This window comes from Oncorhynchus tshawytscha, linkage group LG04 (genome assembly GCF_018296145.1).
Source record: "Oncorhynchus tshawytscha isolate Ot180627B linkage group LG04, Otsh_v2.0, whole genome shotgun sequence".
NCBI classification, from domain to species: Eukaryota; Metazoa; Chordata; class Actinopteri; order Salmoniformes; family Salmonidae; genus Oncorhynchus; species Oncorhynchus tshawytscha.
This window is the reverse complement of record NC_056432.1, coordinates 39,281,750-39,353,838: the sequence shown is the minus strand read 5'-3', so window position 1 is coordinate 39,353,838 and position 72,089 is coordinate 39,281,750. Positions and strand designations below refer to the sequence as shown.

The following is a 72,089-nucleotide window of genomic DNA, read 5'->3' as shown; positions in this document are numbered from 1 at the left end:
AGCCTCACGCACCAGGCCTCCTGTGCACATCCCTAGCCTTGCACGTCCTGTGCCAACACTGCTCTCAAGATCTCCAGTACGCCTTCACGGTCTAGCCCATCCTGTGCCACCTTCACACTCCAGTCCTCCGGTAGCAGCTCCCCGCACCAGGCTTCCTGTGCGTGTCCTCGATCCCGTACCACCAGTTCCAGCACCACGCACCAGGCCTTCAGTGTGCCTCGCCTGTTCAGCGCAGCCAGCGCTTTTCTCCTCTCCTGCGCTGCTGGAGTCTCCCGCCTGTTTAGCGCAGCCAGAGCCTTCCTCCGACACAGCGCTGCAGGAGTCTCCCGCCTGTTCAGTGCAGCCAGAGCTGCCAGTCTGCATGAAGCAGCCAGAGCTGTCAGTCTGCATGAAGCAGCCAGTCTACATGAAGCAGCCCGAGCTGCCAGTCTGCATGAAGCAGCCAGTCTACATGGAGCAGCCAGAGCTGTCAGTCTGCATGAAGCAGCCAGAGCTGTCAGTCTGCATAGAGCTGCCAGTCTGCAAGGAGCTGCCAGTCTGCACGGAGCTGCCAGTCTGCACGGAGCTGTCAGTCTGCAAGGAGCTGTCAGTCTGCAAGGAGCTGTCAGTCTGCAAGGAGCTGCCAGTCAGCACGGAGCCGCCAGAGCGGTCAGTCTGTAAGAAGCCGCCAGAGCTGTCAGCCTATATGGAGCAGCTAGTGCCGCCAGTCTGCCCAGCGCCGCCAGTGCCCCCAGTCTGCCCAGCGTCGCCAGTCTGCCCAGCGCCGTCAGTCTGCCCAGCATCGCCAGTCTGCCCAGCACCGCCAGTCTGCCCAGCGTCGCCAGTCGGCCCAGCACCGCCAGTCTGCCCAGCACCGCCAGTCTGCCCAGCGTCGTCAGTCTGCCCAGCGTCGTCAGTCTGCCCAGCGTCGTCAGTCTGCCCAGCGTCGCCAGTCTGTCCAGCGCCGCCAGTCTGCCCAGCACCGCCAGTCTGCCCAGCGTCGCCAGTCTGCCCAGCACCGCCAGTCTGCCCAGCGTCGTCAGTCTGCCCAGCACCGCCAGTCTGCCCAGCGCCGCCAGTCTGCCCAGCGTCGCCAGTCGGCCCAGCACCGCCAGTCTGCCCAGCACCGCCAGTCTACCCAGCGTCGTCAGTCTGTCCAGCGTCGTCAGTCTGCCCAGCGTCGTCATTCTGCCCAGCGTCGCCAGTCTGTCCAGCGCCGCCAGTCTGCCCAGCACCGCCAGTCTGCCCAGCGTCGCCAGTCTGCCCAGCGTCGTCAGTCTGCCCAGCGTCGTCAGTCTGCCCAGCACCGCCAGTCTGCCCAGCGCCGCCAGTCTGCCCAGCGCCGCCAGTCTGCCCAGCATCGCCAGTCTGCCCAGCGCCACCAGTCTGCCCAGCGCCGCCAGATCTGCCAGTCAACCAGACTCTTCCAGATCTGCCAGTCAATCAGACTCTTCCAGATCCGCCAGTCGGCCAGGATCCGCCAGAACTGCCAGTCGGCCAGGATCCGCCAGTCGGCCAGGATCTGCCAGTCTGCCAGGATCCGCCAGAACTGCCAGTCGGCCAGGATCTGCCAGTCGGCCAGGATCTGCCAGTCGGCCAGGATCTGCCAGTCAGCCAGGATCCGCCAGTCTGCCAGGATCAGTTGGATCCGCCATTCAGCCAGGATCCGCCAGTCTGCCAGGTTCCGCCAGTCTGCCAGGATCCGCCAGAACTGCCAGTCGGCCAGGATCTGCCAGTCGGCCAGGATCTGCCAGTCGGCCAGGATCTGCCAGTCAGCCAGGATCCGCCAGTCTGCCAGGATCAGTTAGATCCGCCATTCAGCCAGGATCCGCCAGTCTGCCAGGATCCGCCAGTCTGCCAGGATCCGCCAGTCTGCCAGGATCCGCCAGTCTGCCAGGATCCGCCAGTCTGCCAGGATCCGCCAGTCAGCCAGGATCTGGTGGATCCATCAACCTTCCTGAGCTTCCTCTCACTCCTGAGCTTCCTCTCACTCCTGAGCTTCCTCTCACTCCTGAGCTTCCTCTCACTCCTGAGCTTCCTCTCACTCCCGAGCTTCCCCTCGGTCCCGAGCTTCCCTCGGTCCCGAGCTTCCCCTCGGTCCCGAGCTACCTCAGTCCAGTGGGGCCCGTTGGTAGGTTTCCTAGGCCAAGGTTAGCGGCGAGGGTCGCCACTCAAGGGACACTAAGGAGGTGGACTAAGACAATTATGGAGTGGGGTCCACGTCCAGCACCAGAGCCGCCACCGCGGAGAGATGCCCACCCAGACCCTCCCCTACAGGTTTAGGTTGTGCGTTCGGGAGTCCGCACCTTAGGGGGGGGGTTCTGTCACGCCCTGGTCAAAGTATTTTGTGTTTTCTTTATGTATTTGGTCAGGCCAGGGTGTGGCATGGGGTTTTTGTAATTGTGGTGTGTTTGTCTTGGGGTTTTGGTGGTGGTATTGGGATTGTAGCTTAGTGGGTTATCTAGCAAAGTCTATGGCTGTCTGGAGTGGTTCTCAATCAGAGGCAGATGCTTATCGTTGTCTCTGATTGGGAACCATATTTAGGCAGCCATATTCTTTGAGTTTGTCGTGGGTGATTGTCCTTAGTGTCCTATGTGTACTCTCGGTTAGTTTGCACTAGATAGGCTGTTTCGGTTTTGATTACGTTTATTGTTTTGTGTAGTGTTCGTGTTTCTTTATTTGATTAAACATGAATCTCAATCGACACGCTGCAGTTTGGTCCGACTCTCCTTCATCACCACTAGAAAACCGTAACACCCCGGCCAGGTCGATTAGAAAGGCCTGCTCGCTGAAGTGTTTCAGGGAGCGTTTGACAGTGATGAGTGGAGGTCGTTAGACCGCTGACCCATTACGGATGCAGGCAATGAGGCAGTGATCGCTGAAATCTTGGTTGAAGCCAGCAGAGGTGTATTTAGAGGGCAAGTTGGTTAGAATGATATCTATGATGGTGCCCGTGTTTAAGGCTTTGGGAGGTACCTGGTAGGTTCATTGATAATTTGTGTGAGATTGAGGGCATCAAGCTCAGATTGTAGGATGGCTGGGGTGTTAAGCATGTTCCAGTTTAGGTCGCCTAGCAGCACGAGCTCTGAAGATAGATGGGGGGCAATCAGTTCACATATGGTGTCCAGAGCACAGTTGGGGGCAGACGGTGGTCTATAGCAGGTGGCAACGGTGAGAGACTTGTTTTTAGAGAGGTGGATTTTTAGTTCATATTGTTTGGGTACAGACCTGGATAGTAGGACAGAACTCTGCAGGCTATCTTTGCAGTATATTGCAACATCGCCCCCTTTGGCAGTTCTATCTTGTCTGAAAATGTTGTAGTTTGGGATGAAAATTTCAGAATTTTTGGTGGTCTTCCTAGGCCAGGATTCAAACACAGCTAGAACATCTGGGTTGGCAGAGTGTGCTAAAGCAGTGAATAGAACAAACTTATGGAGGAGGCTTCTAATGTTAACATGCATGAAACCAAGGCTATTACGGTTACAGAAGTCATCAAAAGAGAGCGCCTGGGGAATAGGAGTGGAGCTAGGCACTGCAGGGCCTGGATTCACCTCTACATCGCCAGAGGAACAGAGGAGGAGTAGGATAAGGGTACGGCTAAAAACAATAAGAATTGGTCGTCTAGAACGTCTGGAACAGAGAGTAAAAGGACGTTTCTGGGGACGATAAAATAGCTTAAAAGTATAATGTACAGACAAAGGTATGGTAGGATGTGAATACAGTGGAGGTAAACCTAGGTATTGAGTGATGATGAGAGAGATATTGTCTCTAGAAACATCATTGAAACCAGGAGATGTCATCGCATGTGTGGGTGGTGGAACTAATAGGTTGGATAAGGTATAGTGAGCAGGACTAGAGGCTCTACAGTGAAATAAGCCAATAAACACTAACCAGAACAGCAATGGACAAGGCATATTGACATTAAGGAGAGGCATGCTTAGTCGAGTGATCAAAATGGTCCAGTGAGTAGTGAGGTTGGTTGGGGTCACGGCGATTTAAACAGCTAGCCGGGCCATCGGTAGCAAGCTAGCATAGGATGGAGGTCTGTTATTAGCCCTGCATTTCCGTCAGTAGTATTAGTGGGGTTCCTTGTGGTAGAGGGGATGAATCCAATTCGGGAAAAAAACGGAAAAAAAACAAACAATAGATATAGTTATGGAGGCCCAAGAAAAAAAGAAAAGAAAAAAAATATATATATACTAACATAATGACCCAATAAATACTCAATCTAAAAAATATTGATTCTTCATCTACTATAGTCCCACAACATTTCTATGTATTATATTTAAATCATTTTAAAATAATGTTTAAATTTATATATTGAAAGGTTTCTGGTTTGCTCAGTTAATTTATTCAATTTCTTTATTGCTCTAAATCGAAATGTTCTTTTGCCTATTTCTCTTTTCTGTCTGAATAACGCATAGATGGTGGACAATCTATTCCTAGTATTTACTGAATGTCTGTCTCTTACCAACTGAATACCATTGTGAATAGAACTTGGCCGTTTTAAATGATGTATATTATGAAATAAAATAAGCATGTTTTTTCCAATTATTTTCAGTTATTCAAAGTGTTATTCTATGGGGACAGCCAAAGAACCCTTTTAGGTTCTAGATAACTACTTTATCTTCTAAGATTGTAGTTTCAGGGGCTCCCGAGGCTCTCGAGTCAGATCCTGAGTGGCGCAGCGGTCTAATGCACTGCATCTCAGTGCAAGAGGTGTCACTAGAGACACTGGTTTGATCCCGGGCTGTATCACAACTGGCCGTGATCGGGAGTCCCATAGGGCGCCGCACAACTGGCCCAGTGTCGTCCGGGTTAGGCCGGGGTAGGCCGTCATTGTAAAATAAGAATATGTTCTTAACTGACTTGCCTAGTTAAATAAAGGTAAAATAAAATAACCTAAGAGTGTTTTCCATAGTGCACTACTTTCGACCAATAAAACGTTTATTTTTCTTTCTTTGATGGAGTATAAAGGACCTTTGAAAACTTGATTTTAAGTGTGGAACGTCTACATAGAATCATATGTTTCAAGAGTCTATGAGGAGTTCAAAGACAACACCAATCTGAAGTATCTATTATTGAACTTGACATGGGGAATACGAAGCAAGCGCAGTTGATTATCCATTTTGATCCAGCATTTTCTATACCGTATATATAAATAAATACATTCATAGAGATTCAGCCTTGAACTAGGTGTCCACACACATACATTCCCAGAATAGGAAAGGCAGATTGTCTAGTTATGGAGCTAAAGCTTTTTAAGACTCTACAGTGCAGATGGAATGCTTTGGCAGGTGATGATGCTATGGCCAAAAATAGTTACAAAAATAGTTGTGGCCAAACATAGTTACATCAAAGGGTTCTCCTAAAGGAACAGCCGAACAACCCTTTTAGCTTCTAGATAGCATTTTTTTTTCTTAAAGACTGTAGGGTGCTATCGGGGCCTGAGCCTTGGCCTCTTGTTGACAGTAAGGGAGCTGGTCCAGTATTAGGGAGTGATGATGGACGGATCTGCAGGTAAGAATAGCACCTACTGAGGCTGCATCCCGAATGGCACTGTAAGGAGTGTGTATTGGAGGCGAAGTCAGGTGCAGGAGAGCAGAGTGTAGTGAACAGGTACACTTTTTATTCCGGTCCAAAATGACAGCACAAAGTAACATAAAATGTACCCAAACACGGAACATAGACAAAAAGTCATGCGCGTAACAATATCCACAATTCCAAAATGCACGTAACACAAACAATCTTACACAAAGACATGATGGGGAACAGAGGAATACATACATATATAGATTGATTGGGGAATGAAAGCCAGGTGTGAAGGGAACAAGACAAAACAAATGGATACATGAAAAATGGAGCGGCGATGGCTAGAAAGCCGGTGACGTCGACCGCCGAACGAACAAGGAGAGGAGCTGAAGTCGTGACAGGCACCCTATTCTCTATATAGTGCACTACTTTTGGCCTGGGCCTGTAGGGCTCTGGTCAAAAGTAGTGCACTATGTAGGGAATAGGGTGCCATTTTCTGCAAACCTAAGTTCCGTTGTGCAGCTATTTCTGTCTGCTGCTGTTTGCTGAGTGGGAGGGTATATGTTAATGTACCTCTGATGTGCGTCAGCAAGCAGTGAAGCTTCTAAAAACAGCTCTTGCACCCCGGGAGGGCACTGAGCTTTACACCCCTACAAGTCCAGTAAAAACCATGAGCAATGTGCATACTACCGCACAACAGTACAGATAATTAGGATGGAACCCCTATGATAATGCGCTTAATATGTGCATTCAATTCAGAGAAAGGCCCATATGGGATTGGTATGTTATTAATCTCAGCAACTCAGAACCAATTTTATAGAATAGGTTCTGAAATATATCCTAGTTTGAGTGATGAAATGGTTTGGAAAGGTTGGTTTGATAGATTATGTTATGGTAGAGGGATCATTCTGCCCTGTGATGGTGTTCCAGTGTGCGTATGTGTGTGTAGGTGTGTGTGTGTATGTAACTCTCTTCGGGTTAGATGGATTCTGCCCTGTGATGGCACATGGCCAAGTTGTGCTCTCAATGTGCTTAATGATGGGGAGAGGATGTGATATACCCACTGGACCATGTGATCAACACATGAGTGAACACTCACCCTCATACTGATTAGTAGGCTATGGCACGTAATGTAGACATCTACGCTATATGCCAGGAGGGATTCTCTTCCTCCTCATTGCACCCTGGAGTCGTTTCTTCACATTTCTATTTGGATCCATCCAAAATGATGCCCTATTCCCTTCATAGTGCATTACTTTAGACCAAGGCCCATAGTGCTCTTGTCAAAAGTAGTAAACTATCTATCGAATAGGGTGACATTTAGGAGACACAATCCACGACATTTAGAAATCTCAACATATGGCTAGTTTTCTCTACATTCATTGTTGTGGGTCTTGATGGAAGTTCAAAAGGTCATACTTTGTCATCATCACACTCCTCTTCCCCCTCTCCTCCATCCTTTCTCACCGTCTCTCACACTGATTTGCAGTGTCCTTCTCCCACACCGCTGACATTCTCTCTCCTACATACTCTCCACGGCTCCACACTTCCCTGTCACTCTCCAGGTTGCGTGCTGTGGGAAATGTCCTTCATGCCTTCTCATATGCTTTAATTGGAAATGGAGAATGAGTGTAATAACCATACTGCAATCAGAACTGCGTCTCAGTAATTCAAGCATTCATATTTATGTATGGAAAGAAGACATTTTGGCAGGTTATTCTACAGTTTATAAACAATACAGTTACGCTCTCTGGTTCCTCTCCCCTTTTTGTTAACAGAATCCCTATTTCTCTCTCTCATTTCATGGCTCACTTGAATTGCAGGGAAAAGGAGAGGTGAGGATGATGATTATTTTGTGGTAATTTACATAAACCTGAATGACTTTTGTTTGCCTTTCTCCTCTGTTGTTGCAGAATACATTGGAGGTGAGGTGACTGAGACATTATGACTATAAAGGTGCATTTAAATACATGCGGAACTGAACTCACTTCAATGTCGGATAGAATGAATTCTAACTCTGTTAATGACTTTTGTTTACCTTTCCCCCTCAGTTGTTACAGAATAGAGTGGAGAGAGGTGACCGTGACACTCTCTTTCCGAGAAACCTGCCGTTTAAAGGAAAACGGCTCCATTTCAATGCCTCTTGGCAAGCTTTGGAATCCTCCAGGGCAGTGGGGAACCTTCTACACCTTCAGAGAAGGCTTAAGGATTTATGAAATAGTTATTGTAGTTTGAACATATACAGTATTTCCTTTTCATTTATATTTGATCTTCTCAATAATATTTAAATTATATTCTGATTTAATGTCTTCAGTTTGTGTTGGAAAGGATGGACCTACTGTACTGTTTAGTATTGTAACAAGGGTTAGTTTGGGTTACTATGGTTACTGGTAACCGTTTCCTATTAGCCAAGAGTATATAAGGATGTATTGTATAATATCCGGTTTGTTATAGCTTTGTATGATGTACACTCAAATTGACTGGTCAGGATGGTCAAGATATTCCCGTTCTGTCTGAGCTAGACTGCACCTACAACTTCAATCAATAACTACAGAGATGAAACAATGAATTCGGAAATCTAAACTGTTGTGTCATGAGTGGTCCAAGTCTCCATGTGAGTATCTTATATATCCATGAAAAGTGGTCTATGCCTAAACTAGCAAGCCTGCCTAGATGTGCCAATCTCCATCATGCGTGGATAAGAAGATAACTTCAGTAAATGAAATGTATGACAGTATTGTACTGTACTAACAGACCTGTCACATTATCAAGTCACAATAGATAACTCTCAAAGTACCTGAGTGTTTTTTGTTTTTGTTTTTAGAGGGTAGATCAGCTTTAATATTGCAGATATATTGCGGATTATATCAATTATATCAATCAATTGTCTGCATAATTTCAAATAATTTCCCCCATAAATGTTTTTAAATAATTGTTTTACATATATTTCCCTTCTTTTTCCCATACCTCTACCACCCCTCCCCTAATTGGAGTAAACTAAATGACAACAATAAGAGTGTTTGTTTGTGCATCACTAGAATGCACACTTCCTCAAAACTTGAGGATAGAGCAGTGAGTGTTCCACACATTTAGCTGTGAAATGCACTTTGAGGATCAATTGTACTGTAATACTGCTGACCAGCTGTTACTGAGTAGGGTTTGTGTGCCACCCAACAGGTTGCAGGTACCAGTAATGTGCAGGGGTGATGGATGGAGACAGACCCAATTAGAATAGAGGTAGGAAGGAACATGATCTGCTCCCTGCTTTCTCTTTACATACCAGACCTGTGTTCAAACACTATTTGAAATCTTTCAAATACTTTAAGCATTTGCTTTAGACAGCCTGGAGTGACAGATGTGCAGGGTTTGCAGTTTTGCAACTATTGTATTGGTTCCATTGTACCAGTCAAACCCAGCTAAAGTATTTGAAATGGTTCCCAATAGTGTTGGAACACAGGTCTGGTATACAGTAGTCCCAGGCAGGCAGTACTCTGTGTGCATACTAGATAAGCTCCTCCATTATGGCTGGCTCAGGCTCTGTGTTGTTTAGCATGCAGCCAGTGTGTCCGTTGGACATGTGCTACTGTTCATCCATCACGCTAACAGCACTGTCCAACATGAGCCAAGACACACACACACACACACACATCTATCACCCTAACAGTAATGTCTGACATCAGCAGAGCAGCCATAACTGCACTCTGGGGGACTGACATTTTATTTGTGTGTGTGTGTGTGTGTTGGAAGGTAGTGTACAGTAGCAGCAATGACATGACTCAGCTCTGTGACTCACTGTCCATGCCTGCCAAATGCACGCTGGAGAGCCAATAAACCAGCCCCGTACACACACAGAGAAAAATTGCACAGATACAATCACACGCACAAATACACATGCACACTCACCTTAACCATTGTCAGTTGTATATCGGGGAATAGGAGAATACAAATATTGTATAATCTTGACCTTGAATCCATTTACTGCCACTATGGTAATTACCATATCGTATTATGATAACATTGCAAAACTATGGTATAATTTGCACATTCAAGCAGGTTTGCAATATTGCTCATTAGTATTCCGACCTTTCTCAAAATATATAGCAAGATACCAATAATTCACTAGCGGCAATGTAATGAGAAGCCATTTAAATATGGCATCAGAGGGCAAACTGACAATACAAACATTCAGCTGCCTCCAATGAGATGACACTCCTGTTGAGATAGTAATTTTGCTGTTTAATGATCACGTGGGGTTATATTGGATGGTGAGCTGGTGGAGGAAAGGAAGTGGAGGAGGGATGAAAGAGGAGAGGAGGGCTGGAGGAGAAGAGGGTTGGAGGAAGAGGTGAAGGGATGGAGGAGGAGGAGGTAGATAGGAGAGGGAATATTATCAGTATCATCAGGTGATGTTTGGCAGCATTGGCTGTGTTGCGTTGGGGGGTTAGACAGTGAGTAGGCTGCAGATCATGTGTAGGCAGTTAATTTGATTACTGGAATGGCTAATTAGATAGGCCTTCTGCCAAGCAGAAGAGTGTCTGAGCCATACATTTTCTGGGGTCCTCCCGCATAATATTTTTGGTTTATATGAAGCTCATTTCCTGCATTCCAATACAATCTAATATGACCCATGGCTCTTCTAGCCATCTATATTTAGAACAACAAAAAGTTAGCAAAAATGCCCACTGTCATCAAGCTAGGTAAGAGGTCATTATTAAATATGTTAAAGTGAGACTGAACTAGATCAAAGGTAATTCAATAGTCAATATTGTGTTGCACATTTAGCCAGTAGCCTAACAAATGAACAACTCTTTCAAATAAAGTACAACGACTTAACGTTAGATTGTCTTTATTAAGACATCCTCTATGTCAAATTTCAGGCAGCCCGAGCCGCCTGGATGCCCGACCCCACCAGTCTAGTCAATAACTCAAATCTCTCCCCTTCCCACTTTTTTTTGTTGTCTCAAGAGCAAGGTTTAGAAAACAGAAGTTTATTAAAATGCATACACCTAAACATTAACACATAGAAACAGTACATCCACCACATAATTCACATCATAGGTCTAATAGTACTGTAGAGCTCTTTTTACTTGCACACAATAGAGCTGTGTCACCCTGTTGTCATGACGTTGGCCTGGGGGGGTAGGTTTATGACATTCAGAAATACCTCTTCCCCCCCTTTTCCTCTCTCTACCCTACTGAGGTTACATTTGCAAAACCCTTGGTTAACATAGAGATTCTGGGAACAGCAGAAGGTGGGGGGAAATGAACTATACTCTGGTAATCTGAACAATGAAACATATGCTGTGGTACTTAATGAATATGACGTCAGTTCGGTTGTCATCTGAGACATTCTCATCAATGATCAGATGACATAAACTCTACAGTGGAAAGTCTACACATCAGAGTTATCGGATTCACATGGTATTGTTGTTCAATTTAAATGTTTGAATATGAAATTATTTGTGATGGGGTGAAATGTGATTTTAGCTTCTAAAATGTGAGATTTGGGTTTTTATAAGATAGGGCTCTGCTCAATCAGTGGCCCGCCCCTGTGAAGGGACATGGGCTATACAACTTTTCAAACACGCCCTCCTCTTCCTTCCTATATAAGCCCTTGACGACAATATAACCTCCTGTTCCGAGGACGTGAGGACGACGGTCCTATGTCAGAATGGTTCAGATAATAACTACAGAACGAAGCCAACATCAGCGGGAGCTTTGATTGCGAATGGTAGGAACTTTGAACTCTTATTCACTACAGAAGTGATACCTCCTAGCCATTGAGTTAGCAACAGGAGATGCAAACGAGGGTTAGGAAGGAACAGACAGAGTATCCCATCTATCACCTAACAACGTTACTACAACGTAGCCAATTGACAACCAGAGACATTCTTCAAAGGACTCGGTTGGGCAACACGGCCTTCCATCTACCACCAACCTAACGAAGCGCAGCTCAGAGTAAATATTGATTACATTTTCCTTTTCTAAATGGGCGGTAATTTAGAATGCATAAGATGCTGTATTTACGATAGCACAGCTTCTTCCCTTTTTTCCTCAGTCTTCCCGCTCTTTCACTCAAACCCAGCCCCTTTTCTTTTGTGTAACAAGCTGTCATATCTGTTCCGCCCGCCAGGGACGTTTTCCTTTATGACGTAATTTGTAATCAAGTTATGATTTAATTATGTGTATGTGTAATTCTGTGTGATTAGTTAGGTATTTAGTAAATAAATAATTAAACCCAATTTTGTATTGCTGATTCAACTTGTTAGCCAGGGTTCGTGAAAATAACCAAGAATTTACAACTTTCAGATGAGACTGAATTAAGATGACGATTAATATTGACTGCTATTGATGTAAAATATTACTAGGTCTTTAAGAGGCAGAAATAATACAGTGTTAATTTCTCCATCAGCTGGAAGACAGTGTCCCCTTTTCTCAGCGGAGGGATGGTAAGGCCCGTGTATTGGCAGCACCCTGCGGTGAAACACTGTTTCACATTCATTTTCAATGGAAGGAAAGCAGTGAGGCAGCCTCTGCTCTCTCCCTCCCCTCAAACAGACCATCAGATGCAGGCCATCAGTCCAGTAAAATAAAACAAAAGAGTGATTATGCTCACTCAAAAGTAATACAACACATGATCTATTACAAGTGTGATCGTATACCTACATTTAAAAAATATATATAATTTCAAAATAGTCTGCGGAGAACAACAATGGCAGGGCAATTCAAGCATAGCCAACATGCAGTGATAATGTATTGGGCAGATAGTTTACTACAAACCTCATTGCTCATTTTAATAGGTTAATGTTGCATAGGCTTACATTTTTTAAGTCATGTTTAAAAAAAAGTCTGAGCAGTAGATCTCGGCTTGCATTTTGATTCAGAAAGTGATCTTGACTCATAAAAGGTGACCACTGATCTAATTGCTTGGCCTTTTCACCAAATCAATGCATGAACAAACAAGCACTTGCAGTAAATGTCAACAGGTTCCATCTTGTTCCCATTCTGGCCCATGTTTGACAAACACATCAGTCTCGGGTTCCATTAGCTAATATCCATCTGTAGAATTAGACTGATATCCAATGAAAGTATAATTAATTCCATGAGTTATTGAAAAGTTTTCCTCTTTTCAAATGGAGTCGCTGGAGCGTCTTCAAATGATGATGTTGAAGATAGATGTTTTTGTGAGGGAGAATACATTTTTGGGATAGAAAAACGCTTTCAGTGTAAACCAGGGCTGTCCCGACTAAATAAATATTGGTGGACCGAAAGTTGTCTGTTCTTTTGACCAATCGATTGCTTGAAATGTTTAAATGTGTAATCAACTGTGTGCATTGAGCTTATCTGATGCTTTAAACTTACAGTTTGATGCCTCGAGAGAAGCAGAAGAAAAAAAACTTGACCTGACCCAACTATTCTCCTCTAGCTTGTGCTGGCTTTCGCAGATTCTGCCATTACTCCCCTGAAGTTGCCGATAATAGACTACACGAGGAGTCGGCAAACCTTCTCATCTGGAATGCCAATTTAACTTACCATTTCTACCGATCTGCATGCCAGTTGTAGTTTTCATTTGCACATTTTCATGAAACAGTTTCCTTTAACTAATATCTTCATATCTCAAAATCATTGTCATGTGGTTAATCAACATTTTATCCAAATCTAAATGAAAATGATTCAAACTTAAAAAGTAACTTCTATTGTCAACTATGTAAAAAAATCCAACTTAAAGCCATAAAGCCATAAAGCTGTTGGGACAGCTTTATCCTGATTAAAAATACATATCATATGAATCACATTGGTTTCACATGGCCTGTCTGCAACGAACTTGAAACATTGAATCAACTATTAACTTGTGTTCGGCCCACAGTTTGCACTAGCGAGTTTCCAACATTGTATAAAATATTCTGGGCACACAGTTTCCTGGGCTAGTGTGCTCGGGACAGACACAGCTGTAGACTATTTGCACAAGGGATAAGAAGCTGTGCTTGACTTAGGCAGGAGCTCACTGGAGTTGAGTAGCAGCATCTCAAATGTTCTACTGCTTGAGCCCCTGTATCTCTTATAGAATATTAGCTCAAAAGTATTGTGGAGCTCCTGCACCATATAAACAGTACCAGCAACCAAACTAAGTATGGGAATTTATTTCAGTCCAAGTCAAGCACTGATAAGAAGCCACTTTATGACGTTTCCACTGGATCAGAGCTTTACATTTTTCCCTCCTCATGTTGAGTGGTTATCGAAAAGGAAAGCTGGAAAGATTTTTCAAATACCTTGAGGAACTATTGTAATTCTCAATGGATGTAAAAACAGACTTTGTTTGCTTGCTGTTTGAGGTGAAGAAAACATTCATTTGAGAAGCTCCACAAGTCATTAGTGGTGGTGCGTTAAGCCAATCAGAAATATTATCAGATACCGAAATGGGCACATTTATATTCCTACATTTCCACGCTGGCCAGGTAGTCTATAGGCCTAATTTCTATGCGTGTGTGTCCTTACTCAACATCGACATGAGCTCTCCAAACAAAAGACAATGACTAAATTGACAGAACTCGTCAATAAATAAGCCAAAACTTGTTTATCACAAGTGTAGCACAGGTTGTGCACTCTCAGTGGCGACCCTTAATAAAACATTTTTGGGGGGGTGGCAGCCTGTTTTGCATGTTATTTTGCCATTAATACGTGTCACATATCAGTTTGCAAACAATGTCAAATATATATACTGTTGAAGTCGGAAGTTTACATACACCTTAGCCAAATACATTTAAACTCAGTTTTTCACAATTCCTGACAATTAATCCTAGTAAAACTTTTAGATCAGTTAGGATCACCACTTTATTTTAAGAATGTGGAATGTCAGAATAATATTAGAGAGAATGATTTATTTCAGCTGTTATTTCTTTCATCACATTCCCAGTGGGTCAGAAGTTTACTCAATTGGTATTTGGTAGCATTGCCTTTAAATTGTTTAACTTGGGTCGAACGTTTCGGGTAGCCTTCCACGTACCCTTCCACAAGCTTCCCACAATAAGTTGGGTGAATTTTGACCCATTCCTCCTGACAGAGCTAGTGTAACTGAGTCAGGTTTGTAAGCCTCCTTGCTCACACACACTTTTTCAGTTCTGCCCACAAATGTTCTATTTTCTTGAGGTCGGGGCTTTGTGATGGCCACTCCAATACCTTGACTTTGTTGTCCTTAAGCCATTTTGCCACAACTTTGGAAGTCATTGTCCATTTGGAAGACCCACTTGCGACCAAGCTTTAACTTCCTGACTGATTTCTTGAGATATTGCTTCAATACATCCACATGATTTTCCATCCTCATGATGCCATCTATTTTGTGAAGTGCACCAGTCACTCCTGCAGCAAAGCACCCCCACAACATGATGCTGCCACCCCCGTGCTTCACGGTTGGGATGGTATTATTCGGCTTGCAAGCCTCCCCCTTTTTCCTCCAAACAAAACAATGGTCATTATGGCCAAACAGTTCTGTTTTTGTTTCATCAGACCAGAGGACATTTCTCCAAAAAGTCCAATCTTTTTCCCGTGTGCAGTTGCAAGCCGTAGTCTGACTTTTTTATGGCGGTTGTGGATCAGTGGCTTCTTCCTTGCTGTGCGGCCTTTCAGCTTGTGTCGATATAGGACTTGTTTTACTGTGGATATAGATACTTTTGTACCTGTTTCCTCCAGCATCTTCACAAGGTCCTTTGCTGTTGCTCTGGGATTTATTTGCACTTTTCACACCAAAATACGTTCATCTCTAGGAGACAGAACGCGTCTCCTTCCTGAGCGGTATGACAGCTGCGTGGTCCCATGGTGTTTATACTTCCGTACTATTGTTTGTACAGATGAACGTGGTACCTTCAGGCATTTGGAAATTGCTCCCAAGGATGAACCAGACTTGTGGAGGTCTACAATTCTTATTTTTTTGGTCTTGGCTGATATCTTTTGATTTTCCCATGATGTCAAGGAAAGAGGCACTGAGTTTGAAGGACGGCCTTGAAATACAATCACAGGTAGACCTCCAATTGAATCAAATGATGTCAATTATCCTATCAGAAGCTTTTAAAGCCATGACATCATTTTCTGGAATTTTCCAAGCTGTTTAAAGGCACAGTCAACTTAGTGTATGTAAAATTCTGACCCACTGGAATTGTGATACAGTGAATTATAAGTGAAATAATCTGTCTGTAAACAATTGTTGGAAAAATGACTTGTGTCATGCACAAGTAGATGTCCGAACCGACTTTCCAAAACTATAGTTTGTTAACAAGAAATTTGTGGAGTGGTTGAAAAATAGGTTTTTATGACTCCAACCTAAGCATATGTAAACTGTATATATATAATTGAGTCAATAAGGCCTCCATACAAACATGGTCTTTTTTGCTTTCTTGAGTAAGGCAGCTCCAAAATGCTGGTGTTTCAACCTAGCTAATTTCTTTCTGTAGTGGTGGGGCAACCAGCAGAAAGTACGGAGCGTAGGGGTTGGTAATGTTCTCTAGTTGTGCCGTGATTGGCTCAGTGTTCTGTCACTCATGGGGACACTACGTCACTGCCAAACCTAAGGGTAGAGCAAAAAAATTAAAGCCCCTTAAAGCTACATTAGAAGTGCCCATCCAAGAAGGTTCAAGGTCATTGGCCACAGATAAAACAATGTCAAATCACATTATATCTACAGTAGCTTGATTGGACTGATCATCATATTTTCAAAATCTTAGCTAGCAGTCATCGTGAATCAAGTCGACAATCTACTGCCAAATCCTTTTTAATCCTTGTTATATGAAGAGAAATAATGAAGAGAAATTATAGATAAAATGTATCGGTGCTCATCAGCCAATGGACATGAATATTACACAACAAGTTGGAAATTGCAAATTCAACAATGAGTGGTTTTGAAGGAATCAGTGACTAACTGCAAGCATTGCAAAGCAATAACTAGCCTGCTATTCAGTGGAGTGGGTGTGTGGTCCCAATTCTCAGTTTAAGGTTCTCTTTTCTTAGTTTAAAATGATAAACATTCAACATTGGCCATGCTGTCAATCCAGCATGATTCCTGCCATGCTCAAAACAACAACTCCAAACTGGGAAATTTGACTTCAGTGAGTTCAAGACAACTGGGAAAAAAACAGCTCGGACTGGGAAAATACACTTTGAATGGTCATCTAACTAGGAATTGTAAGTAGGGAACTCGGGCCTCTTTCTAGAGCTACAATCTGAAGATCACTGACGTCATCATGATTCAACCTTCTTCTTTCCGAGTTGCCAGTTGTCTTGGAAGCAGCATAAATCCAGAAAATGCCAGACTTTGATGACAAAGTTTGATGCCATGAAGGAGCGCGGCAGCACCACCTTCCTGTTCAAGTGGGCACAGCACAACAAGGTGAGTCCAAAAATGTTTTGTATGTTGCTGAAAAAATGATGTAATATGCCAGGGAGATATGTTTACTGCAGCTAAGAAAGTAATACTAAGTATATGTTGTGTAGTAAGCTGTTAGTAGCCCATGTGTCTCACCCTAATAATTTGGTATATTTTCCCCTCTTCATTTCGCCTACTGTTCTGACTTGGTGGTGCACATGTAGTCTATAACCTGTTTTAGAGAAATGTAATCATCGAATATTGTAAGAGCTTTCATTGTCTGCTTTTATATGCCCTCTTTCTTTATCCTACGGTTCTGACTTGGTGTACAGGGAGAACACTGTAAGAAAGGAATGTTCTGAATTCTTTCGCTGTACATTTCAAAAGTGCTGAACAAATAGTTATATTGACTCCGTCTGTCTTATCTCGCTTATTAATGTCTTAATCGAAATCATGGATTGCCTCGTTTCCGCTCGACGTCCCCTTATTGTCAGTAGAAACCCCATTTGTTTAAGCAAGTCAGCCATATCAGCTGTGTTTTTTTAAAGGCAGTAAATGAGGCTGAATGAACTGTTTCACTGCCAGACAAGACTCTGCTGACAGCCAGGTGTAGCAGTGGTAAGATGTTGGGACTGCTGTTGCGACTCTGCTATTGGGATAACTTTATGTAGGCCCTAACAGTTTGTGGGCACCGTTTTTCACTGTTATAGTGCAATTCATGTATTGTTTAGTGTTGTGTTGTGTTAGAGGTTTTATTGGCATGCATCCCCAATAAAATTGCCCCACCAAGATTTACGTGCTAAAATCGCCACTATGCACTCTGCAAACAATGTGTCAACTCCGACAATGAGAACAGGAAGATTGGAACAATATTGAATGCTGGTCCACCCACACAGACAGCGTGGTGAATAAGGCTCAACAGCGCTTTTGGCTTGTCACCAAAAACACACACAAACTTTTACAGATGCACAATCGAGAGCATCCTGTCGGGCTATAACACCACCTGGTACGGCAACTGCTCCGCCCACAACTGTAAAGCTCTCCGGAGGGTAGTGAGGTCTGCACAACGCATCACCGGGGGCAAACTACCTGCCCTCCAGGACACCTGGACACCCGATGTCACAGGAAGGCCAAAAATATCCTCAAGGACAACAACCACTCGAGCCACTGTTTGTTCACCCCACTATCATCTAGAAGGCGAGGTCAGTACAGCTGCATCAAAGCTGGGACCGAGAGACTGAAAAACAGCTCTTATCTCAAGGCCATCAGACTGTTAAACAGCCATTGCTAACATTGAGTGGCTGCTGCCGACATAGACTCAAATCTCTAGCCACTTAATCTTTAAAAATTGGATGTAATAAATGTATCACTAGTCACTTTAAACAGTGCCATTGTACAATGCCATAATACAATGGCAACAGGTCCCTAGCGGACCAACACAATATGATACTTGTTCCACAAGATGGTGATTTAAAGAAAGAGGGCGAGAGAGGAAAGCAAGAGAGAAAAGCAACACTTGGACCCATTTGTAAACTACGCTTAGTTTAGCCCTAACACCTTGCCTCGAACTGCCGCTCTTATGGGTCAGAATTGTTATTATGTGTTATTGATTATTTACGTGTTGAAGGTCTCCGTTGGGTATCTCTGATGGTCTGGTCTTTTGTTTTCAGGTGTAAATCTCTGATTGTCCACAAGATGTCACAATGTCCCCTTCTCTTAGTTGTCTGTTCCCTTGCACTCGTTCTGTGAGAGTGGGCTTCTGAGGAGGCTAATCAGCTGTGTCGATACTCCCAGCGTGGGTAGGAGGGCTGTGTAGACAACTGGTGACTTGAAAAGAATAACCAGGTGCTCCTGCTTGAATTCACCTTCCTAGACACTGTAATCAACCGTAGCATTGATTGTTAAGAGGTTCCTTTGTCTTCCTCAACCTTGTGTTGCGTTTTGGGATCGTGACTAATCGTGGACCCTGGCTGCAGTGCGTGGTCCTCTAGTCTGATATATTAATTCTTAACTCACATGTTTTCTACCCTAGAGTAGAAAGGGGCATTTCCGTCTTTATGACACTCTTTCTGGGTTCCCTGGGGCTTAGCTAGTTATGAGGTAAAGTCTCACAATATACTATGATCTTGTTAGACAACTAAAATCAGCCTCTTCCGTCACAAAAATATTCTCTTTGATCTGGATATTTTCTACAGAACGCACAGGATGTCAATATTATACACACATTATGAAACTCTTCAAGTTATAATGTTTCCATTATAACGTCCTTATTTAACTTTTAATGACATCACAAAATCGACCTTCATTTTCATATTCCAGCTATCATTGTTACCACCATTTTGGCTGATGAAATATAATGTCCCAAAGTCCATTTATTGCATGTTACAGTTCTGAGGTAGACATTCCAATCCCCAACACTAAAGGAAAAAGGATTATTCTGTTGCCTTAGAATTTACAATGGGCGTGAAGTGTCATAACACCCCCCCGCCCCATCAATCCCTCTATACCGTTCCCCCTCTGCGGGATGGAGAGATTTCTCTGTAGAACTGTGATCCACTATAACCTGATCCTCACAGGCCATTCATGACAGCTGACATCAAGGCAAAGGGTGGCTACTTTGAAGAATCTCAAATATAAGAAATATTTTGGTTTGTTTAACACTTTTTTGGTTACTACATGATTCCATATGTGCTATTCCATAGTTTTGATATCTTCACTATTATTCTACAATGTAGAACAATTAAAACCCTTAAATGAGTAGGTGTGTCCAAACTTTTGACTGGTACTGTACATCCATTGTAAAAATAAATAGATGAAAATGGTGGTCAAATCAACTAGTTGCTAAAACAGTTGTTTAATACATCAATGGTTATGAGTTTTTATCCCACATGGGACAGATATCCCTTTCAAATCCTTTATTTACAATCTTCATCTTCATCCTCTATGTTCATCCCATGCCCACACACTTCTAATTCTGAAAAGTGAATTCATACCTGTGAGATGGGTCGCCCTGGTAGTAGTTGTAGGTTTTTATACAGTACCCAAGACCAATCTGTGAGTTCATTTGACCATTGGAGAAGGAGCTACTGCGTAAATACTGCGATGTGGATTGGATTGAGCATCTAATCTTCACCTAGCTACCTAGCTAACGTTAGCCACAACAAATTAGAATTTGTTACATATCATATGTTTTTCAAATTCGTAACATAGACGATACCAACATGTTTCAAGCAGACCACCATAGTCCCTGCACCCAAGAACACTAAGGTAGCCTGCCTAAATGACTACCGACCCATAGCACTCACGTCTGTAGACATGAAATGCTTAGAAAGGCTGGTCATGGCTAACATCAACACCATTATCCCAGAAACCCTAGACCCACTCCAATTTGCATACCACTCCAACAGATCCACAGATGATGCAATATCTACTGCACTCCACACTGCCCGTTCCCACCTGGACAAAAGGAACACCTATGTGAGAATGCTATTCATTGACTACAGCTCAGCGTTCAACAGCATAGTGCCCTGAAATCTCATCACTAAGCTAAGGACCCTGGCACTAAACACCTCCCTCTGCAACTGGATCCTAGGCTTCCTGACAGGCCACCCCCAGGTGGTCCTCACTCCCAGTTCACTCATGACTGGGCCAGGCCCAATCCAATCAGTTCACTGGACACAAAAGTGCGTGCTCAGTCCTGACTGAGTGGTGCCTGTACTCCCAGTTCATTAACTCATGACTGCACGGCCAGGCACCAATCCAAGACTACCATCATTAAGTTCACAAGTGATGACACAAAGGCACTAACAGAGGGTAGAAATCACCGAGAAGCCAGGCCCTAAAAATTGTAAAAGACTCCAGCCACCCTAGTCATAGACGGTTCTCTCTGCTACAGCACAGCAAGCGGTACCGGAGTGCCAAGTCTAGGTCCTAGATGCTTCTAAACAGCTTCTACCCCCAAGCCATATGAACAGCTAATCAAATGGATAATCAGACTATTTGCAGCCCCCCATACGCTGCTGCTACACTCTGTTATTATCTATGCATAGTCACTTTAATAACCCTACCTGCATGTACATAATTAACTCAATTACTTTGACACCAGTGCCCCCACACATTGACACATTGACTCTGTACCGGTACCTCCTGTATATAGCCCTACTATTGTTATTTACTGCTATCTCTTACTTTTTCTTTTTTTCTTCATAAAACTGCATTGTTGGTTAAGGGCTTGTAAGTAAGTATACACCGATTGTAATTCAGCGCATGTGACTAAAGTTTGATTTGGAACAGAAATGGCGCCCCACCAAATTGGAAGTCTTCTGACTAGCTTGGAAAGAGAGTACCGTGCAATATCGAAAAGCTCTCATTGCTGCTCGGTCAGCTTACTTTTCCAACCTGATTGTGGAAAATAAAAACGATCTAAAATATGTTTATGATACTGTAGCAAAGCTAACTAAAAAGTAAAATTCCCCAAGTGAGGATGGCCTTCACTTCAGCAGTGACGAATTAATGTACTTCTTCGAGGAAAAGATCATGATCATTAGAAACCAAATTACGGACTATGCGTATTTCTCCAAAACTCAGTTGTCCAGAACTGCCAGGACCTCGGATCAATGGAGACACATTTTTTACACCCTGTATCTTTTAATGGCATCAGACCAAGGCTTCTTTCCTCGTGCTCCTTCACCTTAGTGCCGCTTTCAACACCATTGATCACCACATTCTTTTGGAGAGATTGGAAACTGTAAATGGTCTACGCCGACAAGTTTTTGCCTGATTTACATATTTTCTGTGGGAAAGATATCACTATTATTTTCACTGTACACTGAGCGTACAAAACATGAAGAACAGCTGATCTTTCCATGACATACACTGACCAGGTGAATCCCGTTGAAAGATATGATCCCTTAATGATGTCACAGATTAACAAAGGATTTTTAAGTCTTGAGACAACTGAGACATGGATTATGTATGTGTGCCATTCAGACGGTGAATGGGCAAGACAAAAGATTTAAGTGCCTTTGAACAGGCACTTTAATGTTTGGTATACTCAGTGTATACTTCCATATTTTAAAAAAAACTGTCTTGTGAGGCTTGTGGGGTATGTAGGTGTTTGTGAGAGTCTCACCTTTCCATATTAGTGTGTAGCCAAAAGTGTTTTGGACTCTACAGACAGAAGTTGACAGATCGACGTTACCGACTTCAGACGAGTCCCGTGACACTTGTAGGGGTCGTAGAGCAAAACAGAGACACCACAAACGCTTGCACGCTACAGACGTTTTCGCGAGAAGACAGATTTTTGGGATGTCTCATGGTCTGACAAACACCACTGTAGCTCGTCCACCTTCCACCGCTGATGCGGAAGGCCCCCATTGGTGGGTGCAGTGGATTGAGATGCAGCCCAAGCAAAAAACAGATATATCTAGCGTAAACAGACAGATTCATTTTTTCTAATGCTGATTTGATTTCCGCGGGGGCACGGCCATCGACTCTAGGGAGTTAACAACTGCTTCCAAACTGGCAGCGACTACAGGCCAAAATAGATCAAAAGAACATGTCAGAATGCTCAGACTTGCTGCCACTCCAATCTGTCCCCTATACATGTTTTATTGATGGGGCACTACTACCACATACCAGTTAATTTGGTAAAGTATTCTTACTAACTACCATATAGCAGTTAGATTGGTACAGTATTCCCACTAACGGGTGCAACAAATATAACCTCTCACAAGGCACGTCTCACAATATATTAATGAACAAGAAACAAAAATATCATGCACTCACATGTGGTCAAAAAAGGGTTTTTGGCGCTTCAAAAATATAGTACGGTATTGTATTCTGTGGGAAGGAATTACTGATACCTGCACGTTCACAATGAGGAGGCCTGCACTCTTGGCCTCGCATGCTAGCAGTGAAAATGTAGCCGAAACAAAACGTAATGTTGCATATCACACTGCTTTTCTTCCATGTGCTGTGCTCTCCTGACAACATATAATCAACACAACATGTTAATTCAGTGAATTGTGCTCAGTAAGCCCATGGAATATGGTGTTGTGTAGCTACTGTTACGATAATATTTATATACATCTATTAGCAAGTACAAACTACAAGTGCATAACTAGATGGAAAAAGCATTTTTTTTATAGTTATTTAGTTGCAATGTTTTCAGAAACCATGTATAACATTTGATTGGCAATGAAAAAGCCTCATGTTGATGTTGGTCACATTACTAATGTGAGTTTGTAATGCTGTGCGCACTGTGCAGTTCCAAAATAATTCAAAGGGTGGAACCCTAGACCACAAATGAATGTTTTACATGAAATAATGTTCTGGTTATGTGCAACATAGCAGGATTGGGATTTGAGGCTGCTATCCTTTGGAATATTGTGGAACTGCATAAACTCACATCAGCAGTAGGCTTGTATTTTAACTGTAGAGTAGTAGGACACAGACACAGCTTTTGCAGATAATATGTACAAACTCGTTTTCTTTTTAAATTTTTTCTTTCACCTTTATTTAACCAGGTAGGCTAGTTGAGATTCTCATTTGCAACTGTCATCTGGCCAAGATAAAGCAAAGCAGTGTGACACAGACAAAAACACAGAGTTACACTGGAGTAAACAATAAACAAGCCAATAACACAATAAACAAATCAATGACACAGTAGAAAAAATAAAATATATACAGTGTGTGCAAAAGGCATGAGGAGGTAGGCAATAATAGGCCATAGGAGCGAATATGTACCATCACTCATTCATATATCCTTATGTACATATTCTTTATCCCCTTACACTGTGTATAAGACAGTAGTTTTGGAATTGTTAGTTAGATTACTTGTTGGTTATTACTGCATTGTCGGAACTAGAAGCACAAGCATTTCGCTACACTCGCATTAACATCTGCTAACCATGTGTATGTGACAAATAAATTTGATTTGATTTGATTTTTGATATTTGAATAGTTACAATTTAGCATATTAACACTGGAGTGATAAATGAGCAGATGATGATGTGCAAGTAGAGATACTGGTGTGCAAAAGAGCAGAAAAGTAAATAAATAAAAACAGTATGGGGATGAGATAGATAGATTGGGTGGGCTATTTACAGATGGACTATTTACAGCTGCAGCTATCGGTTAGCTGCTCAGATAGTTGATGTTTAAAGTTGGTGAGAGAAATAAAAGTCTCCAACTTCAGCGATTTTTGCAATTCATTCCAGTCACTGGCAGCAGAGAACTGGAAGGAAAGGCGGCCAAATGAGGTGTTGGCTTTGGGGATTATCAGTGAGATATACCTGCTGGAACGTGTGCTACGGGTGGGTGTTGTTATCGTGACCAGTGAACTGAGATAAGGCAGAGCGTTACCTAGCATAGACTTATAGATGACCTGGAGCTCGTGCACCAAACACGCTTGAGAATATAAAAAAAAAAAGAGTATTTGTGGTAATAAATCACAGATTCCAAGGTCTATTGGCTACAGCCCAATATTTATACCTATTTAATGACACAAAAACAAATACGAGGAATATGATACATGTTTGCTACTTCCTGCAGGTCTTCTTCTGACAAGAAGTTTAGGACTGCAGACTCAATAACAAAACCGTCCAGGTTTGGATGCCTCTTAGCAGGTCAGCTCCAACAGTTGAAAATCTAGCAGTTGAAAATCTGATCTAGCTCAGCAAATATTCTAGTTAGGCAAGGGAATTATAGTTTGTGTTCACTAGTACTGTTGCTGACCTCAGAACGTGCCCCCACATGCAGACACAATAACAAAACCGTCCATACGTTTCTGTTTGCTTTTCCCTCCTGCATGAGCTGGATCTGGGATTTCATTGATTTCACAGGAGGACTTTGTTCTCTCGTACAACTCTGTGGCCGTCTCATCTCTATGCTTGCTTTTCAAAGCATCGCACACAGCTTCCGTGTAGTCGACTGCATAGGCTAAGTCAACTGTTTCCCTTTTGAGGAACTTGTGGAGACCCTCAGTGGTGGCCAGAAGGCTTTTGAACATCAGAAGGAGATAGACAGTTGAGAACTTTGACTGTTTTGCCAATTGGCCCACAGCTAGGGCACTATTAACAGTGGCCAGGCACTGAAGTAAAGCAGGAAGGTTCTCCAACACTGTATCGACAGACTACAAGTGGCATGCCCAGCGGGTGTTAGAAAACCGTTAGAAACCTAGTTGCTTCTGTACTTTTTTGAATTTCTGATGGTTAACAAGACTTCCACTAAAGAAAGAGTACATTCCCTCAAACATGTCAAAGAATTCATTAGCTTCTGGAAATGGCTTTGCAGGTGTGGCACAATACCAAATGTAATTAATGAGCGTAACAGTGGACATATATTGTTTCTGTGAGAAACATCCGGAAGCAACTGCCCCACTCGTCACCGAAGCACCATCATAAGGTTTTGCCACACATTTTAGGTATTGAATATCATTTGATGTTAAGAGTAGCTCAATTGAATCGGTTATTGCCTTTGCATCAAAACCACTTAGCGTGTTAATGCCAACAACAAAAAAACGCTTGAACACCCTCTGGAGTCACATACCTAACACAGACCGTCAACTGTTCAATGTGTTTGACCCTGGCTTCATCTGCCATTACTGCAAGCATTTTAGATTCCTACATTTTCTTGACAATTGTTACTGTTATTTTGTTGTGAGCCATACTCAACCATTTCATTTTGTGAAGTTGGAGAGAGCTAGGGCCTGTGGGATGATGGATTTTACGACTGAAGAAAAGAGTTGAAGAATTTGAAGAATTTCATAACCTCAAGGAAATGACCTCGATTGCTACTTGTTTCTGCTTCGTTATTACCACAGAATAGGATGGTTTGTCTACAGAGGAGAATTGCTATTGCTACTAGTCTTCTAAGATATTCTCTTCTTTATGGTTTTTTTTCCGTTGAAATTTGCGACTTGTAACTGTTCTGCTATGTTTCCATGTGTAGCACAGGCAGTGTAGTGTTGCCATGAAAGCACTTTTTTTGTGTGTGAGGATTTGCCCTCATGTTCATGGAAAGTGTCCAGAGTGCTCTTCCAATTTTGGCATCTGGTGGTTATCAAACAATCTCTTTCCTTTCCCAAATTGGCGACATGCAAAGCAAAACGCAGCATTTGTGCTAACAGAATATTCCAGCCAATTAAACATTTGGAACCAGCTTTATTGGAGAGCTCTTTTCTGCAATCCAAATTGCTGCTGCGGATAGTGGGCAAGTTGAACTTGACTTGGACCTGTTTGCTTAACACCCAAATCATCTGGCCCTTGCTGCTTTGGTCCTTGCCGTCTGAGGTCTCTCTCATCTGTGTTCTCTTCTTCTGTTCTCCTGAACGCTCCTCTGTCTGTCTTGTGTGGGCCTCCCCTCTCTCTCCCTATGGTTCTTATGTGTTCTCCTCTCTCTGTCCTGTCTGCTCCACTTTCTCACTCGCCTCTCTTCCTTGCTACATGAAGTTCTGCTTTACACTATCCCCTATATTATTACAGAGACAGAATAATATCAGTGCCGTAGCAATATGGCGTAAACACACACACACACACACACACACACACACACACACACACACACACACAGAAGCAATATGAACAACAAATAATATGTTTACCTGATTTGAGCTAAAGTAAACATCTGGGACCATTTCTGTTCCTTAAAATAATAGCAGTTCACTCAATCTTAAGCCTGATTCAACTCTCATATTTGGACAGTAATTGATTAGTTAGTGATGCTTTTCAGGCGGTGAACAGAGCTCCAGCAGATGGATTCAGTGTTCATAACATTTTCTGGGTAGTCCCTAGTTAGCTAGCTAGCTTAACGTTATATGTCAGTGCAGCTTTTGAGTCAACATGTTAATCGGCTAACAAATGGGCTAACAAAACACATTGTTTTTTAATCTAAATTAACTATAGTAGTAGCAATCTAACAAAGTTTACCTCCGGTTCTCCTTCTCAACTTTGTGCTCTCTCCCTCAGAAAAGGAAGTCGCCTGCGTGCGCTGAAATATAATTTCATTGGAGGAATAAAACATGATTTGGAAAACAACTTTTTAATTTTTAATTATTATTATTATTATTTTTTTTAACAAATATCAACAAACAAAAGAGGAATAGTCACATGCAAACAGGCATACAAACAAACTGGAAAACGACGTTGACTCCGCCTCCTAAAGGGCCACTGTACACAGGGCAGGCCGGGGCTCATGATTGGAGTCTTCATTGTAGTGTGTAACGCAGTGTAGCCTAGTTTGTTTTACACCATCCCATCAGCGCAAAAGACTCGAGGCTGAGCTAAAATCATTCGGGGCTAAAGCCCTGAAAGCCCGGGTCTGGTGATGTCACTGCCTGTAGGTCTGGGCAAACAAACCAAGGCACCTTTTACTAAAGCAATAAAGGGGTACTCTTCTCTCTGATGGTCTAGCAACCATTTTGATAATTTATAAAGCCCTAAAAAAAAAGGAAAAAAAAAAGACCTAAACCTATCCCCCAAAGCCAATTCCATCCCTGGCTAATTTTGGGGTCTGAAACTTTCCCATTATCTGCCCATTGCACTCACAGACACACCCACAGGCCATTGTCTTAATTATTCATATTTTGGCTGCAAGTCTGATGAAAACCCACTAGTGCTCTAGCATCTCCACATGGAACTGTCAAAAAACATTGGAAAAACTTCAGCAGGCATGTGAAAAAAAAATCACACAGACGTTTCAGCGTCAACTTCCTTCAGAGTGTGTACCTGAACCACACGTCCCCTGCTTCTCTACCCATCCCCACATCCATTGGTCTCTGTCTGAGATAATGAAGCAGGTGGGAAGTCGCTGATGTACTCAGTAGCAGCCAGTCAGTCCTGTAGATCCAAAGATAAAGACTGCCTCCCAAATGTCACCCTATCCCCTAGTGCACTACTGTGGGCCCTGGTCAAAAGCAGTACACCATATAGGGAACAGGGTGCCATTTGGGAATCACACACATATATGTTTTTTATGTTGCTCAGATGGTGGTGGAGAATAGACTGCTCCATGCTTACAATGCTGTATACTGTATGTGTATGTGTAAAGCAATGTACCAATGCCATTGTCTCATAGAATACACCGAAGGCACATTGAAGAACGCTCTTATCTTTTTCTCCAAAAATGTCTTCATATTTGTCCATAGCAAACCAATTATAACCCTTCATCCAGGTCCTCCTATCTCTTTCTCTCCAACTCTTTTCACCCACCACCTCTATGGCCTACCTACGATGACGTCCTTGTGCATCAGCTGTGTTAGAATAAGGGCTGTGCCCCAAATGGCACCCTATTCCCTATATAGTGCCCTAGTTCAAAAGTAGTGGTGCCATTTGGGATAGAAAGTGTCAAAAGAGGCAAGAATGTTATCTGGTGTGAAAGATTCCCTATAACAGTCATTCAGGTCCTGTCTGAGTCCGTCAGCTGTACTCCTGCTGCTAATGCTGTCGAATAATCTGAACATCCTTCCAAACAAAGGTTCTGGGGTGCGTGCCAAATGCACCCTATACCCTATATTCCCTACACTGACCAGGGCCCATTTATAGTGGACTACTTTAGACCAAGACCCCTAAGATGCCATTTCGGATGCAGACAATGACAAAAGTTCTGGATTATTATGCTTGAGAATCTCTACTTTGTATTGTTTGGGGTGAAGTATTCTAAATGGATTGCACTGCAGTTGTCACGGTCTGCATTTCTGTCATAGACACTGTCCGTGGTGCTGAAAAAGCTGTTGTTGTGGCGAGAGGAGTAGGAGTTGTCAATGGTGCTGAAATAGCTGTTGGCGCTTGGGGTGTTGTCCACAGCACTAAACCACATCTGTCAAAATCAAATAGATGTTTATTTGTCACATACACATGGTTAGCAGATGTTAATGCGAGTGTAGCGAAATGCAGAATTTGGTCAGATGGATGGTATGCTTGGCCAATGATGTCACCTCTGTATATACTGTGTTGATGACGATGACAAAGTAACCAAGATGGGTGATTCAGGCTTTGCTTTGAGACAAGGGCTGACTTACTTCATCTTTACAAATAATAATTTAGCTAGTAGCCTACCCACAGTTTAATGGTGCACTGTAAAGAGGTTATCGTGAATTTGACAGTAGCTTACAAGGCAGCTCAGAGGCAAGTAAAAATCTGTATTTCATATTACATTACACCTACTGTAATGCAAATATGGTATCAAAGCAAGTACTGTGTAATGACACACAGTACAATACCAGAAAATTGACTGTATTATACTATAAAAAAGTAAATACTACTGTAACCGGAATGAATAGATGAATGAAACTCATTGCAGGGTTTGTATTTCAGAGTAGTATACTGTAATTACAATGGATTGGTGCAAGCAGGTTGGCTTCTAGGTAAATATTTACACATTACAGCATATTAATGAAAATGTGTTGTTTTATATCACTCGCACTTCTAATGGCCTAACAAAGGGCAACCAAACTAGCAGCGACTACAGGGCAAAACAGACCAAAAGGACATGGAAAAATGCTCAACCATTTAAGGTTCAAGACTTGCTGCCACTCCAATCTGTCACCTATACATGTTAAATTGATGGGACACTATAACAGCATAGGAGTTCAATTGGTATGACATTCTCCCTCACGGGTGCAACAAATATTGCTTCTTGCAAGGCAGTCCTCAAAATACTCTATGTTAAGGAACTAACTGATTCAACTGAAGCGTGGTCGTCACTAGTTACCACAACCACAAAGTCATAAACCCCGCCCATTTCTACAATTTCTCTTCTTAAAATCTGATTTTAAACCTAACGTTAACCCTAACCACACTGCTAACAGTACCCTTAACACAAATCTTAAATTAAGAGGAAAAAGCTAAACATTTTGGGGGGAATTTTTACGATATAGCCAATTTAGACTTTGTCGTTGTATTAACTAGTGGAAACCTTTTCACCACTAGTGGGTGTATAATAAAGGAGTACAACACGAAGGGCACGCAAGCAACCGCGCGCTACGAGCCGGGCACGTTTTCTGACTCTGAATCACCAGCACTGTTCCTGCGCTCACAGTCACACACTACAAGCTTTCCATAGTTACCAATAGATTTTCTAGATTGAACGTAATTGAGTAGGCTATGAAATTACAAAACTGGTTCATTTTTTTTTTACAACTCAGGGTAAAGGGGGAGTTTTCCCATTTACCGTGGTTCCGCTTTACCTCCGTGTTTTCAACGAGCTTTTATTTCCTTCATATCTGATCGCCCATCAGTGTAATGATCTGGCTTTTTGCTCGTGTCGTTTCCACTTCAGCATGGGAACTGCAGTGTCCAAAAGGAAGACTTTAAGGAACGATGCAATATCTTCTGTGACCGCAAAAGTTAGGTGAGTGCCTGGCCGGGGGCTGCTCCGTAGCTGGCAGGTATAGTGATCAGATGCAGGGTGTAACCAGGTGCATGTCGCGGCGCTGATAACTGTTGGAATAGCGGTGTTGGTGAATAGCGACTCTGCTTTATTGTTCAAGCAGTAATTCCAAACGAACTAAAACCTTTATAAACAATGATATATTAATGATAGCCTATCAAATGTGTTTCACTGTTTGTTGTTGTGGGGTTGTGTGATCAAATATCTGCTTTGCAAAAGTATTTGCAATTATTTATATAATTTCATGGATAAATCTGCTATCATATCAGCCCATAATTTATATTCCTCGAATGTATTTTATTTTTATTGGGCTAGCTACAATGATAATGTAATTTATTTTTATTGGGCTAGCTACAATGATAATGTATTTTATTTTTATTGGGCTAGCTACAATGATAATGTATTTTTTTCAGGTAATTGAACAGCCATGGGAATTTGTAACAAATATGCTTTGAGCAATAAGAGTTAGTAAAACCACCGAGACATTTATTTTGTCGGCAATACTCCTTATTCGGGCGGTTTTGCAACTATGTTAAGAAAAAAAGTGTTTTCTTTTACACATAAAAGTTGACACTAAAATAAGCTTAATAATTAAACGTTTTGTTAATTTTTCAAATATGCTTTTTGAGTCATTTTCAAAAGTATTTTATTCCTGTGTTCCACTGTTTCGCATTGAGAAGGCAATTGTCCCACACCCTGACTTTAGATCTTCTGCTATGTATTTCAACATGAAAATGATTTGTAAATATTTAATGCACCTGGTTAGAAAAGGAGTCAAATAAATGAAAGCTATATAGATTTGTTATGTGTCATAAGTCCTAAATATATATATATTTTTCTACAAAATACAGTTGTCCCACAATTTTATGTCATTACCATTACTTTGAACAAAACGATACATTATAGTGCTTTTATCATAAGTCACACATGAACTGGGAACTGACCGTGGAGAACAAGGATATGCCATGGAGAGTGTATTATATTATGTTTCCATCTTCAAGAAAAGCAACTTCGAATATGTCAAGATCTGAGAATAGTCTTTACAGCAAAGGCTCTAACTCATCTAGATTATCCTCTATTTGAAAGAAAACACTTTATTTTGTTGTGGTTGGAATTTATAGCTGATCATATTAACCAACTAAACCTCATGGTCTGGCAGGTAAATCCATAAATGTTGCAAATTGTCATTACCAACACTGTCACTACCGCCACAAAATGTGTCGGTAATGACAATGAACAGATTATTACCATTACAAAGTAGCGACTATTTGTATACCTTCAGTATAAAATGCTCAATAGTGCTTAGTAAATTATATTTGACTGTCTTTGTAGCAATCAATGATATTTTAGATATCGATTTCCACTCACTTACTGTACACAACTAATGCAATGTATTACTGCCACACAGTCATTACCAACTTAATGTACACATATTTCCTATGAAAAAATACATGTAAACATTAACTATCACACATCTGTCTACATCAAGTAGAAATATGTTCCCAATATAACTAATATAAAAATGATATCATAATTTGAACAAGAAATGACGTTGTTGATGCTAGCCTCCGTGCAGGTATACAAGCACAGCCAGCAAAGGCCCATATTTATGGATTAAGGTATTAAAATAATTATTTATAAATGTGGTGGTACCAAAAACCTATAGTCAGATTAACCAAATAATCCAAAAAGCCATTATGTTTTTCAATCAGTTTTAAACTAAAACTGAATGTTTTTATAATGCAATGGTAACGACATGTGTAGAGGGAAACAGAGAAAAATGGAGTGAAGTCCATGTATTGTCAAATAAAATGGTCACAGGCATTACCAGTTTATGGTTCCTGACAAAATGAGAAAATTATTTCTGTTAATGCATTTAAAAAAAAAACATGTTACATATGCCCATAATTGCAAAATCCCCCATTTATCTACTGTAGGCTATTGTGTTGTAACTCAAGCAGTACCCTTTGTACTATCAAGCTTCTTAATGCCCAGTAGCCAAGGTGGGGTTATGGTATTTAACATGATGAAGTTATTTACACTCCTAGAAAAAAGGGTTACAAAAGGGTTATTTGCGCAGGGATAGGCTTCTACCAATAACCATTTTGATCTGAAGAACCCATTTTGGAAGACAATGGTTCTTTGTAAGGCAAAGGGTTCTACCTAGAACATTTTACATCCTAAGAACCGTGTTTGGAAGAAAGGGTTATTTGATGATTCTTTTGGCAGGCAAGAAGGATTGTTTGGAAGGCAAGAAGGTTTCTACATAGAAGCATTTATCATATTTCCCAGCATGCTCTACTGCAGGGTGATCTTCAGAATTGTTTTTAATATCTGTGTTTTTGCATGTACATTGATTGATTAATTTTATGCGACACAAAGACAAATAGCATATCTTTTTTTTTAACAAATCCAATTTGTTAGTATTATAGATGATTGAGGGAGTCTCAATATTCAGTCTTCTCTACCCTGGCAGCCATTCTGAATGCAGGTTGCGGGTGAATAAAAATTCCACTTGTTGGATATCCTATCTCTGTCTGGATTCCAATAGTAGTTTCACATCCCTTTGCAAGCCAGCATAATGTGATTTGCAGGCCTGATGTGGCCTCTAAACCAGGAGTTTCCTAACACCACTGTATTATGGGTATAACTTGGCCCTCGGAGAAAGGCATTGTGATATATGTAATGTATTGTCAGAAATCATTTTCAATTAAAGGCTAATAAGGCTGGTGGAACCATTCATAGAGGGTTCTAGGAAGAACCCTCCAAAGATAAAAGGGTTCTCTGTAGAACCCTTGATAGAGGGTTCTAGGAAGAACCTTTAGATGATAAAATTGTTATTGGTAGAACCCTTCATATCATATAGGGTTCTAGGCCGAACCCTTCGTAAAGGGTTCTCGGTACAACCATATACAGGGAGTTCTATGAAGAACCCTACATAAAGGGTTCTAGGGTGCTAGGTAGAAGCAAAGGCTTCTAGTTAGCACCAAAAAGGGTTCACCTATGGTAACAAACTGAAGAACCCTATATGTGTGAGTGTGTGATCTGATATGAAAAGGCATATGAAATGCTACCAATCAACTGCACACAAAATTGAATCCTAAACCCTTGATTTCCAAATGGCATGAAGCATGTAGGCAACAACACATTTCTAAAAAGTTTCCATAATTTTTAAGCTTTCCAACCAACAAGCTCTGGCATCTATGGTGTACCAGAACATTTATTTTATACGCTCTCCTTCTTTCTCTCTCTCTCACACACACACATCACAGAATGAAACATACTGACCTTTACATCCACTTACACAGCCTCAACCACATACACACACACACACTTTTGATCTCTTTCTGTTAGATACACATACACACACACACTCACTCTATCTCTCTACCTCTTTCTTTCTACCTCTCCCTCTCTCTCTCTACCTCTCTCTCTACCACTCTCTCTACCCCTTCTCTTTCTACCTCTCTCTCTCGATCTCTCTCTCACATACTCGCACACACAATCTCTTTCTGTCTCACACACTCTGTCATTCTCATCTCCTCTGTTTCTCATCTTAGTCGTTCTGTCTCTCTAACCCACACTGTCAATCAAACTGATCAACATTATCAAAGACACATATTATTGGACTGAAGCTCAAGAGCTGTGTTTTCCACTTTTTCTATGACAGATTCCGAGACGTGTTCCAGACTCTTCAGAAAGCAATCGCCCTTAACTTTAGTGTTCACTTTAAACACTACGATGGTATAATTTCCATGAGTTATGGACTTTTTTTTTTTTTACCAACCTGTAGATAGACTATAAAATCAATCAATGTAATGGTGGTGTGGTTTTACATCACTTCTGCCTCAGAATCACAATCACTGGCTGATTAGTCTCCAGCAGCAGCGACTAAACATTGAAGGTCACTTTTTCCATGTAGCTAACATGGACACACTTGTTCTGACAATTACCCCGTGTTACCCAGGACATATCTTGTTTACTGCTAGAATTAAGGTAAAGTGGGTAACAAGGTGAGGACACAGACAGGATACCGTCTACTTCTTTATTCTGGTATGTTCTATTATTCATCTTGCAATGCTGGACTGGACGGTTGCTGGACACAGGACTGAGAGTGGTTTCAGCCAAGAGGCATATTTATGCCCTCAAGGTAAATGGACTAATATGTGTACCTGAAAATGCACTGGAGCAAAATATTGATATATTTGGCCTGGTAACATTAGAATAAGTGTATACTTGGCTACACTGGGAATTTTAGTAGAGTTAGGAGGACAATTATTGCAGGCGGCTTGAAGTTAGCTTTCTCTGGCCATGCAAGTCAATAGAACTCCAGAAGTGTTGACGAAACTGTTTCATCTGTTGTACAGTGTCATTTCATGGCTCTACTCATCATACCAGGCAGAATGTATTGTGTGGCCACTTGCAGAGCAGTGCTGACCAGTGACTGTATGGCTGAACACAGCAGAGCGAGCACAGTGGAGGTTAGCTCCATTACACTCACGATTAGCCCTTTCTGCGCATCTTGGCTTCTCTCCTAATTATTCTACATCCACATTACAGGCCTGAAACGCATCTGGTGCCATGGCATTGATGTGAGGAATAGCTGGTTCAGCAGCCTCTTGGTGTATTCCATTAGGATATTGTACATTGGCGTTGGGGTGGGTGCGTCCAAACTGGCACCTTATTCCCTATATAGTCAACTCATTTTGACCAGAGCCCTTTAGTCAAAAGTAGCACACTATGTAGGGACTAGGGTGCCAGTTCGGACGCAATCTTTGTATTACACAGTCACACGCTGCCCTAGTGCTGAACCTACAGCCACTTCTGACAGAGAGGTAATTGTCTGCCTGACACCTAGTGTTTATTGTCTGAATCTCAGGCCATCTCAGTACTAATGTATCTTAATTAAGCCACCGGCCTTTTCACCCAACCTGTGTTCAATTTTCTCTCTGTGCTCTCAGGCAGTCAGAGGGACACAGAGCGATATCCAGAGAGGACAAATACTTTAGACTAGGGCTCCCAGATGAAAATAGAGTGGGTGATCTCTCTCTCTCCTCCCTATCACCCCCCCCTCCTCTCTGTATGGCAGGGATTACAGTGCAGAGGGGATGTATCTGTGGTATCTAGCTGCTGTAATTACTCTGATTACAGCCTGTAGAGGGAGCCTGGACTGGAATGACACAGGGAGACAGTGATCCTGTACAGTGGAGGCTGCCTGGCCATCATTGATCTGAGTAATTACGCCCATGTTACTGTTGCGCCAACGGCAGACGGAACAGCCGAATGGAACGCAGGACACAGCGGGTCAGAAACTAACGCTGCACACCGGGCCGGCTACGGCGCTCGCGCTCAGCATAACTCATCATGTTATGCAAAGTAGGGCTGAGACTGCGTTCCAAATGGCACCCTGTCCCCAATAGAGGACCTGGTCAAACCTAGTGCACTATGTAGGGAACACGGTGCCGTAGGCTGAGACTGTCTGCGTGTGGTCAAAATACTGATTAAGCTTACTTGGCGTTAACTACCCAGTGATTTCCTACATCTGGTGTTGTTGTTGTTGTTGTTTAATCCAATTACAAAGCAATCATTCTTACGGACTCTGATAAACATCAATTTAATCACCTAAGAACCTCAGTGTAGAGAGTGAAACGGAGAAAGCGGCCAGCAGGTACTTTGAAGGCCTGCCAAATTAGAGATTTCCATTTGACTCCCAGAGAGAAAGAGAGGGAGAGAGAGAGAGAGAGAGAGAGAGAGGGAGCGAGAGAGAGAGCAATTGAGGACAAGAAACTAAGACGCTAAGTGGCCAACTTGATTTTTGTTGTGTCATCTAGTCATTTCACTCAATTGGATGTATTTGTATTGGAGAGAGAACACAGTCGAGAAGAGAAGGCGAGAGAGAGAGAGACCTTTTATTTTACCCTTATTTACACCGTTTTTTTTCTCATTGAGATAACATCTCTTTTCCAAGAGAGACCTGGTCCAATAGCAGCAGAGGGAAAGAGGGGGACAGAGGAAGACAGAGGGAAAGGCGAGAGAGAGGGGGGATGGAGGGAGAGAGGGAAGGTGAGAAAGATGGGGAGAGGGAGATATATAGGGTGTCTCATAAAGAGGTCATCCTCTCAGTTAGGAGATCTGTGATGAGATTCAGTGGCTGAGCAGGAACACTCTGTGCCCCTCTTTCCCAAATGACTCTAACACATTATAAAAGAGCCCGGTTTGGTGTCAATGAGACACCCAGTAACTGGGCTACACTCATGATTTCACTAAGACACCCAGGGCCAGAACACCGAAGGCTGGCTTTTTGACACAGATCGGATAAGTGGCTTAAGACGGTCACTCCAGTCACTACCTCATTGAGCTGAATTTTTCTTTCTTCATGTCTAAGGGCCAGGATTCCTTCCTGATTACCTGATGAGGAACAACTCTGGGCTTATAACTAGGGCCTATAGTTTGTCCTGGTCAGGTTACCCTACTCATGTCCTCTATTACGGCCCCTAATGCATTTTGTCGTCACAGCCCTCTGCATACACATCAGTATAATGTATTTACATTGCACCGCACTGTATGTATATGTCCCCAGGCACAGCAGCGGAATGTGTGGGCTTGGCTACACTATTCCTGCCTGACCACACCACTGCATACATGAGTGTGTTTACTTCCCTATACATGACAGCACCACAGACAAAAGCAAAGGCATTTGCTTTGCTTTCACAGAACATGCCATTTGGGTTTACATCACTTTTCTTAAATAATCTTCTCCACTTTCTTACTTCAATATGCATGATTGCAATCCGAGGTGAGCTAGGAACAGGGAGATATCAGTTGGTGTTGTATTGGACCTTTGTAGTGCCACAAAGAGATTGGCTCCATGCCAGTTTGTCCTCTGGAAGTGGTTGTTGTGAATGCGTTTTGTCATCCCTGTTACCTTTTTACACACATCCCTTTAGAATGTGTATCGGAAGGAGTGGAGCCGGAGAGATAAGGGATGATAGCATTCTCTCCTCTCCCTCTCTCTACCAGTTGCTGGGACTTTTCAAGGCAGGTTGTTGTTTTTTGGGATGAAGCGATTTCCACTAGATGTGCCAGCTGCAGAGTCCATATTAGCTAGCCTATATATCAGAAACATTTATGAAAACACAAATGAGCTTTTTGGTCTTCATTTAAGGTTAGGTTTAGGCATAAGGTTAGCAGTGTGGTTAAGGTTAGGGTTAATCATAAGGTTAGCAGTGTGGTTAAGGTTAGGCATAAGGTTAACAGTGTGGTTAAGGTTAGTGTTAAGCATAAGGTCTGCAGTGTGGTTAAGGTTAGGGTTAGGCATAAAGTTAGCAGTGTGGTAAGGGTTAGGCATAAGGTTAGCAGTGTGGTTAGGGTTAGGCATAAGGTTAGCAGTGTGGTTAAGGTTAGGGTTAGGCATAAAGTTAGCAGTGTGGTAAGGGTTAGTTATAACATTAGCAGTGTGGTTAGGGTTAAGCATAAGGTTAGCAGTGCGGTTAAGGTTAGGGTTAGGCATAAGGTTAGCAGTGTGGTTAAGGTTAGGGTTAATCATAAGGTTAGCAGTGTGGTTAAGGTTAGGCATAAGGTTAACAGTGTGGTTAAGGTTTGTGTTAAGCATAAGGTTAGCAGTGTGGTTAAGGTTAGGGTTAGGCATAAAGTTAGCAGTGTGGTAAGGGTTAGGCATAAGGTTAGCAGTGTGGTTAGGTTTAGGTATAACATTAGCAGTGTGGTTAAGGTTAGGGTTTGGTTTAAAATCGGATTTTATGACTTTGTACCTGTGCCAACTAGTGACTACAGAGCTGCCTCCAGTACATGAGTCACCCCAATAAATGCCAACCTGCATTTTCAGGGGGAGAGCTGCTACACGTGCTCCCTCATATTTAATTAGTTTGAGTGTGTCTGTTGTAGCAGGGAGAGGGCCATGGCTACAGCAACAAAGCAATCCCATTTCATAGCAGCATCCCCCGGAGATGTGTACAGACTGCACAACGCCAGCCAGCACCACTGACTGGGGGAGGATTAAAGCTCTGTGTATCTATGTAGGTGTGTGTGTGTGCGCGCGCATGTATGCGTGTCATATGTGTGTAACTATGTACGCACATGCTCTACTTGTGTTAGCCTATATCCTCTGTGTCTCTAGCAAATATTATGTGCAGTCTGCATAGCTATGTGGGCGTGCTTAGAAATGTGTTTGTAGAAATGTGTTTGCGTTCGAAAGTTTATCTAATTACCAGTATTAAACCACTTAGTACTGCTGACCATGTTTTTTTTCTGTTGCCTATTAAGAGAGCAAGAACAATAGCTCTAGCCACTAAATAAAACATTTCCACATTCACTCCTCATTTTAAGGGAAAGGGAATTGGGAAATAGATTTTTTTTTTTTTAATGATGTTGAAGAATTAAAATCAAATGTATGGTAATATTTCATAACCCACCCTATTAGGTTTTAAGTATTCATAAAGATGTTCCGTATGAAATCCTTTGTCAGAGGGTTGGTCATGGAGCCGCAGTTTGTGCAGGCTTTTGTTCCTGCCCAGCACTTAAAACCTGATTCAACAATGGTCTTGATTGTTAGTTCAATCTGGTATTTTAGCACTGAGCTGGAATAAAATGTCTGCACAGTTTACAGCCTTCACATGACCATATCTGAAGCACTGTTCACATTCCAAGTTGGCCAGTTGGAAGGGAAACCTACGCCTCTGTGTGTGTCCCAAATGGCACCCTATTCCCTATATAGGTCCACTACCTCTGACCAAAGCCCCGTGGCCCATGATGAAAAGTAGTGCGCTGTTAGGAAATACTGTAGGGTGCCATATGGAAGACACATTTGTCACCACAGTCTAAAACCGAATGAAATGACCCTGCTACTGTGTGTGGTACAGTACATGGGAGATCGTATTAGGAAGTATTAAACCTGGAGAAGAGAATTGCACGCAGCTTTGGTTTTGTATTGCAAATCTATCCCCAGGCCCATGCTAAGAAACCGTAGGGGAGATTGAATTTGTGACATGTGAAAGGAGTGCTTTTAAGTTTTACGAAGGTAACGATTGAATTCATGTACATACTCAGCCTCCCACGTCCCTCTTCTAACGCTCCATGCCCAGTGCTCCCCACGCGACTACGTGTGTTTGTGTGTGCGTGCATGTGTGTGTGTCTGTGCTTGTCTGTGTGTGTGTATTTGTGTATATGTGTGTGCAAGCGTGAGGAATCATATCAAACCTGTCTGGAACACACTGCATATTGGATTTCACCTTCTGTAGGAGAGAATAATGGCCACTGTGTAGAACACGGACCATGAACATTTTTGCGATGTATAGATATAGACTAGCAGCGTGAAGTGACCTTCTCGAGTAGTTTCGGCTTAAGAAGACAGTTCCATAGGGAAATCAGAGTTAAAGCCAAGTCAATGAGACAAATGTTCAGGTCTAATCAATGATTGCGCAAGACAATCATAAAACATTGTTTGCATCGCAAATGGAACCCTATTTCCTATAAAGTGCACTACTTTTAACCAGAACCCTATGGGCTCTGATGCTATTTGGGACGTAGCTAGCTACTGAGTAGGAGACGCCTTGAAATAGTGAATCACTCTCAGTTGGAGTCAGCAGGAAGGCTCACGGTGAGAGGCAGGCAGGCAGGCAGGCAGGCAGGCAGGCAGGCAGGCAGGCAGGCAGGCAGGCAGGCAGGCAGGCAGGCAGGCAGGCTGCCAGTGGTCCAGTGCTAATCAGTGTTGTGTTGTGCTTCTTTTTGCAGAGCAGCCAGAGCTTTTGGAGATTATCTGTCTCACACACACCCTGAGAACCGTGCCGGCTCAGGTAGGCAACGTCTTCACCTGTGCCCAGCCTCATCTGGTAGCCTACATCTCAACCTCATCTAGTACATTTCCAAGGACTTTCCTCATCACATGGCTTCATATTTCGTGTAACCTTCCACATCACTCGGCCTTCCTCTCATCTCACTGTATAGCAGTTAGAAGCAGAGAATGCTCTGAAAATTTGACCACATTATTGGCATATTTTACTGTGAGAGGGTATATCTTCCCAAGGCCCAGGACCAGGCAAGTCTGCCAAACCCCTTCTATCCTTCAACTTATCCTCTTAAAGTCCCTCCCAATTCCCCTTCTCCGTCATCCATCTCTTCACATCTCATTCCCCCTCTCATCTCCCAAAAGATTTCTTGGCTCCCTGATGTTTGCTCAAATGTTGCCAAGGCCTTGAGATCAAAAGACAAACAGCTCATCTCTTCGCCCTCTCTCTCTCTCTCTCTCTCTCTCTCTCTCCCCCCCTCTCTCTCACTCTCTCTCTCTCTCTCCAGATCACCTGCTGTCTGATACCTTTATCGGCCAAGACACAGACTCCCCTGACCTCAGTCGTCTCCACAACAACCTGCACCCTCAGAATCAGCCCCAGGCCCACAGTCTCCAGTCACAGCCCAGCACCCTGCATCCCCAGTCCAGCTGTCTCCATCCCCAGCCCAGCACCCTGCAGCCAGATAGTTTGCAGTCCACAGGACCGTCCAAGCGCAGGCTCTCAGCAGGGCGCAGCTTCTCCTTTGAGCAGCAGCCTCCTCCCAGGTCCACTGAGGGAAGTCTGACGGGCCTGAAGCCAGCTGCCCAGCGGGTCTACACCATCACCAGGGAGGGAGGCATGCTAGGGGGCCAAGGCAGCGAGGAGAGCCTGGAGCTGGAGGTGCTGAAGCAGCCCCTGTCCCCTCCTCCCTCCTCCAACCAGCCCTCGTACTCCAATCCACAACCACCAGGCAGCAAATACCAACACGGCGGCAGTGGTGGTGGCAACCATCACCGTGGCAACCATAACCATGGCCCACAGAACCACAGGTCCCAGTCCCAGCCCCTGCAGAGCTCGGGGAGCGCCCATAACATCCGGGACTGGGGGGTGCGGAGGGGGGGCTCGCGGGAGGACTGCACCCCAGAGTCTGTGACCTGCATCAGGGCCCCATGTCAGAGCCAGCGCTCCCTGGATCTGGAGACGTCCCAGCAAGACGGAGGCAAACAAAGGAAGAAGCTGGAGAGGATGTATAGCGAAGACCGAGACAGAGATAGACAAGGCTCTGCTGAGGAGAGAGGTGAGGAGGAGGGGGAGGGAAGAATGGAGGGGAGTGGGGCCTTAGGTGTCTATATATCTCTTTAGCGCCATCCCTTGTCCACTATGATAAGATTAATTTGGAACAGAATGTTTTTATCAAACGCAAAGCGTTTGGAATCTGTATCGATGAAACTGCCGTGTCCGTTTGTAGTATTACAACAACAATGATGTTACTTCAAACTGTGGGGCCCGCGGAGGTACTGCAGGGGGCCCGCAGCTAAATCTTAATCTCAATCACACCTACTCATTCAAGGGTTTTTCTTTATTTTTACTAATAATAGTGAATACATCAAAACTATGAAATAACACATAGGGAATCATGTAGTAACCCAGAAAATGTTAAACAAATCCAAATATATTTTATATTTGAGATTCTTCAAAGTAGCCTCCCTTTGCCTTGATGACAGTTTTGCACACTCTTAGCATTCTCTCAACCAGCTTCATGAGGTAGTCACCTGGAATGCATTTCAATTAACAGGTGTGCTTAAAAGTTAATTTGTGGAATTTCTTTTCTTAATGTGTTTGAGCCAATCTCAAATATAAAATCTATTTTGATTTGTTTAACTTTTTTTTTGTTACTACATGATTCCATTTTTCTTGTTTCATAGTTTTGATGTCTTCACTATTATTCTACAATGTAGAAAATAGTAAAAATAAAGAAAAACCCTTGAATGAGTAGGTGTGACCAAACTTTTTACTGGTACTATATACTGTAAAAATATATATAAACTCATCATTATGTTTATTTTTTATGAATATTACTAACAACAGATTAAATGCATATTGGCCAAGAGATCTGTGGAATAAGTGTAGAGTGAGTGATACAATACAATGTAATATTACTCAACTAGAATATATGTTCTTAACCCTGGGTTAACATGAGCCTGGGAGGCTCACGGTGATTTTGGTATCCACAGTACCCCAATTGGGGCGGCAGGGTAGCCTAGTGGTTAGAGCGTTGGACTAGTAACCGGAAGGTTGCAAGTTCAAACCCCTGAGCTGTCGTTCTGCCCCCGAACAGGCTGTCATTGAAAATAAGAATTTGTTCTTAACTGACTTGCCTAGTTAAATAAAGGTAAAATTATAGATTTTACAACTCAATACTTCTTGTATTCCCCAACAGTCTTTATTTTTCATAAATTCACTGTATTTTAAGCTTTAAAACACCAACGTTTTCTATCTGCCTCATGGAAAAATGTGTAGAATTGCAGGATATTAACGTTAAAGCTGCAACAACCTAAAATCAACATGTTCTTTCCCAGTGCCCGAGACTTGGTTTGAAGGGGTACCTGACTAATTTACTATCAAAAAAGGGGTCCCCGGCCCCCAAAAAGTTTGAGAACGGATCTCAGCTCTAACATTGTATGAAGCATGGTAACTGAGAGAGAACAATAGTTGGAGTCTTATGTTGTGGGATAAACTGCTGCTTTGTTTCCTTGGTATGTAGAGGACAACCCTAATAGCTGGTTCCCCAAAGAGAATATGTTCAGCTTCCAGACGGCAACCACAACAATGCAGGCGTGAGTATAGGATACGCCCAGTCCAGATATAACACACTCCTAACGAACATGACATGGCTTCCTCAAGAGTTCCGTGTTCTCAACACGGATCTAAAGATAGATGAGAGTTCAGAGTGCCTCCCAAATATGCACCGGATTCCCAACAGTATATAGTGCTCTATAAAGGGAAAAGGGTGCCATTTGAGACGTTTTGACTCCTTCACATGGCTCTCCCTTGGACACAGTTGGAGGCCAGTAGTTTCAGAGAGGCTCTGTCATGCAGTACAGAAGGGCTAATGACTGTGCAAGGCCTTCGGACCTTGGGCACTGTGTGTTGCATGAGCAGGTTCATTAGTCTACACACATACACACACACGAGGCACACACGCACGCGCACGCACGCACGCACGCACACACACACACTGCTGACTGCTTAATTATCACCTGTCTGGTTGAACTAGTAATTACGGCCCACACACACCCTGCACTCCCAGCACGCCACTGTCATTCTCCCTGCTCCCTCTCTCACTCCACTCATCTCTCCACTCATCTCCTATCTGGCCGTCCCCCTGGATCCCACACTCTCTCTCCATCGCTCCCTCTCTGTGCACATCTGTCAACGTCTTTGTTTATTTTTCTTCTCCATCTGTCGCTGTCCCTCCTGTCCTCTGCGTCATCTTTATCCCCTATATAGTGCTGTACTTTTGACCAGGACCCATAGGGCTCTGGTGAAAAGTAGTGCACTATATAGGGAATAGGGTGCCATTTGTGATGCACACAGTGTCCTTGACTGAAATATCATATGATTGACAGCTAGCTCTCCCAAACGTATATCTCTCTGTCAAGTTCTTTATTTATTACTAAAGTGTCTTAACTTGATTCTCCTCTCTTTCCTTCCCTTCCGCCACACGGCCTGCACCAACTCCTGCGCCTACAGTATATCGTGAGTAACTCTCTCTTTCTCTCACTCCTTCTCTGTGCCCCTCAGACAACTCACTGTTAAACTCTTGGCTATGTCTCCCTGTGTGCTATTACCCACTGTATCCTTCATCCTTATTAACCCCTCTTAACCCCCCTGTACTGAGTGTTCGATGTTACGGAAAAACATCAACAGTATCCAAAGCTCCAATGAATAAACAATACATATTCTGCACAATCAGTCTAAATTGTAAATAAGTGCAGATTGAATTCTCACTATAACAGTGTAGCTGGTATTAAATTGTATTAATCTACGGATCAACAATGCAGAACATAAAAGACACAGTACTGTAGCACAATGAGTCACACTAGAGATGGTAATGTAGTGTTCTGTTCCTCTGTAGCCAGGGTCATGACACACACACACAACCCTCTCCACACTGACGTTGTTTTAAGTTTGGCTTCGTCAGTTCATTCCGTGCAACAAAAGGACGACTGACTCTTCAAAAGGAAGGAACAAAGAATTGCCTAGAGCAATATAGGCTTACTGTAGTTACGCAATATTGTATAATACACAAGTGCACAAGTGTAATGAAAAGTACACATTGTAGGTGGTCTCAAGAAAAGGCCATTATGCGACTCATTGTTTTAGTGGTGCCCGTCTAGATAGAAGTAGATCGCAACTGACACCCTATTCCCTATATAGGGCACTACCTTAGTCAAAAGTAGAGTACTATGAAGGAAATAGGTTCCCATTTGGGACGCATTGAGAGTGAATGGATTATATTTCATAATTAAGCAATAAGGCACAAGAGACCATGCTATGTGCTGAATACAGTCACGGGTAAATGCTGTTGTTCAGCCCGATGCGACGCGAAAGGTCAGCCAACCCATTTAACTTAGACTGTATTCTGCACATAGCACGGTCTCGAGTGCCTTATTAGTTCTATAAAACTGTTACCAAAATGTAAATAAATGACACATTTTCATTAACTTCATCTTGATAATTCAATTCATACTATTGAAGTATTCCTTTAGACGAAAGAGTCCGGCAATGTTGTTATGGAAAAACACTGGTTGTTCTTTCTATACTTCTAACAAACAATTGTTGCTAAACTAGCTAGCTAGCCTATAGCTTATTTAGTTATGTCTGCTAACTTTTACGATGTTTTGTTCTCATTAATCTGTACATTGCCATTTATTGTACATCCACTATAAAAGTGTCCCATGTCGCCTGGTACATTGTCTCCAGGAACAGTATCCATTAACTTCCTCTTTTCTGCCGGAGTGGTGCACCAGGCGACACAGAACACTTTTTTTAGTGGATGGACGATAATTGGCAATGTACAGAGCGTTAGCAGACATAACTAGGCTAGCTGTAGGCTAGCTAGTTATCCAGTTTAGCATAGTCCCAGTTGGTATTAGCTATAACGTTGCGCCCCCTCCCGCCTGTGGGGAAAACAACCTGTGGTTACCTAGGTTACCCCATTGGTGCGAATGCAATTTTTTTGTTGTCTCCTTGTTTTAGTTAATTACAAAGCTAAATGTAAGAAAAGGGCAACACGTTTAAAGATTACTTCTCAACGTTGCCTGCTCCTGAGCGTTCTCACTACATAGAAAAACATACAATTGTAGGCATGTGGGGCTTCCCTCATGCCCCTTTTAATGACGGTGCTGTGAGTGAGTGACTGCTAGCTAGCTACCAACAGTAGCATTAAGCTAGCCAAGACCAACACAAACAGACTATACAGCTACAAGTAGTAAGTGGAGTTTCAAACAGACCATACTAAACAAGTTAAATGTATTGTTATTTTAATGTTGGTAACCGTTTTATTAAAGCAATAAAGCACTCGAGACCGTGCTATGTGCTGAATTCTGTCACCGGTAAATGGGTTGACTTCGGGCCAAACAACGCAATTTACTTGTAACTATATTCAGCACATAGCACGAGTCTTTTGGGCCTTATTTCTTAATTGTGCACTGTCCAGTATACATAGAACAGGTTGTGAAGTCATTTGTTTTATAATCCTCATTAGTAGTTATTAGTTTATACCACAGCATACAGCAGTCTAGTTTATGCACAGTAGGCAACACACACAAACACACACACACACAGACAGTTCTCATCATCTGTGTGACAGGCAGTGATTGACCCCAGTGCGTAGAATATGGATAGCATCTGTCACACATGATGGTTACTCTTTTTGGCACCCTGTCACAACATATATCCATTTAGAAGGTACACACAAACACAATTGCTGTCTTGGTGGTATCCTTATGTGTGTGTTTGCAGTGTGTGTCGTGTACAACAAGCACCTGTGCTGCTGGCTCTAACCCACTAGCCACTAACCAGTGCTAACCCTGTGATGGCTAATTCTCTGTGGCGTGGATCCCCGCTCACTAACGCCTTCTAACCCTGCACTCACAAACCCAGCCCCTCACTTCTGACCTCTGAGCCCTGACCCCGTTAACACTGTGACGTCCCAGCAGGGCATTCCGGTGCATTGCTGAGAGAAAGAGGAGGAAACGAGAACAGGAGGCAACCTCTACTATAACAGAGACTGAGAGGTACCTTCCATGTCTGACCTGGCTGCCCTGTACACAGTGCTGTAGTGTGGTGTGGCCCCCGCCCCAACAACCCCTGCGCAGACACACACGTGCACACACACAGACGCACAGGCACCCTCTAACATTGTTGTTGTGCCCCCCCTCACACTCACACCCTGTCCGTCAGACCAACTCTAATGATCGACCATGTCTCAGTAGCCTCTCACTGTTCCAGGTAGCGTGATCATACAACACTTTGCCTAAGAGCCAGACAGTTGACTCCAGAAGTCAATAATGATTGGTGTGCGTGAGTGTCTGGGTTGCTGTCTGTGCATGGATGGGCTGGCGGTAAAGGAGGAAAGCTAGTGTCTGTCTCACCAACTCAAACCCAGCTCAGAAGTTGCGCACTACAGTATATATGGAATAGGGTTCCATTTGGGAGACAGCCTAGCTGTACTACTGTAGACGGGACCAGGAGCTGGGTTTGCGTTGGTGAGACTGACACTGCTACAACAGCTTGTCAACATTTTAGTTCCTTAGGCCTGGCGGCTGTGCGACAATGGGCAGTGGTGTGTAACCGTGGCAATGAATCAATGTATGAACATTTACAGCATGACATTGGCATGACAGTTTTAATCAGTGTTAAACACCGAGCTGCTGCAGTGCACACCGTTTTCATGGAGACTGGACTGTAACTCACTTCTCTGCCGGACAGCGTTGTGTGGCTGTGACTGTATGAATCATGTGTCACAGTGTAGCTCTTACAGGATAAAGGGTACAATAAATTGTTGGTGTATTCAGTGCACCAGGGTTCTCATGTGTTGCAGAGGAGTATGGACAGTGTTTCATTGTATCAATTTGGTTCAATTTATTATATTCAGATTAAAGGAACACATATGGATGGGTGGAGATTGGACTGAGAAGTTTGTATATGAAGAGTAACGCACGCACGCTAATACACACGTGCACACACACCAAAACTCCCCTCATTAATTTAGGTCTGGAGGAGGTGCTCTCTCTTGCTCGCTCTCTCTCTCTCTCTTTCATCACTGAGTCATTTCAGGGAGTGCATCGTACTGTCACAGGCACCCAGTTGATTTGTGTAAGAGACCTTGACAGTATTTTATTTGTAAACCAGCTGTCTAGAAAACACACGTTAGCTTTAGCTTGGTATCTAACACGCAAACCGTTAGGCTGCCGTTACATGATGCAACTTGCACACAATTTGAGTCTTTTGCAACTGAGTTTTTTCTTGATTGCTTCGCGAAGCACCCCCCTGCAACTTGGTTGCATCTCATTAAAACTTTTCAACAGCCAATCAAAACAAACACTTTTGTCACATGATCCATTCGACGGTTCGGAATCCTGACCCAGTTGTCATGTCAACACACAGCTGTCAGTGCTGTGCAGAACAACCCTCTACCAAGGTTGACAGAACAAAGACAAGCACAGCAGGAGATGTTTAAGTGATAATGCCCTTGAAGACGGTGTTTGGAGGATATATTGGCACGGGTGTTAGGCCCGAGACAAAGTTGAGCTTAACAACACCCGTGCCAATATATCCTCCAAACATCAGTTTTATACAACAGGTTACCAACATATTCAAATAATGACTGACATATTTTCATCAAAAAAAATTCATACTATTTCATCCTTCCACAAGATATAGTCCCGACACAAATCTAGGGTTGCTACCCAAGCCGGCTGGTCGTTCGTTCTATCGGTTCAGTTGCTAGAGACGCGACCTAGTCATTCGTTCTAAATGTTCCATTGCCATACTGGCTGGCAACATTCTTATCCCTTGCTTGCTAGCTAGCCAACTACGGCTAATTTACAGTCACGTCAAAAAGTGCAGGCAGAATAACAGCAAAGTAGCTGCATTTGCATTTGTTTAACCCTCTGTGGCATGGTGTTTCCCTCAGGCAACAAGCTACCTTTTTGTACCTCACACCACCCCTTTCATTTTTTTAAAATAAAAAAATATAGATATATTTTCTAACATGTCTGTGTCCAATGAAATGAGGGGCTGTAACGGTTCTCTTGTGGTGAAGGAGTCGGACCAAAATGCAGCGTGTAGATTGCGATCCATGTTTAATAACCAAACGTAAAACACGAATCAATTATAAACACTACAAAACAAAGAACGTAACAAAAACCAAACCAGCCTATACTAGTGTAAACTAACACAGAGACAGGAACAAGGACAATCACCCACAAAACACTCAAAGAATATGGCTGCCTAAATATGGTTCCCAATCAGAGACAACGATAAACACCTGCCTCTGATTGAGAACCACTTCAGACAGCCATAGAATTAACTAGAACACCCCACTAAGCTACAATCCCAATACATACACACCACATACAAAAACCCATGCCACACCCTGGCCTGACCAAATAAATGAAGATAAACACAAAATACTTCGACCAGGGCGTGACAGGGGCTGAAGTGAGTGTGGCCTTTTGCCTGGGGGTGGAGCAGTCCTTTCAGGAAGCAAAGCCACATGGGACACAGGCCCACCAATTGGTAAGAGAAAATCACTTTTTAACATGTTTAAATTCCAATAACTTCACATAAAAAAATATATGCATGTGCATGAGTATGTAAAGAAGTATGTTTGATTGTTTAAATACTTATTTTGTTTTTATTTATATACTAAAACTGTGTTTTTTTGGTTTTTGCCTCAGGGCAACATTGTGCCGTTAGACCACTTTTGTTCGGGCCATATCATGCTGAAGTGTGGAGATGTGCTCGGATGCATAATTATGACCATGGTCAATATTTTTACTTTACTATCTACTGATACTTACAGGAAATGGACACAAGAATGTTTTATGGGCAGAAGGAACATCATCGAACAGTTAGGGTCATTCCCGCTGACAGTGAGGACAGTGAGCTTGAGGAGAGTCAGGAAGAGTGGATCCCCGAATCAGGTTCGAAAGACAGTTAGGAGGTCAGGGGTCAGTTAGGGGTCAGTCAGCAAAGTAATGTGTGTGTGGTGTGTGTGTGTTTGCATGCGTGTCAGTGGATGAAGAAGGGTATATGACACATTCAAATGTGTGCTTCCTGCTTTCTTTTATAAAGGAGAATGCCTGAGGATGAAGATGTAGCAGAGGTTGATGTTCCACGCCTACCCCGGTGGACAACACCCCACAATGCATACTTCAATGCTTACCCAGAATGGCAGGGCCTGCTTTCAAGATCTGATGATATCATGTCCCCCCCTCCAGTACTCCAAGCAGTTTTTCTCTGAAGACATTCTGGAAGTTATTGTAGGGCAGTCAAATCTATATGCGATACAATGTAACGTAAACAAGCCCCTTAACCTCACTCCAAAAGAATTGGAGCAGTTCCTGGGTATTGTGGTGTACATTGTTTGGTTTACCAGGCACCTTCATGTTTTGGAACAAAGCCTGCCGAGTGTCCCAAGTAGCTGACACCATGATACTGAATAGATGGGAGGCCATCAAAAAATCCCTGAGGTTGACAGTTGGGATCTGAAGCGAAAGAGTATCGCCAAAGTCCCCTGCCCTGCTGTGGTGTAAGAATACAACAAGAATATGGGTGGGGTGAATCTGCTCGACTCACTGTACCAGGACAAAATCAGATCAAAGAAGTGTTACCGCCGGCTGGTCTTCCACTTCCTGGATATGATCATTGTGACCACCTGGCTGCTCTACCAAAGAGATTGTGAAGGCACTGGCATGAGAAAGAAGGAACAAATGAAGCTGTATACCTTCAAGTCATACATTGCAAAGGTGGAAAGAGTCTGGAGCGCGAGAAATGTTGTCCCAGTTCCACAATTGCTGGTGAGGTATGAGGAGAAGAGGAGAAAAGAACCCGCTGCTCCAATTCCAGTCCCTGATGTGCACCTGGATGTCACAGCCCACTGAAAAGAAGGGGAGATGCAAGGTACCAGGGTGCACAGGTACACCAAAAGCCAAGTGCCAGAAATGTGATGTCCACCTCTGTTTCACATCCACCAGCAACTGCTTCCTGAGGTTCCACACAGAATTGGAAATCAGAGTGTGCTTTGTCAAAAAGAGAAACACTGATTCAAATAATAACCCACACAAACACACATTCAGACACACTGAAACACACACACACTTGCACATATACCCGCACACATAGGCTAACCCTTCCACACACACACACACACACACACTCATTTGGATGTTAGTTTATTTGATTGTTTGATGTTTTGACTTTGAAGCTTCTTATTGTGATTGACTGGAACTATTTGTGGTTGATGTTTGTCTAAATTAAACTTGTTCTAATGCATATATTGCTTGTTTTCCTTATTCCACTTATCATACGTACTATAGAAAACCTTGGTGTTTTAGCAAGAAACCAATATCTGTTTGGGGGACGACGACGACAAATTTTATGATGGATATATTATCAGGGACCCCGAAGCTCCCCAAAAACCGGGTGAAATATTTTTTCCCCAAAAAATAAAAAGTCATGCCATAGAGGGTTAAGCTGTTTTCCAGAGACATTTATTTGGATACATCCATAACAATGAGCTAATGAGGCATGCTTTCGCCTGGAAAATGTGCTCACTCATCAGGACACTGATGTTCAGAGGAGCTAGCCAACAACAGCAGCTAACACAATCGCTTCAAGCTGGAAAGACTGCAAACTAGCTGCACTTAGTTTCTTTTGACATTTTTTCAATTACATTTCTTTGTGTATATCCATAAAAATGATGCCAGCAGATTCATGATTTCAACTGGTTGAGAAACGTTGCCTGCCTGTATCTGTCTCGTCCCGAATCCCGACGCTATGGGACAGCTGGACATCGAATTTGAATATTGAAACAATGTTGCAAATATCGGAGAGACAGACAGTAGGGTTTTTACAAATCTCCACTGTTGAAATGGGGTGAGTTTAGAATTCTCAAACAATATGACAGAAGCATCTTCAATTTGATTGCCTGTTCCATGCAATTTTAATCGCATTTGAGTTGCTTCATGTAACAGCAAAGTTACTTGAGATGATGCCACTTGCAACTGCAACTAAAATTGCATGATAGTTGCTTTGTGTAACCCCAGGCTTAGGCAACAGTCTCAATAAAGGTATTTCCGTTATAAATTGGACACAGCAGAATGCACAACATTAGTTGTAATTTATGAGTGTTTCTTCCAACATGTTTGTCTTAACTATGGCATTCATACTACAACAGTATAGAGAGCGATTCAGTATTGCGTGCTGGACAACACGTGGGAACAAATACCTAACTTTGAGAGAGTTCTCTTAAACAAAGACAAGCGACGACAGCGCTAAAAGCGTCTTAACATGCATGCACAATAGCATCACGTGTCAAATAAACATTCATGAATTATGGAGAATTTTTTTTTTAGGCTTGTTTCTCTTCTTCCACTATGTTCCACTTACATTTAGGGCTGTTTCTTTTCTCTGTTTCCCCTCATCCTTTTCCCTCTCTACTTCCTCCTTTAAAGCAGGCAGTGTTTGTGGGTAAACTGACGACAGCAACTCTCACACATACACACACACACCCATATGCATAATGCCTGTGTTTGATCCACAACATGAATCAGAACCATGGATATGTGTATACCAGACAGCTGTGTAGAGTGAGAGACAAGGGAACAAGGGATGAAGTAGGTTGAAGAGAAGAGGAGAAGTAGTGAGGGATGAGAGGGAGGGCAGTATTCAAATTCAAAGTCTAATTTCAACTTCTTAGTTAGAGAGGAATAGGAGGTTAAGCACACATAACTTGCACCTTAAGCCATACCAGTGGCGATTTTAGCATGTAAGTCTTTTTGGGGACAGTTTTTAATTTTTTTAGATGCATGCCAGCAAAGCCACTAAACAACACAACACTAAACAATACAGTAATGTTTTCATTTTTCAATTTTTTATTTCACCTTTATTTAACCAGGTAGGCTAGTTGAGAACAAGTTTTAATTTATAACTGTGACCTGGCCAAGATAAAGCAAAGCAGTGCATCATAAACAACAACACAGAGTTATACATGGAATAAACAAACATACAGTCAATAATGCAATAGAAAAAGTATATATACAGTGTGTGCAAATGAGGTAGGATAAGGGAGGTAAGGCAATAAATAGGCCATAGTGGTGAAATAATTACAATATAGCAATTAAACACTGGAGTGATAGATGTGCAGAAGATGAATGTGCAAGTAGAGATACTGGGGTGCAAAGGAGCAAAAAAGGTAAATAACAGTATGGGGATAAGGTAGTTGGATGGGCTATATTTACAGATGGGCTATGTACAGGTGCAGTGATCTGTGAGCTGCTCTGACAGCTGGTGCTTAAAGTTAGTGAGGGAGATGATGAGTCTCCAGCTTCAGTGATTTTTACAGTTCGTTCCAGTCATTGGCAGCAAAGAACTGGAAGGAAAGGCGGCCAAAGAAATAATTGGCTTTGGGGGTGACCAGTGAAATATACCTGCTGGAGCGCGTACTACTATGCTGCTATGGGGACTAGTGAGCTGAGATAAGGCGGGGCTTTACCTAGCAAAGATTTATAGATGACCTGGAGCCAGTGGGTTTGGCGATGAATATGAAGTGAGGGCCAGCCAACGAGAGCATACAGGTCGCAGTGGTGGGTAGTATATGGGGCTTTGGTGACAAAACGGATGGCACTGTGATAGACTGCATCCAATTTGCTGAGTAGAGTGTTGGAGGCTATTTTGTAAATGACATCGCCGAAGTCAAGGATCAGTAGGATAGTCAGTTTTACGAGGGTATGTTTGGCAGCATGAGTGACGGATGCTTTGTTGTGGCATAGGAAGCCGATTCTAGATTTAATTTTGGATTGGAGATGCTTAATGTGAGTCTGGAAGGAGAGTTTACAGTCTAACCAGACACCTAGGTATTTGTGGTTGTCCACATATTTTAAGTCAGAACCGTCCAGAGTAGTGATGCTTGACGGGCGGGCAGGTGCAGGCAGCGATCGGTTGATGAGCATGCATTTAGTTTTACTCGCATTTAAGAGCAATTGGAGGCCACGGAAGGAGAGCTGTATGGCATTGAAGCTCGTTTGGAGATTAGTTAACACAGTGTCCAAAGAAGGGCCAGAAGTATACAGAATGGTGTAGTCTGCGTAGAGGTGGATCAGAGAATCACCAGCAGCAAGAGCAACATCATTGATGTATACAGAGAAGAGAGTCGGACCGGGAATTGAACCCTAATTAATTGCACTATAAAGGTGATTAAAGGTGCCCACAAACTGTTAGGGCCTACATAAAGTTGTCCCAACAGCAGAGCTTTCTTTTCAGCACCATGGAGTGAATCCTTACCACCGCCACACCTGGTTATCAGCGGAGCCTTGTCTGGCAGTGAAACTGTTCATTCAGCCTCATTTACTACTTTAAAAAAAAGCTGATATGGCTGACTTGCTTAAACAAATGTGGTTTCTACTGACAATTAAGATGTACAAACTATGGCATAATGGGACGACGAGCAGATAAGAGGCAATCCGTAATTCCGATTAAGACATTAATGAGGGAGCTAGACAACAAAACCCCCGTTTTGCCCGGGTTTGAAGCGGCCAGCTGTCTAGTGATTTTGGTGCAGCATTTGATTCACCTTGTTATGCTGTGCTGACTTGAACAGGAAGATGGCGCGGCAGTCCTTCTTGTGGGCAAATTTCGTCATCAAACTTTGTCATCAAAGTCTGGCATTCTCTGGATTGATGGTGCTCTCAAGACAATTGGGAACTTGGAAAAAAACAAGGTTGAATCATGATGTCTGATCTTCAGGTCGTAGCTCTAGAAAGTGGTCCGAGTTCCCAACTTGGAATTCCGAGTTGGATGACCGTTCAAAACATTATTTTCCCGGTTTCCTTGGGCCACTACTTTACTTGATATATACCAACGACCTTCCTTATGCCTTATCTGAAACTCAAGCTACTATATTTACAGATTATACTATAATTTATGCAGCAAGACAATCGGTTCAACAGGTACAGCAAGCTCTACAAGTAGAGTTGGAAAATATCAGGAGGTGGGTTTGCCGGAACAAACTCGTTTTAAACACCAAGAAAACCAAATGTATGTTGGTCTGTTCCACCAAGAAAAGGCCAACACAGCATGGGAATACCATTAAGTATGGGGGGAGTACAAATTGAGAAAGTGGCAGAAACCAAACTACTAGGAGTGCAGCTAGACAACTGCTTATCATGGTTGTCTCAAATAACTCATCTATGTTAAAAGAAATATTAAAGCTGCATGCATGATCAGAAGGATAGCTACATATTTAACGGGAAAGATTCTTAACCCAAGCATTCATTGAGAGTCAGGTGAACTACTGTCGTGTGGTCTGGGGAAATGCATCAGCAAGTGAAATTAGGAGGCTGCAGAATGCACAGAAGAAAGCAGCAAGGATTGTTTTAAGGTGGACATATGGTTCTTCTGCTGTAGTCATTGCGCAATGCTCTTGGTTGGTCATCAATCAACAAGAGAATTGAAAAAACATTCTTATTTTATTTCATAATATACACCATTTTAAACGGCAAAACTCTATTCACAACATTAGTCAATGGTAAGAGACAGGAATTTAGTCAATTCTAGGAATAGATTGTCCACCATCTATGTGTTATCCAGACAGAAAAGACTGTTAGAGTATATATCTGATCAATATGTTAGTGCGTTATGTCTGTTTGTAACAGTGTGTTATATGTGAAAATGTGATCGTATTATAAATTGTATTTTAATGTTTAAGGACTCTTTGAAGATTAGTCCAAATGAGGACTAAAAGAGATCCTAATCAAATAAAATCAAAATCATTTTAAGCTTGGAAAAGAGACCCTTAAACCCAGACTTGGACCACACACCCACTCCACTGAATAACAGGCTAGTGATTGCTTTGTAACACTTGCAGTTAGCCACTGATTCCTTCCAAACCGATCATTGTTGAATTTGCAATTTCCAATTTGTTGTGTAATGTTTATGTCCAATTTTCGATGAGCATGGATACATTTTCTCTATAATTTCTCTTCATATGACAAGGATTGAAAAGGATTTGTCAGTAGATTATTGACTTGATTCATGATAATGACAGCTTGTCTAGTTTGCTAGCTAAGATTTTGAAAGTATGATGTTGACATGAGTCCAATCAAAGCTATGGTAGATATAACTTGATTTGATGTAATTTTATCTGTGGCCAATGACCTTGAGCCTTGATGGATGTACACTTCTAATGTAACTCTATGGCAGCACCCAAGAGGCTTGATTTTTCAAGCTATCCCCATAGATTTTGCAGTGACGTAGTGTCCCAGTGAGTGACAGAACACTGAGCCAATCACATTACCAACCCCTACGCTCGGTATTTTCCGCTGGCTGCCCCACCACCACAGAAAGCACTGAGGCTAGGCTGAAACACCTGCATTTAGCTGCCTTACTCAAGAAAGATGAGACCATGTATGCGGCTTTATTAATTAATTTTTTATTTTTTTTTACATTGTTTGCAAACTGATATGTGACACGTATTAATGCCAAAATAACATGCAAAACAACACATTTTTTATATTAATAACAAAAAAGATATATAAATAAAGTAATACTGTATATATACATACTACTGTATATATACTGTATATATACATACAGTGCCTTTGAAAAGTATTCAGACCCCATGACTTTTTCCACATTTTGTTACGTTACAACCTTATTCTAAAATCAAAATACAAATCCTTAGCAATCTACTCACAATACCCCATAATGACAAAGCAAAAAAATAAATAATAATAAATTAAAAACAAAAATACATTATTTACATAAGTATTCAGACCCTTTACTATGAGACTCGAAATTGAGCCCAGATGCATCCATCCAATTGACTGGACATGATTTCGAAAAGGCACAAACTTGTCTATATAAGGTTCCACAGTTGACAGTGCATGAAGGGTACGAAAAAATGTCTGCAGCATTGAAGGTCCCCAAGAACACAGTGGCCTCCATCATTCTTAAAGTGAAGAAGTTTGGAACCACCAAGACTCTTCCTAGAGCTGGCCCTAGGCCAAACTGAGCAATCGAGGAAGGAAGGGCCTTGGTCAGGGAGGTGACCAAGAACCCGATGGTCACTCTGACAGAGCTCTAGAGTTTTTCTGTGGAGATGGGAGAACCTTCCAGAAGGACAACCATCTCTGCAGCACTCCACCAATCAGGCCTTTATGTTAGAGTGGCCAGACGGAAGCCACTCCTCAGTAAAAGGCACATGACAGCCCGCTGGGAGTTTGCCAAAAGGCACCTAAAGACTCTCAGACCATGAGAAAGAAGGTTCTCTGGTCTGATGAAACCAAGATTTAACTCTTTGGCCTGAATTCCAAGCGTCACTTCTGGAGGAAACCTGACACCGTCCCTACTGTTAAGCATGGTGGTAGCATCATGCTGTGGAGATGTTTTTCAGCGGAAGGGGACAAAGTTTTAAAAAAATATAAAAAATTGAGCTAAAATGTCTAAAAACTTGTTTTTGCTTTGTCATTATGGAGGTATTGTGTGTAGATTGCTGAGATGTTCTTAAATCAATTTCAGAATAAGGTTGTAACATTACAGAGTGTGGCAAAAGTCAAGGGGTCTGAATACTTTCCGAATCCACTGTATATATTTTTAGCTAAACAGGTGGGGCTCAAAACAGTTGAGGCTCTGCCCTGAATGACGGTTCGCAACTGAGCCATACCATTGCATGTGTTTCCTTAAAAAAGTTATTTAGTAACTGTTTATGAGGATGCAATATACAGTACCAGGCTCCAGTAACATGGTTATCTCTACGCATTACTGTATCTAGTCAGTATTTACTTTCTGTTTAACTAACATCACATGTTTTTGTTGTTTTTTTCAAGAGTTTTGTACACTGTCAGTAGATGACAGCTGAATCACAGGAACTTGTTTCACAAGATTGGATTTTAAAAAATTCACAGATCCACAATGTTTTAGATCTTTTTTTCAGACTGACCAAACTTAGAAAAGAGTTCATCTCTTTTGATCCAGTTGAATCATGTTGTGGGAGAGTTCGAAAGGAATCAGATTGATCAGACTGAATAACTTCAAACAGCAAAGCACCCCCCCCACCCCCCCCAAAAAAAACATGAACAGGCATTGATTGACACGCCGTTTCACTTTCCTGTCCAGGTAAGCTACTAAACTGTTACTCTTCTTCTTCCCTCTGCTCTCTCTCTCCCTCTCCCTCTGTTCTCCTTCTCTCTCCTTCCTCTTTCTTCTCCCTTCTACTGCTCTGTTCTTTTCTGTGACAGGAACTTCCGGAAGCACCTGAGAATGGTGGGCAGCCGCAGAATGAAGGCTCAGAGTGAGTTCCCCAGTGAGTGTGGCGCTGGTGCCTGTGCCGTCGTAGCTTGTTATTATGGGATCTACTTTCGTCAGTGTGGTTGTGCTATATGCATGCAGCCTGTACAGTACATGTGTCAGTGTGTGCTGGATAAAATATACTGCATGGTACATTCATGCATTCATAAATAATTGTGGCATGGCTCAATATTAACTAGTTAAAGCTACAGTAAATGGAACCAAGTGGTCCATTGTGGGAGTGTGGTGAAACTGTAGTAGTATAGTCTCCCAAGCACACCGAATCTCACTTCACCCACCCCCTTCCACATGTTCTCCCCTCTAAATTCTGTGTCCCTCTCTTACATTTCAACCTGTCTGAAAAATAGACATCCAACTCCCAGGAGAAAGTGGTCAAAGAGTCAAGATGATCAACGTTACGGCATAAAAGCTTTCAAGTTGGCGTTTTATAGTAGGATGTCTGGTTAGAAGAAGCTGGTAGAGGTGTTGACTTTATTAGCAGCTTTTATTAAGTGACTGGGTGGTTTGGATACGACAGGCCCAGCTGTGAGCTTGAGTACCAGATGCTCACCCACTCAGCATCACTGTTTCGTGATGATGACTCAGTCAGAGCAATACAAGGAACATGTTTTCAGCCAGGCTGTTTTGAATGAACCGGGATGTGTTGAACATATGGGAAGTGTTTGTGTGTGTTGGCGTCTGTATAGCGGACTGAATCCCACTCCGTGGTGAAAGACGTTTCTGAGTTACTAGCATCTGTGTTGAGTGGCTACATCCCAATTATTTGTCCTTTTCTCCCAAAGTGTTCCTTTGTTCACTTCCCTTCACTGATTTGGAAGGAAATCACAGGTATTAAAATACAAGGTGGAAACTCCCTCTAGCCTCCACCAATCCAATGCTTTTAGACTTGTGGGAAGTAGTGAACAAGTGTACACTTCAGAAGAAAAGAGATATTATTGGAACACGCCCAGTGTGTTTTGGGCTTGATTAGGGAAAGTGCGTGTGGCACTCCCCCCCCCCGGCCTCCTCCTCATCCTCCACTCATTCTCCTCCACTCCCTCATCAGCATATGCCGACCGCCGAGCCAAGAGTTTCAACCGCTCCTGGAGTGACCCCACCCCTATGAAGCCAGACTCTCTCCATGGCTCCAGAGACAGTGAGTCCAGACACATACTATACACACACTCGCTCAAGCCGACGTGCCCAGGAGACATACGCATAACACACTTTCTCACTCAAGCATACTCGACACAAGCACGTACAGTTAAGAATAACTTTACTGAGGCACAAAACAGGCGCTATACGTACACTATGGACACGCACACACTCACACAAACACACACACACTCACACACTCATTTGAAAAGAAGCTCCCCTGTACAGACTGTTTGACCCTGATTGTATTTTTCCTCTACCTATTCACGTCTGTCTTTTGGAGACGGCGGTCTACTGTACCTTGCGTCTGTACGTCTGTCCTTTATGCCTGTCCTGTGCGTCTCTGCCGTCCTCCATATCTGTCCAAGGTCTGTCCGAGTCTGTGCTTGTATGTTCCAAGCTCTGTCTTTCATTCTAAATATTGTGTGACCGTGTCTCTCTGCAACCTATTGTCTATGTATCTGATGGCTTTGTGTGCCTGCTTTATGTGCCTATGATTTCTTGTGCTACAGTGCATTCGCAAAGTATTCAGACCTCTTGACTTTTCCCACGTTTTGTTACGTTACAGCCTTATTCTAAAATGGATGAACAAAAAACAAAATCCTCAATCTACACACAATACCACATAATGACAAAGCAAAAACAGGTTGTTCGGGAATTTTTGCAAATGTGTAAAAAAACTAAAAAAAAACTGAAATACCTTATTTACATAAGTATTCAGATCCTTTGCTATGAGACTCGAAATTGAACTCAGGTGCATCCTGTTTCCATTGATCATCCTTGAGATGTTTCTACAACTTGATTGGAGTCCACCTGTGGTAAATGCAATTTATTAGACAGGATTTAGAAAGGCACACACCTGTCTATATAAGGTCCCATAGTTGACAGTGCATGTCAGAGCAAAAACCAAGACTTGAGGTCGAAGGAATTGTCCGTAGAACTCCGAGACAGGATTGTGTTGAGGCACAGATCTGGTGAAGGGTACGAACACAGTGGCCTCCATCATTCTTAAATGGAAGAAGTTTGGAACCACCAAGATTCTTCCTAGAGCTGGCCTCCCGGCCAAACTGAGGCATAGTGGTGGGAATGTTTCTCAGCGGCAGGGACTGGGAGACTAGTCAGGATCGAGGGAAAGATGAACGGTGCAAAGTACAGAGAGATCCTTGATAAAAACCTGCTCCAGAGAGCTCAGGACCTCAGACTGGGGGCGAAGGTTCACCTTCCAACAGGACATCGAGGCTAAGCACACACCCAAGACAACGCAGAGACCTGAAACCCAAATGCAGACACAGTTTGGAGTTTGATGAATAAATCCAAAGGGAATAGGCAAGAGAATGGTCGTGGACAGGCAAAAGGTCATAACCAGATCAGAGTCCAGGAGGTACAGAGTGGCAGGCAGGCTCGAGGTCAAGGCAGGCAGAATGGTCAGGCAGGCGGGTACAGAGTCCAGAACAGGCAAGGGTCAAAACCGGGAGGACTAGAAAAAGGAGAAAAGGCAAAGCAGGAAACCGGGGAAAAACGCTGGTAGGCTTGGACATACAAGACGAACTGGCACAGAGAGACAGGAAACACAGGGATAAATACACTGGGGAAAATAAGCGACACCTGGAGACGGTGGAGACAATAACGAGGTCAAGTGGAACAGATCAGGGTGTTACAAAAATAGCTGTGCCTCGATGCTCCCCATCCAACCTGACAGACCTTGAGAGGATCTGCAGAGAAGAATGTGAGAAACGCCCCAAATACAGGTGTGCCAAGCTTGTAGCATCATACCCAAGAAGAGTCGATGCTGTAATCGCTGCCAAAGGTGCTTCAACAAAGTACTGAGTATAGGGTCTGAGTACTTATGTAAATGTGATATTTCCTCGATGTGTGTCTCTCTATGATTCCTGTCTTCTTCTCTCTGCAAACAGCCAGCAGCCAGGTGCGTAGCTTTTGATTGCAGACTCTCCTCTAATCAGCTCTGTTTGTGATCCTTTCATCTCTCCCCGACTCTGTGTTTCTGTGTGTGTGTGTGTGTGTGTGTGTGTGTGTGTGTGTCAGATGGGGACCTGCAGTCCTCGTCAGGGGCTCTAGATGAAGGGTCACAGGAGGATGCGGACTGGGAGGAGGAGAGAGAACTGGAGAGAGCAGCCTGCGAGGGAGAGGACTTCACCCCCCCCAAAATCATAGTGAGATTCTCAGCTCACCTACGAGACCAGTTAACCATCTCATAGCAGTGCAAAGTGAATAGGGTACATTGTGTTGTTAATAGCTAAGTGTAAACTGTAGGAGAATATCTCTGTAGTGCTGTTCTATATGACCTTAAACAGATATCATACTACTAAGTAGGCTAGTTTCTGACAAATGTATTTATCTGTTTCCATTCTTATTATGATGTTACTTACAGTATATAATGTACCCACTGTAGACAGTTTTTCGTGGATTTTTGTATAGATGTTGAGACTGTCTGTCTTCTTCCAGCTGATATCCTCTAAGGTCCCGAAGGCTGAATATGTCCCTAACATCATCCGTCGGGACGACCCCTCGGTCATCCCCATCCTTTATGTGAGCCCCTCTCATCCACTGGTCCGTTGCACTACTCCTACCTGTTCTGACAATTCCTGGACATTCTGATGACTGTCATATTGATTTGCAAGAGTCTCTTCTACACTTCCTAATTATTACAGTTTATATGGAAAATATCAACATTTTAAATGCTACGCCATAACGTGCATATCATAAACCACCCCGTTCACACAGTAGTTGGAATCGTCTTACCGTCTCATCTTACTGTGTCCTATTTTTTCATTTTTCTGTAGGATCATGAACATGCCACATTCGATGACATCATTGGTGAGTAGAGGAAGTGTTTGTTTTTCAGTCATAGTATGCCCTGAATAATGATCATAGTACAGTATGTGGCCTCTCTCCTCAGCCTGCAGAAAAGTAACATTTATACTTTCCTCCCTCATCTTTCCCTCCAATCACAGAGGAGATAGAGAAGAAGCTGACGGCCTACAGGAAAGGCTGTAAGATCTGGAACATGCTCATCTTCTGTCAGGTGAGAGAGGGGAAGGGGAGATGGCTTAGACACTATTGTGTGTTTGCATGTGTGAGCTGGAGAATGGGTTCTTATTGTCTCAAACTCAGTGTTTATGTCAGCTTATTGCTGCTGCGGTTATTGTTGCACACACATAACCGGAATGAACCTGTTCTCCAGGGAGGTCCGGGGCATCTGTACCTGCTCAAGAACAAAGTGGCCACGTTTGCCAAGGTGGAGAAGGAGGAGGACATGATCCAGTAAGATCACTCACTTCTGACAACAATATCACCATGACAACTGTCACTGGATTGAAGGAGCATAGACCAAAGTCATACACTACCATAAAAATGCAGATTAATTTAATCTCTTCCACTTGTATTTGTATGGACAGGTTCTGGAAGAAGTTGAGTCGGTTCATGAGCAAACTAAACCCTGAGGCCAACCTCATTCACATAATGGGCTGCTATGTTCTGGGGAGCGCCAATGGAGAAAAAGTATGGATTTAAAGTTTCCTATTGTAGTTGCAAAATTCTAGTAATTTTCCCAAAGTTACCAGGTTTTCTAGATATCACAGTTGGAGGATTCCTGGATTTCCTGCGTTCTCCCATCCTGATTCCTGGATTTCCTGCGTTCTCCCCTCCTGATTCCTGGATTTCCTGCGTTCTCCCATCCTGATTCCTGGATTTCCTGCGTTCTCCCCTCCTGATTCCAGGATTTCCTGCGTTCTCCCCTCCTGATTCCTGGATTTCCTGCGTTCTCCCCTCCTGATTCCTGGATTTCCTGCGTTCTCCCCTCCTGATTCCAGGAATTTCTGCCAAAACCTTTGGGATTTTGTGAAAGTTACTGAAATGTTGGCCCCATAGTCTGGGTAGCAGTCTGTTTAGCTGTCATTCCACTCCTTGACAATCCTCGTCATGCTAATCTTTGTCATAGGAGAGCTAAACAGACTGGTACCCAGGCTAACCCTACCCAGTACTATATTAACTTATGTAAAGAGTTGTTTCCTATTCTGTCACTGTAAACATGTATTACCACAACTGTACTGCCTCATTATAGATGAGTGCACAGTATATAGGCCTATTTTTATTTATGTAGCCAGTATAGAGCCACACACACACACACACGCACACACACACATCCCCCTGCCCTGCTGGCCCTCCTCACCCACAGAGACTAAGCCGTACTGGCAGACACTGCAGGGAACAAGCAGCTATGCACACAAACAGATTCACGTACACACACACACACACTCAGGCACGCACACACAAACACACACAGGCACTTAGTTCAGATGGTCTTGAAAATGCATGCACTCTCACACAGAAACTCTGTACATATGCTACAGGATTTGTGTTTACTCATTTAAATAATTGAACATACCATTTTCACACGCTGTATTAGGCAGTCAAATGTACAGCAACATATACATGCATTTTGTACATTAGCACGCTGTACAGTGTGCCCACCCTCTGACACAGACATCAGTGTTGTTCCAGTCTAGCTTACATTTTCGCCACGTTGTTCCTTCTCTGGAGTGTGTGTGTGTCTGTGTGTGTGTGTGTGTGCGTGCGTGGCAGTCTGGAGGCTGTACAAGTCACAGAAATGAAACAGGGAAGCATTTTTCAGTGCATTTATCAGTGTTCTCTTCTGCTATCTGTAATCCCCTGCTACCTCAGCTGGAATGCAGATAGAAAGCTTTAGTCATCCGTCTAATAATAGTCTGCTAGTTTCAGAGAGACCAACGTACCGATACACACCCAGCTTACCTGTAGCTGCAACTCAACTCTAACATCTCCTTGATTGATGTTGTGTGTCTCCCAAATGGCACCCTTTTCCATATACAGTGCACTACTTTGACCAGGGCCTATTGGGAATGGGGTGCCATTTTGGATGCAAACCTTAACTTTGTTATACAGCTCGTTTCCACTCCTTTAGTTGTATTCACTCCCTGTACAGTCTTCTTCTGGGGAGCAGTCACCTCTAGCCTACAAAGGACAAGACAAAAACATCATTAGTTCCTCCTCTGAATTCTGTTAACCCTTCTGCTGGTTTCTGCCAATAGAATCTACCACCGAAATCCTTCTGTTGTACAGTATTCCCCTCTTTTAAAATAGTGACCCGGCTTTAAGGGTTTAAACGATTGTTGTTCATCTCTGTCGACACGGTCAGGGGAGTTGAGGTTAAGCACTGTAACACTGGAGCATGTTATATTCGCAGAGTCCCGCTAGGGACCGCGAACCCTGACCTCTCCCACACACGCACACAAACTCCCCAGAGGTTCCGTACATTGATTTAGATCATGCATGCTGCTACTTCTACTGCTCTGTGAATGGCGTCAGCAGATAGGAAACGGGCTACTGGAAAAACATGTTAATTGGTTGCGAGGCTCCATGGGGCAGTGGCACTGGCTGGTCCAGACTGCAGGGAGTGGAGCAGGAGTGGAGAAGAGGTGCAGGGAAAGGGGAGGTGCAGAGAGAGGGAGAGGAGCGGGGAGAGGGGGGGGTATAGGGAGTGAGCGGAGAAGTGGGCAGGAGGAGGGTTATGTAAGGTACAGTAATGTGCTCTGACAGGCTCTCTCCAGCAATGAGCACTCTCCTCGTACACAACGGCCACTCAACAACAGATATACTCAGTGAGACAAACACAGGTTAACACTTCAGTGTCACTTCCCATTCTGCTGTATACACAAGACACACTCTGCCCCTGTCGTTCCCACTATGAAGGGCTCTTTTCGGTTGATGTTATGACATATTTAACTTTGGAGTTAGTTGTATTGCTTTTGGAGGTACAACTGAGCGTTAGTTTCCTTTGGAAAAAGAATGAGTGACAATATGTCTGCAATTGTTTTTGCTGTGAACAGAAGACTATTTTCTCTCCTCTCAAGAGGTTTGTCTGTTTTGCCAGATGGATGTTTTGAAATGTAAAATGTTCTGCTTCACAGCTAATCCAGAATCTGAAGCAGCTAATGAGACCTCATGCCATCGAATTCAAGTCCCCACTAGAGCTGTCTGCGCAGGGTGAGTGTAACACGCATGACCACACACACACAATTTCACATATGTACATTTTCGATTTTTCCAATATCTGCTACATGCTGCGCTGTACACGTTCCCTGAATGTAAATAGTGAACATTAATCAAACCTAGTAAGGCAAACCAAGTTAATCAGGACATTAGGGAACACACTGGCAGACATGTCTGAACTTCCTGAGCTCTGAACGCACCCCTCATCAATCATTTCCCCCTGAAACTTATTGATGTCATGCTAATTATTTCTCAATTAATATCTCATTATCTCCACTGAGTGTTTCCCTCTCCTCTATTGACCCACAAGACCCCACTATTTCTCCACCTCTTTCTCTTTTATCTTGTCTCCTCCATTTCCACCGGTTTATAGCTTGATCAAGCTTTACAGTACATGAACACTTCAATCAACTGTATATTTCAATCAACCTTTGAGAGTAGTTGTTGGGAAGGGGGGAAAAAAACGTGAATTATTTTCTTTTCTGAGAACGGATTAGCTAGTGGAGAGGTGAAGAGAAATCAACTGGACTTAACCGGAGCCCCTCGACCCCGCCCACCCTCTCTCTATTTCTCTCTCTCTCTAGGCAAGGAGATGATCGAGATGTACTTTGACTTCCGTCTCTTCCGCCTGTGGAAAACCCGCCAGCACTCCAAGCTGCTTGACTATGACAACCTTTTGTGACTTTGCTCACTTTTCACCTTTGTCAGCCTACTGGCTGTGTATCTCATCACCGATAGCCTACAGTGACGGCTTTCCTTGAGAGGTCCTGGACGGGAGCGCTCTGTAGAAGAGGTGCAACAGGAAGACGGGGTTCAGGTGGTTTTACTCACCGAGGAGGCTTCAATCCTCAGCTCTCGGGTGAATTGAAGGCACTAAGTGAATTCCAGTAGCAGCTACTGTCAAGAGGTGAACTGTATATTTCCCCCCCATCCATTTTCACCGTCTCAACTAACGCCTCTACTGAGAGAGAACCAGAGAGTGAAGGTAGAAGAGAGGAGTGGATAGATCATCCTTTAGTCTCAAGAGACACATAGAGTTAGATTTTATGCTCAGGAGCCCAGAAAGTCTTCTTGGAAAGAGAGAGAGAGAGAGAGAGAGAGTGAGATGCAGCACCTGCGGGGAAAATAAAGACTCTTTGTGAAAGGGGAGAAGAGATGGCGACAGATTTCCTCCTTTGTCTACCTGTCAGCTGTGTGAACTCAGATTAAAGCAATTTTTTTCCGGAAGTACGTAGATCTCCCTAAGGAGCTAAATGTATTTATAAAGTGCTTTGGTGGTTTTCGGAGCTTTAGAGAATAGATTTCCGTTATCTATACATGTACCACAAATAGAAAAGATAGTACTAAATTAGTCTTACCAATAATTCAAAGTATCTATATATCGTATAAAACAGCATTTATTTTGAACTAATTGTATTAGTATTTCTTATGAACTGTTTGTCTTGAATAACTCAGGGTTACTGCTATCCCTCGTATGATAATTGCCGTCACCTCATGTACCGTCATAACGTAACGGAATAGGACGGAGATGTCTGTCGACTAGTTCCGATCCTCTCCGCTCAGTGGTTGTCAGGGAAACCATTTCTGTGTCTCTGAGCACCTGTGCGTGTTTGTGTGTGAACGAGGCAGTTTTTTTTTTTTTTGATTCTTCATACACTAGGTCAATTGTAGCTTATTGCTCATTACGCATGCAACAGTGACACCGTACCAGAGCCCTTCCACGTTTATGTTTTACCCTGCTGAACTACGGACACAGACGTTTCTTTCTTGTAGTGTTCAGTTCACTCCCAGGGAATGATACCCTGATGCTGTGAGCGCTCTGTCTTACTGTGTGTGTCTGCACTGCATTGCTAACTGTGCATCACTTAATACTGCCATGAGGTTTATGGAACGTGGACTAGGCCTAGATGACTTGTGTCACACTGCTTATGGTCATCTCCCTCTCTTTATATCTACAGTATATTTACTTGTATTTAACTAGTATTGCTGCTAGTTAGTCTAGTCACTCTCTGCACTGCCTGTGTTGTTCTTCGTTCTTGTTCGAACCAAAATCTCAGTATTCTTGTCATGTCATTCTTATGGCATTTACTTTCTGTGTATTGTGCTATTGACTTTTAACAAATGGGCTTTCTGTCTTGCCCATGTGATATTGTGCAACACTCAGTAGTGGTACGGTACACCTCAAACACACGCGGAGCAGTTCTGTGAAGGAGCGGGTCATGATATTGAGATTGGTTTCCAACTTTTGCTCGTGCTCAAAAAATGGCAAAATAACATCATTTACGGATGCTCTTCGCATTCCCTCCTTAAACTGTTCCACCAGAGCTAATAAGTTAACGTGTGTGTAGCTCTTCGGCGCGTGTGTGTGGGTGGTTTGTGTGTTTCTCAGAATCCTAGCCTGATGGGGCACTGCAGGGGTACTGAACTGTGAGGAGTCTTCATTATCAGTGTTCTCTCTCAGCTGGGGGAGGGGGAGTGGGATGATAATACACATCTTTATGCATCTATGTGGACATACTCACCACAGAGAGACAAAAGAGAGAGGCCATTTTCTTTATATTCTGTAAGATTTGCTATTATTCAGCAACGTTGGTATAGAGGGCACACGTCTAACAATTCTTTGTTGACCTTCCTAGAATGAGGCAGGCACTCCATGTATTTTACTCACTTGTAGTTTTTTCTACATTTAACTCTTTCTCACTAACATACGAGTATTACTGTACATGCGTTATATTGATGTGCAATCAACATTCAGTTTGTGCCACATGGGTATTGTATCTCTCCCACACTCCTCTGTTTAATGTGTACCTTTACAAAACTGTTAACCAAGGATACAAACCCTCTATCCTGTAGCAATAGACTTTGTAACATTTCCTACACTGTTATTAGAAAATATGCGTTTGCCTTGTTTTGGTCCCAATGCACAGCCATCTCCAACATTACTGACATTGATACGGAAGCAGAGACAGAGGGAGAGAGCGAGAGAGAAAAGAGAGAGAGAGTGAGAGAGAAAAGAGAGAGAGAGTGAGAGAGAAAAGAGAGAGAGAGTGAGAAAAGAGAGAGAGAGAGAGAGAGAGAGAGAGAGTGAGAGAGAAAAGAGAGAGAGAGTGAGAGAGAAAGAAAGAGCACAACTGTACACATTGATATGTGAGGTTCAGTGTTTATAGCAGATGAGGATGTGTGTATCTTGCTACTCAGAAAGTAGCCTGCTGTATGTGTGGTCTTGGACATCCCACAGTTACTGGCCTTCAACTTCCTCTTCTCAGAGCCTCACTGCCGCCTGTCTCAAAAGCTAACCCCGGGAGGGATTAGGGCCTAGATTTAATGCGGAAGATCTGCGCAATAGCACAATTTTAAATTTAAAAGACAATGTTCCTGTGTTCCTGACTACATTCACGGTGCACACTGCATATGTCCGGCTCGATCGGGAATTGCCCAACGCGGCTCTTCCTCGATATGGATTGAATCTAGCCCTAGGTGTTGGAGCACAAAGACATTCATTGTTACTGTATTAAAATACATCAAATTGGCCATATCTATCTGTCTTTGCGTGGCCTGTTTTAATGCAAATTAGCTCGAAAAACGGAAATGGAAAAACAGTGAATTAAGTGAAGTGAATTAATTGAGCACAGTGAAATACAGTGAATTCAAAAATGTTGTATGAATCATTGATGTATGGTTCTGCTTTAAAATGTGTTTATGACCCAGGGGATAGGCCAGTGGATATAGGAATATTTATTATCTGGTATTTGAGGATGATTTCAAACCATTGCGCCAGCAGATGAGGAAGTGGTGGAGCAAATGTAGTGCACTATATAGGGAATAGGATGCAATTTGGGATGCATACTTAAGAAGAGTAATATACGAGGGCTATGGCAATCTTTCTTGGATAGTTGACAAGCATGGATAGACATTAAAACTATGAGATTGCAAAAGAGAGACGTGTAAATGAGAAGTTGGTCTGGCCCATATTTAGATGAGCGCTAGGGGCTTTGTCCCAAATAGCTCCCTATTTCCTATTTAGTGCACTACTATTGACCAGGACTCTGCTCAAAAGTAGTGCACTTTCTATAGTGAATGCAGTGACTGTAATGTATTATACTAAAGCCAGAATCAGCGAAGCGAGCGCTGACTGCTCGTCGTGGTTTGACTTATCATCCTGGCCAACGAAGCAGCCGTTTCCATTTCTGTGAGTAGAAATATAATTGCACAAACCAAGACATCCATCTCACACGCTCTATTAATTCAAACCTTCTGTCGTCACCAATGAGTAAATAAGACATTTCCATGAACTTTCATCCTATTTTTAATGTATGAGTTTCTCCCCCATTGACTGCGTCCACTTTTTATCAAGATATATTGTATGCCTCCCAAATGACACCATGTTCCCTGTATATAGCACTACGTTTGACCAGAACCCTATGGGGAAAGGGTGGAATATGGGACTCAGCCATTGCCTAGTTCTCTGCTCTGTATGCTCTGTGTTGGGGATGCTGATTGAGTTATGATGATTGATTGATGCAGCTCTAATCGCTCTGACGCCTCATGTTGGGAAGTGATTGTATTTTGGGACGAGGGGGAGCGCACACAGATCTCATATTGTGTCACCTCGGTCTTAACTTTTCACAAAGTCATGTCTGGACCAGGGCGTTGCATTTTCAGTAGATTTCTTTAGGTAGATTTACATAGCATACTACAATAGAAAGGGAGATTTTAGAAGTGACGGCTATCACTAATGTAATTCTTTAGTCAGGTTGAATATCCAAATGTCTTGATAAAAGTATTGTTTAAAATGCTAATTATGATAGTGATAAGGTTTGATGTCTCTGGTGATTTTAATACTAGGAGATACTAAAGAAAATAGACTGGAGTAGTGTACCTTTACTTAGAATAGCCATATATCTTGAGAATTGACATTTAATTGACATTTTAAACTTGCTGTAACTGAACTAATATCACGAGCAGTACAGTATGTTTCGCACTGTACAATATTGGTACTAACCAGTGGAAAATGTTTTTAAAGTGTTATTTTTCTCTCCAGTAAAAAATGTATCCAGTTCTAACCAATTTGTGTCTTCGTTGTTTCTTTGTTGGCTGACTCACCTGAATCTGTAAATAACTTGCTTGTTTTTTACAATGAACTGTTGGGAAATAAGCGGCACAATGATAGATAGGTGATCTATCCATCCAGTCCAGCATCTCAATTTATCCTCAATTATCTGCTGCCTCTCTGCCTAAAATACACAATGGTTGATAAAATACACAATGGTTGTCTCTGACGCACACACACACACACACACACACACACACACACACACACACACACACACACACACACACACACACACACACACACACACACACACACACACACACACACACACACACACACACACACACACACACACCACAGTCTGGCTGGTTTCCACAGTCTGGCTGGTCAGCAGGTGCTTAAAGGTTGTCAACTCATAGGAGATGTACTTAAGTGTGACTCTTCACAGAGAAATGCTTGTAAACAGCAGGCAGAGAATAACTGAAGGGCAGTGGTGGAAAAAGTACTCAATTGTCCTACTTGAGAAAAAGTAAAGATACAGTTTTTTTCGATTGCTAAACGACAGTGGGCACAACTGGAGTCACATGTGCAAAACTCTAACTACAGTCTGCACTACCAACAGTCACCTGAGCTAAACAGTTCACATCACCTGCAAAACTCATTCCAAGCAACACAACTCTTAACACATGGCTCAAAACATGCTCAGTGCAGCCAAACACTATGCACAAACCTCACTGAGATAACACACACTGTCACTCAGAACACACTGAGAATAAAAACACTAGCATCAAACACCAATACAGAAAATACAAACTTTTCATCTTTACAGTTTGAACAATTTCAGTGACTTCATTCATACAAAGTAATATTTTCTTCAAAGAAAAGAGTGACATTCTTTCACATGATTTATTAAAATTTTTAGAACATAACAATTCTTTAAGGTAAATGAAAATTAGCAGTTTGCTTCAATAGTCTGTAGTAATTTACGGAATTACAGTAATGAGAAAAAAAAGGTAGAAACTAAAAGTACATACTGTAATTCGAACAAATCATCAGGCCACAGGTTTTCTTCAACATCACATCTAATGTTTTCTCTTGCCATGCACCTGGGGAAGAACCTTCTGGAGGGCCTTATCCATCCCTCGCAGTCCTCTGGACTCGTGTCCTCACATCCGGCACGCATGGCTTCCAAAAGAGACATTTGGTCATGTGGGTGGTGACCAAACACTTTCCACCTCCAGGCAGAGAAAAACTCCTGTATTGGGTTGAGGAAGGGTGAATATGCAGGCAGGTACAAAACCATAAATTTGTGATGTGCTGCAAACCAATCTGTGACAGCTGCAGAGTGGTGAAAAGCAACGTTATCGCAAACTATGACAAAAACTTGGGGGTTTCTTACTGGCTCCCCCTGTTCTGCTGGCACTAGCTGAGCATAGAGCTGTTCTAGGAAAGCTATAAGCCTTTCTGTGTTGTATGGGCCAATGAGTGGTGTGTTGAGAAGCAAACCATCATTGGCCGTTGCAGCACACATGGTGATATTTCCCCCCCCGTTGGCCTGGAACCTCCACAGTGGCCCTTTGACCTATAACATTCCTTCCTCTGCGCCGTGTTTTGGCAAGGTTCAATGAATATGGTCTTTCCAGTGCTTCCACCTCCATTACTCTCTGAAAAACAGTAAGTGCACAGTTTTACTGTAGAAATGCTAGTGTTTTTTTTTACTGTAAATATTTTGTATAGCTGTGTACGTAACCTCAGACGTCTTACCTGGACATATTGGTATCTTTGCTCTTTTACCCGTTCACTGTTTCTCTCGAACGGTACAGTGTATAACTGTTTCATTGTAACTTGGTGTTTCTTTAGGACTCGAGCAATAGTTGTTGTGCTGACAGAATTAACATTTTCAAATATATCATTATCAGCCAGCACTCTATCTTGAATCTCCCGCAGTTTTATTGCATTGTTGACAACAACCATGTCAACAATAGCATTTTCCTGAAAATATTTTTCCTCTTCCCCCTGTTGGGGGCAGCCTTTGGGTCCTGTTGTAAAAATATATTTTACAGTCAAACTTACTGTAATGTAAGGATGTAACTCTCACCTGTTTGCATGATGGAAAATTCGCATTACAGATGCCACTGTGGATCTTTGCAGATTGGCTTGCACCCTCAACCCTGCCTCTCTCAATGAGAGACCATGGTTCACGACATGGTCTATAAGTGTA

The 72,089-nt window shown here is 42.8% G+C and overlaps 1 protein-coding gene across 4 annotated transcripts; it reads left to right on the top strand.

Annotated features, from left to right (window-relative positions):
* The first annotated feature begins 29,843 nt into the window (after positions 1-29,843).
* Positions 29,844-69,872, top strand: LOC112248696 (NMDA receptor synaptonuclear signaling and neuronal migration factor-like). 4 transcript variants are annotated; one of them, XM_024417943.2, is made up of 16 exons: positions 29,844-30,214; positions 40,001-40,062; positions 40,562-41,332; positions 42,800-42,872; positions 43,789-43,794; positions 46,260-46,337; positions 57,564-57,616; positions 58,679-58,768; positions 60,811-60,938; positions 61,231-61,314; positions 61,569-61,602; positions 61,740-61,810; positions 61,970-62,049; positions 62,184-62,286; positions 64,734-64,809; positions 65,400-69,872. In XM_024417943.2, the coding sequence occupies exons 1-16, from the start codon at positions 30,144-30,146 to the stop codon at positions 65,495-65,497; spliced, it is 1,878 nt and encodes a 625-aa protein (XP_024273711.1). In that variant the 5' UTR covers positions 29,844-30,143; the 3' UTR covers positions 65,498-69,872. The 4 variants fall into 4 exon arrangements, with proteins under 4 accessions (XP_024273711.1, XP_024273710.1, XP_024273713.1 ...); XM_024417942.2 differs by having other exon boundaries at positions 57,564-57,628; XM_024417945.2 differs by lacking the exon at positions 46,260-46,337.
* The last annotated feature ends 2,217 nt before the right edge of the window (positions 69,873-72,089 follow it).

Coding starts and splice junctions, on each gene's coding strand:
- LOC112248696 (XM_024417942.2), top strand. CDS start 30,144: ATGGGAACTGCAGTGTCCAAAAGGAAGACTTTAAGGAACGATGCAATA. Junction 61,315..61,568: donor CGGTCATCCCCATCCTTTAT/GTGAGCCCCTCT, acceptor ATTTTTCTGTAG/GATCATGAACATGCCACATT. Junction 61,811..61,969: donor ACATGCTCATCTTCTGTCAG/GTGAGAGAGGGG, acceptor CCTGTTCTCCAG/GGAGGTCCGGGGCATCTGTA.